The sequence below is a fragment of the Phaseolus vulgaris genome, chromosome 1 (assembly GCF_000499845.2).
Source record: "Phaseolus vulgaris cultivar G19833 chromosome 1, P. vulgaris v2.0, whole genome shotgun sequence".
Classification (NCBI taxonomy): Eukaryota; Viridiplantae; Streptophyta; class Magnoliopsida; order Fabales; family Fabaceae; genus Phaseolus; species Phaseolus vulgaris.
The window spans coordinates 40,341,293-40,413,381 of record NC_023759.2 but is presented as its reverse complement, the minus strand read 5'-3'; the positions used below and the strand labels follow the sequence as shown (position 1 = coordinate 40,413,381).

General features: G+C 32.4%; 5 protein-coding genes across 13 annotated transcripts; 3 read left to right on the top strand and 2 right to left on the bottom strand.

The window, feature by feature from the left end:
• The first annotated feature begins 19,018 nt into the window (after positions 1–19,018).
• On the top strand, positions 19,019–24,347 carry LOC137814234 (selenocysteine methyltransferase). The gene is made up of 7 exons (XM_068616842.1): positions 19,019–19,245; positions 19,503–19,559; positions 19,639–19,859; positions 20,263–20,392; positions 21,395–21,598; positions 22,067–22,138; positions 23,757–24,347. Exons 1-7 carry the CDS (start codon positions 19,090–19,092, stop codon positions 23,919–23,921), a joined length of 1,005 nt encoding a protein of 334 aa, XP_068472943.1. The 5' UTR covers positions 19,019–19,089; the 3' UTR covers positions 23,922–24,347.
• Positions 24,348–33,268: 8,921 nt separating this feature from the next.
• On the top strand, positions 33,269–38,101 carry LOC137814233 (type I inositol polyphosphate 5-phosphatase 4-like). Of its 8 annotated transcripts, XM_068616839.1 has the most exons (14): positions 33,335–33,436; positions 33,824–33,971; positions 34,056–34,143; positions 34,496–34,564; positions 34,767–34,854; positions 34,965–35,069; positions 35,156–35,774; positions 35,856–36,049; positions 36,184–36,292; positions 36,391–36,539; positions 36,663–36,955; positions 37,427–37,497; positions 37,587–37,706; positions 37,861–38,101. In XM_068616839.1, the coding sequence occupies exons 2-11, from the start codon at positions 33,942–33,944 to the stop codon at positions 36,880–36,882; spliced, it is 1,671 nt and encodes a 556-aa protein (XP_068472940.1). In that variant the 5' UTR covers positions 33,335–33,436; positions 33,824–33,941; the 3' UTR covers positions 36,883–36,955; positions 37,427–37,497; positions 37,587–37,706; positions 37,861–38,101. The 8 variants fall into 8 exon arrangements, with proteins under 8 accessions (XP_068472941.1, XP_068472937.1, XP_068472940.1 ...); XM_068616836.1 differs by having other exon boundaries at positions 33,325–33,436; positions 35,156–36,049; XM_068616837.1 differs by having other exon boundaries at positions 33,372–33,436; positions 33,835–33,971; positions 35,156–36,049.
• A 1,405-nt stretch (positions 38,102–39,506) lies between these two features.
• On the bottom strand, positions 39,507–43,053 carry LOC137814232 (pentatricopeptide repeat-containing protein At1g03100, mitochondrial). The gene is made up of 2 exons (XM_068616833.1): positions 42,817–43,053; positions 39,507–42,290 (listed from the first exon to the last, which is right to left on the bottom strand). The coding sequence occupies exon 2, from the start codon at positions 42,233–42,235 to the stop codon at positions 39,878–39,880; it is 2,358 nt and encodes a 785-aa protein (XP_068472934.1). The 5' UTR covers positions 42,236–42,290; positions 42,817–43,053; the 3' UTR covers positions 39,507–39,877.
• Positions 43,054–46,666: 3,613 nt separating this feature from the next.
• On the bottom strand, positions 46,667–48,184 carry LOC137816186 (non-specific lipid transfer protein GPI-anchored 16-like). Of its 2 annotated transcripts, none has more exons than XM_068619269.1 (4): positions 47,845–48,184; positions 47,727–47,753; positions 47,565–47,633; positions 46,667–47,002 (listed from the first exon to the last, which is right to left on the bottom strand). In XM_068619269.1, exons 1-4 carry the CDS (start codon positions 48,176–48,178, stop codon positions 46,794–46,796), a joined length of 639 nt encoding a protein of 212 aa, XP_068475370.1. In that variant the 5' UTR covers positions 48,179–48,184; the 3' UTR covers positions 46,667–46,793. The 2 variants fall into 2 exon arrangements, with proteins under 2 accessions (XP_068475370.1, XP_068475371.1); XM_068619270.1 differs by having other exon boundaries at positions 47,565–47,624; positions 47,845–48,179.
• Positions 48,185–50,927: 2,743 nt separating this feature from the next.
• LOC137814231 (non-specific lipid transfer protein GPI-anchored 5-like) lies at positions 50,928–52,497 on the top strand. The gene is made up of 3 exons (XM_068616832.1): positions 50,928–51,467; positions 51,543–51,599; positions 52,212–52,497. Exons 1-3 carry the CDS (start codon positions 51,137–51,139, stop codon positions 52,370–52,372), a joined length of 549 nt encoding a protein of 182 aa, XP_068472933.1. The 5' UTR covers positions 50,928–51,136; the 3' UTR covers positions 52,373–52,497.
• Positions 52,498–72,089: the final 19,592 nt, after the last annotated feature.

Genomic DNA, 72,089 nt, shown 5'->3' with positions numbered 1-72,089 from the left:
CTCCAAAAATTATTATGGATGTTAGAAAATCTTTTTTTTCACTTTTCGTGATGATTGAATCACATTTGATTTATCTGTGAATATTTATAACTTCTGATGTAGTTTAAGCAATTGTAACTCATTGTAGTATTTTTTTTTCTGTTTAATTTTTATGCATTTAGAGTGGATAAACTTTTACACTCATAATCATAATATTGCCTATATACTTTACCCCTTTTTTTCTTTTGCAAGTTTAACAACTATGCTTTATAAAAATAAAATAAAACCTTTACATTATTAGTTAATAAAAAGTTATTGATAATATGCATGATTAATTAGATAATTATTAGAATCAATTTATTATATATGATTACGAAACTACGTAAAGTTACTTTACACTATAATATAATCTATTTTATTTTCTTAAGAAAAGAAAGAGATACTTTATTTCAATAATGTAAGTGTGAGCATTTATTAGAAAAAGAACTTGCAAAAATCAAGACTATTCAATATGTCAATAATTTTGTTTTGAAATATATAAACATAACAAATTAATTTGAATTTGTGAGTATTTGATAAATCTTGACTATGACAATTTAATTTGAACTTGTGAGTATTTGATAAATCTTGATCTAGTTTTTTGCGGAAAAATAAATTTTATGTTAATTTTATTATTATTATTATTATAAAATAAATATTCATATTTTGTTTTATACTTTTTAGTTCAATAAAAGTGATTTCTTGTTTGCACGTATTTTCAGGTACAATAGACAATCAGAATTATGTAAGTTACGTGTGTATTGAAAAAAATTAAATTTTTATTATTTATTAAATATTAAGATATTTGAACCCTAAGTACTCATATATCTTAATATATAAAATTAAAAAGAGTATATCAGTAAAAAAATGTATTTAATTATTACAATACATACATACATGTTATACAGAACTCTATACAAATTTAAATTTTTTTCAAAATATTCTTAATACATAATTAAGATTTATATAAATACAAATAAATACAATTCAAAATTCAAAATAAAATCATAAACTTATGCACATATATATATATTAGTATTTGCTGGAGTACCATGATTATAAAGTTTAAAAAAAAATAAGTTAATAGAAATATTTTTATAAATATTAATTTAAAAATTATTTATTAATAATATAAATTAGTTTAAATATTAATAATTTTATGGACAAATACTGTTTGGAAAACAACTTTACTCTTGTTGGTCTTGCTTGTTGTTTCTTTTGGTTGTCAAAGTTTTTGCCTCCATATGCATGGTTGATGCACGAGAGAAAGGAAAAGTTGTGTAAGTTTTTTTTTTTTTTTTTTTCTGATGCTTTCTTTAACTGAGAACAGATCCAGAACGAATGCAAGAAATGAAAAGATATTAGAAATAGAGTTATTTGAAGTGAAAAGACAAGACACTGAACAAAAAATAAGTTAAAAAAATAGTGGAAAATTAAAAGAAAATTAATTGAATAAAAAAAATTTAGTTGATTTGATTAATATAAAAAAAATAACAAAATAATATATAAATTATAAAATAATATAGAAAAATGAAAATAGGACTGATTTATTATGAAATAATTATTCTATAAATTAAAAATAATAATAGGAATTATTTAATTTAAAATTTAATTTATTTAATAATTAATTACAAAAAATTTATTATATTTCTTCACAAATTAATTTAAAAAGTAAAAATATAATAAAATTAAATCACGAGTTAATTAATTAAATTTAAAATTTTTCATAAAATTAATTACTTATTATTAAAATAATTATATTAAAAAATACCATAATTTAAATTAATTAATTAATTATAACAATACATAAATATAATTATTTGTTTTTTAACGTCATCCCTCATATGTAAATATAATAAAATATTTATTACATAATAAATTATTTAATATAGTTGATTATGCTTATTTTTTTCGATTAACTTTACAGATTTCCGTGTAGAATTATATCTTTTTTTATATTTTAAAAGTCTATTTTTCTATTTTTCTTTGTATTTTTTCGTTTTTCCTGTTTCCATTGTTGGAATGAAAGAGTGCAAAAGAAAAAAAAGAAGTTATTAATGTGCTCATAGGTCGACTATTTGACTTACGTAAGAAGTTGAGCAGTTGTGTGGTCATGAGCCGACTCTAAAGTTTATTGTGTAGTCATGGGCTGACCCTGAAGCTTCTTATGTGGTCATGGGCCGACCCTAAAGTCTCTTTGGCTTACGCCAGAGGTTGAGGGAGGGGCCGATCCAGTTATTTATCTTAGTGATTGGTGCTGAAGAGATTACTGTTACAGAATTTGAGTAATGAATAGTTAAGTAATAAAAAAAGTTAGAAAGAAAAAGAAGAGACGAGAAGAGTGAAGATCAAAGAAAGCTATAAAAAGAAAGGGAGACCAACTAAGAAAGGGAGAAGAAAAACATAAAAAATTTAGAATGATAAAAAATTAGAATGTTAAAAAATCTTGATGTTCTAAAATAAAGGGTTATTTATCTTATGTAGAAAAGATGTGTAAATATGAAAAATGAAATAAAAATGACCAATTGTCTTCCCTTCTTCCCTTTTTAATCACTTCAAAATAGTGTTTTTTTTTCAAACTGAAGTGACAATTGCCTGTCTATCAGTATTGTCCTATGCTCAGCCAAGTTTACCCACTTCTTGCAATTTCTATCTTTCTTTATTTGACGTTTCAACAGTAAAAAATAAATTTTCTATTATTTTTAAAATAAAATATTATAATAAAATAATAATTTTTAGGTGTCAAATTATTAAAATGAAACTGGTACGAAGTATATTTCTCTTCTTTTTTTTTCTCCCTCATTTTCCTATACAAACAGTCTAAATCTCTAACTTGAACCTATTCAACTATCTTTTTAATTGATAAATATAGATGGATGGTGTTGGTGACAGTGAGATGTGAATGGTGTAGCGAAAGAGGAAAGAGATTCCCAACTTTATAAAAGCAGATCCAACAACAACTCTTTTTTCTGCTTCTTTTGTAAGACTTACAGTAACAAACTACACCACAGTTACACAAACTTCTATATTTTTACATTCGTCATTTAACTGATTTTTTTTCTATAAAATATTATCATTCAATCAACACTCCCCTTTTTAAAAATTGCATCACTTAAGCAAAAATAAATTGAAATTAAAAGTGTTTTATAGAGAAAAATTGAAGACCTAAATCCAAAACATTCAAAGTAGTTAAGAATAAGTGTGTTCTTAACCTAATTTGTGATCCTCTTCCAGCAACATATTACATAATATATATGGATGCATTCCTAACTTTCATACCTTACCGTTATGATTATATCTTAACTGAGTATTTAAGACTAATTATTCTGAATCTCAAATTCCATGTCATAACGTCCGCCTATTATCATGATCCGTGGCCGACCTTGATACACCTAAAATCGGGTCAGATCCATATCCTTAAAAAAAAGCAGCAAAGAAAACATATAATTTGAGTTGAGTTTAGAAAAACATAAACAGAGTTTTATGTATGTATTTGATAAAAATAACATAATTAAATTTTGAGAGTGAGGAGTGGGAAGATGAGGCGCTAATGACGGTAAAGTAATATTAGTGTAAAATTTTGTTCGTGGTTGGGGCATTTCATCATAAACCTTTTAACGTCAATTCGCAGATCTAAGTGTCTCTTTTTATTCGTTATGATTGTCAACTACAATGCTTTTCTTTAGATTAAAGATGAATCAGAAATATAATAAAAATGTAATTTGAGATAAATAAAAAAGAAATAGATCTGATTGAGATCTACCCTCAAACTTATACTTTGGTAAAACTCCATTTAGCGTATGAAAATCATATGACTTTAATTATTAAGAAATAGAATTAAATTTAATCCAAATTTATAAAATTAACTTATAAAATAAAATTACCTTATAAAACTACTCTCATTATCATAATCTTAAAGAAAAGGTTTCCACTGAGAGGATTTTCGGAGAAAATGTTGCTGTAAAAAAAGACGGATAGACTTCCACTATGTAAAAAATAAGGTCGGTTATAAACTAGTTATTGGTGGATTTTGTTGATTATGGGTTGACTATATATCAAGTTACGCATCTTTAATAATTCTTCAAGAAATTTTTAGATGATGTCGATTCTATAAAGGCCATAAAATAAATTTAAGAAAATAATCTAAAATAATATTATAAGTTAGGAAAATTTGAGTCACTCTAACTTCTTAAAAGAAACAAGTATGAAAATCATCACTCATTAATTATTGCTAATTGAGACGTTACACACTTAAGATATTTTTTTTAAAAAAACTTTACTTGGATTAAAACTAGATAAAGAGAATAAGAATATTACACTGACTCACCAAAACTAGACAAAGAGAAGAAATATATTACATTATTTACTTGAATATAATAACCTAAGATAAGAATTCTTTATAAAAATCTTCATTATGGTTAAAGTTTCATTATAATCAAAATAATACATAAACTCTCTTTTTAAAAAGAGTGTGGTAAGAAGGAATTGGAAAGAAAAAAAAAAAACTTGCCTTCTTAAGCTTTATTTCCAAACAAAGCATACAATAGATTAGTATTAGAGATTAGAGACAAGTAGTTCTTCTCTTTTCCCCAAAATCTCAAGTGACATTCAAAAAACGAAAATGAGTATATTTTTATTCATTTTTAGGATCACATAAAAAAGCGCAAGAGATATTGCACAACGAAACATAAAAATCTCGTCTACATTTGGAAGAAGATACGATGGTGTAAGACCAGCTCAACACATAAATAAAGAGCTACAACAAACCCTCACAAACTAGATGATAAAAAAAAAGACCAAAGATCGAGCATACATAAACAATTCTCACAAGCACGGATGAATAATCAACCATTCCACCACATTACATGATGGTTCATAGGAAACATTGATCATATAGAGCTAATTTACTATAATAAAAGCAGTTCCACTCTCCCTTTCTCTCTTCTCTCTCTTCGTCTTTCCCAATCTCCGCGACTCCTCAACAATCTTTATCTTCAGCCGTGCGAGCAGGAAGATGAATAGAGGGGGTACTCCTTTCTTCTTCTCTAACTTTCCCTTTGATCTCAAAGAAACAGATTTGTGGAAGATTTTTAGAAGATGGGGGAGGGTGAGCGATGTTTTTATATCTAGAAGATTGAACATCAAGAAGCAAAGGTTTGGTTTTGTTAGATTCTAGGGAGTACAAAATATTAGAGAATTGGAGAACCAGTTGAACACAATATGGATTGGAAGTTGGAAACTATATGCTAATAGACCAAAATATAACAAGTCAGCAGAAACAAGAAAGGAATGGAATGAAAAGCTGAAAGAAAAGGAAATTGAGTTAGAGAAAGTGATTAAAAAAGAATGGAGGGTAAAAGGAACAAATTCCTACGCAAATGTGGTAAAAAATGGAGACAGAAACAAAGCAAAATCACTGAATAGGGCAAACATAAATGCTATACACTTTAAAGTGGAAGAAACACCAAGAGAATGGTTAAAACAATGCTATATTGGTAGGGTTTCGGATCTAAGCAAAGTATCAGGTTTGAATGAAAGCTTTATTTTGGGAGGCCTCAGTTACATAAAGGTTAAATTTATAGGCGGTTTTCATGTCTTATTCATGGGCGAAAATGAAACGAAGGTTAAAGAAGCTATAGAGGAAAACAAAGAATGGTTCGAAGATTTGTTTGACACCATTATCCCATGGGAAGATCAATTTGTAGTGATGGATAAATTGGTTTGGGTGAGATGTAGGGGACTACCGTTGAAACTATGGAATATTGAGTGCTTCAAACACATTTTTGCGTTACTAGGAACACTGGTTGAGGTAGATGAAGCAACAATGACATTGGACGAATTAGAATATGCAAGGTTTAAAGTTAGAGTATCAGTGAGTTGTGAGGCAAAGATAACTAGTTATATGAGAATCAATGAAGTCCTGTATCAGATATCAGTGGAGGAAGAATGCACAGTTCCTGAATACAACCTTTGTCAATGTCATGAGGGCGAAACATCTGACGGAGATGATTTTGAAGTAGATTCAATGGAGTCGCATGCATCAGGGCGTTCGGAGAATGGGGTTTTCGAAGATACAAGAAAGATTGAAGCGAAGGAAAAAATGGTGGAAACGAGCAAGACAAAGCCACCGCTTCAACAGGACCGCCGGTGATCTGAACCATTATCACCACTACACTGTTGCGACCCATTTTCGGCAAAACCCCTAGGGGCTACATCTGCACCTAATCTCTGCCTACTCACAAAAAAGGAAAACATAGGGCCTGCAACATCAACGGCTATAAGCAGGGCTGACAAGGCAAAGAAAAATGGGCTTTTAGAAATGGCCCAATGTGTTTCAAATTAGACACAATTAGCGGATGCGAAAAGGAGGTGCAAATTAAAAAATCACTTTGAATCAGATTCTAATTCAAGCCCAATTAATGGAAGGATGGAGGATTCAGTCTGGATTGGGTCGCTGGGAAGCCCACTTAACATGGCAAGGATTAACGATCTGGAAGAGGTTGAACAGATTGGGAAACCTTGGAATGAAAACACCGTCGCACTCCGTGCTCACGGTCGACCCCAGAAAGACATTGCATTGGCACACCACGTTCAAAACGTAGCAGCCATCACACTCCAACCACACACAGTAGAGGAAACGAAGGAGAAAAAGAATCAACTACCGCACACCTTGAATTTGGCAGTGCAAAAGGAAAGGTTTTTATCCAACCATGCCCAGTCGTCGATGGGAGAAGAGACAGTGAGGGAGGCGGTTTCAATGCTGTCAATCTCGAAGGTGGAGGATTCTCTTTGTACGACGCCCTTGGGGGTGGAAGGGCGTTCTCCTTTTCACTATGCTCCAGCCTCCGCGGAGCAAAATCACACACAAAACCTTCTCCATTCAGGGTTGAGATCGTGCAGAATAAACGACAGATATCTACCGTTCAATGAGCAAAGTAAAAAAGAGTCTTATCGGGTATTGGATGGAACAGGAAAACAAAAGAAGGAAAGCAATGAATTGAGGTCCTTTAATTCTATCGACACAAATGAAAGAAGAGTTTTTTGGATGGGTGAATCAAGCAAAAATAGCAAACGGAAAGATCGCAAGCATATAAGGTCAGTCTTATCTCAAATTAGTAATTCTGTTTCTGACATGGCTATAAATAATTGCAATCGTTTATTTTGGCAAAAACGTGGAAGTTTAGAAACAATTAGATTATGGGAATTGGGTAAACAGTTAGGTGCTACATGTGGGGATGAAGGAAATATTATGTTAAGTTAGGAAGAACTTGAAAAAAGGGATATAATGTTAAAATCTCAAAGGGAAGTGGGGGAAAATATGGGTTATCAATGAGAATTCTATCTTTAAATGTGAGAGGTTTGGGGAGTCCTGTAAAGTGGAGATATATTAAGGATATAATTAGGAAGGAAGGGGTCAAAATGGTATGCATGCAAGAAGTGAAATTGGCAAATTTCAGTTTAAATAATTGTTGTCAGTTATGGGGGGATAATGATATAGATTATTTTTACAGTGAACCAATTAATGGAGCAGGTGGTATTCTTACAATTTGGCACAAAATTTTTTTCCAATGCTCTAATCATATTATTAATAGATGGTTCATAGTTTTTATCGGGATCTTTAGGGAGAGTAATATTCCTGTTGTTATTACAAATGTGTATTCTTCATGTAATTTACAATTGAAAATGCAAATATGGGAGGAACTAAAAGGAATCAGACAAAGGGAACCTTGTAACTCATGGTGCATTTTGGGAGATTTCAATGCAATAAGAAATGAAGAGGAAAGGAGGGGAATAAGTCAAGCTAGAGGAAACAAGAGAGAAATGCAAGGCTTTAATAATTTCATTGATAGCATGGAGATGGTTGATATACCTTGCATTGGAAGAAAATATACATGGTATATACCTAATGGAAAGGTTAAGAGTAGACTTGACAAATTTTTAACTACATTTTGAATGGCTGCAACATTGGTCAGGCAACAAACAATATGTCTTAGATAGACAAGTATCTGATCACTGTGCCTTTGTGCTAAAAGTAAATATAGCAGATTGGGGACCAAAACCATTCAGATTTCTAGACATTTGGCAGGAACATAAAGAGTTTGACAAATTTGTTAAAGATAAATGGGGAAATTGCTTGGTTCAGGGAAATGAAATTATGGTGTTAAAAGAGAAACTGAAAATGCTAAAGAGCGATTTGAAAGGGTGGAATAAAGATGTTTTCGGTTATACAAATAAGCTCAAAATGGATATCTTGAATAAGATACAAGAGCTTGATAGGAGAGATGATGAAGACGAGTTAGATGAAGACAAGATCAGGGAACGAAGAGAGCTCTTGAGCCAGTTACAAGATATTAATATGAGGAATGAATCCTTATTACAACAAAAATCAAGAGCATTATGGTTTAAGAAAGGGGACTCCAATTCTAAGTACTATCATGCTTCAATTAAATGGAGGAGGATGAGGAATGAGATCAAAGGGAATACATTGTTATAACTCTGATAAATGGGTGGAAAAACCAAGTATGGTGAAGGAGTTGGTTAAAGAATTCTACAAGAAAAAGATGTCGGCTGTCAAGGATATTGGTGTTAGGTTGGATAATGTTGAATTTAAAGAATTAACAGATTCTGACAACAAGTTTTTGACTGAACCTTTTGAGGACAATGAAATTAAGGAGGCTATATGGAATTGTGACAGTAGTAAAAGCCCTGGCCCAGACGGAGTAACATTCAGTTTTATTAAAAAGTATTGGGGCTTGTTAGAAAAGGACGTGATGGGTGCAGTAAAACACTTCCACAGTGAGGGGAAGATCCCAAAGGGATGTAATGCTTCTTTCATAACATTGATCCCAAAGTCTGAGAATCCTCAATCTCTTGAAGAGTATAGACCCATCTCACTTGTAGGATGTTTGTACAAGATTCTGACAAAAGTGTTATCTAGAAGGATTAAAAAAGTTATTGAGAAGGTGATAGATGGGTCACAATCAGCTTTTTTATCTAATAGAGGATTATTAGATAGTGTCCTTGTTGTGAATGAAGTCATGGATGATTTGAAAAGAAGGAGGAAAAGTGGGGTGGTTGTAAAACTTGACTTCGAAAAGGCTTACGATTCAGTGAGTTGGGAGTTCCTACTGTACATGATGAGTAGATTAGGTTTTTGCGAAAAATGGATACAGTGGATTAGAGCATGCCTTGAATCAACTACTATATCGGTATTGGTAAATGGTAGCCCAACAAAAGAATTCAAACCGTCTAGAGGCTTTAGACAAGGGGATCCGATGGCACCATTTTTGTTTTTGATTGTTGCACAAGGTTTGGCTGGACTAGTAAAACAAGCGACAAGAAAAAACTTGTTCTCAGGTTTAAAAGTCGGGGATAAAAAAGTGGAGGTGAATCTACTACAATTTGCTTATGACACTCTCTTTGTGTGCGAATCAAATGTACAAAATATTTTGAGCATCAAGGCTATGTTAAGATGTTTTGAATTAAGTTCTGGTCTCAAAGTAAACTTCCACAAAAGTAAAATAGGAGCAATTGGAGTAGACAAGTATGAGGTAAAAATGTACTCGGAGATACTTCATTGCAGCCTAATGGATATACCATTCACATACTTAGGCCTACCTATTGGTGGTAATCAGGCTAGGTGCTCCTTTTGGGATCCGGTATTATCGAAGATAAGAAAGAAACTCTCGGTATGGAAAGGGAGGAATCTCTCCTTCGCGGGAAGAGTTTGCCTTATAAAATCTGTCATCAATGCCATACCACTATTTTTTCTATCTTTTTTAAAGTCCCGGTTGGAGTATGCAAGGAGATCACAAAATTACAAAGGAAGTTCCTATGGGGATGGGGAGCAGAAGGGAGGAAAATTGCATGGACTAGTTGGGAGAACATATGCAAAGTGAAAGAGGAGAGAGGGTTAGGTATTAAAAGTATTGATTTATTCAATAAGGCACTCTTGGCAAAATGATTTTGGAGAATGGGTTCCACTGAGAAGGGTCTCTGGAAGGATGTTCTTGAATCAAAGTATGGATTGTGGAGTATGACAAGCTCATTTACACCGAATCGAAATAGGTATAATTCTAGAGGGTGGAATGATTTATTCAAGGTTAGCCTTTCAGATCAAGGGGACAATTGGGTCAATTCAAATATGGTTTGGCAACTTGGATCTGGGGACAAGATAAAATTCTGGGAAGATGAGTGGCTAGCCAATGGTCAACTCAAAGGTAGGTATGAAAGAATATATAATAATTCTGATCTTAAAGACAAAACTATTGGTAACTTCAGAAGTTGGTTTACACAGGGGTGGGAATGGAAATTTAGCTGGAGAAGAGAATGGTTTGAGTGGGAAAGAACGATGATAGAGGAGTTTATGGAAAACTTATCACACGTGTCACTATATCCAAACAAAGAGGACTTACGACTATGGAATGATCCTCCATCATACACGTTTTCGGTTAAATCTGCTTACAATAAATTAATTAAGCAGGCATCTGGGGGGGTATCAGGGGTATTCGAGTATCTTTGGAATTTAAAGGTTATGCCATCAGCTCAGTTTTATGTGTGGAGGGCCCTATCGAATAGGATAGCAACTAAGATGAATTTGCATAAAAGGAGAGTTTTATTGGGGGATACAATATGTGTTTTATGTGGAAGGGAGGAGGATTCAACCTCACACATTCTTGTTACTTGTGATGTATCAACCAAGGTTTGGAATATTTGCTTTAACTGGACAGGAATTAGTTCAGTAGATCATAATGATTTGATTCATCATTTCGAACAATTTTCTTGTATGTGTTTTAACCAAGAAGGCGACAAACTATGGAAAAGTCTATGAGTCTCAGTGGTTTGGTGCATTTTGAAGCATAGAAACAAGGTTATTTTTAACCAAACAAAGATAGATGCAGAGGAAATCTTTACTATGGCACAAGTACAAACATGGGTGTGGATGAAACATAAAGAAAGAAAAGTTAAGTTCTCCTTCTCTGATTGGATCTTATCGCCTTTAACATGCATTAATATGGCAACAAAATAAAAAGAGATAAGCATAATTACTGTTTTCTCAATTAAGTACATGGTTTGCTGGTTTTGTTATAAATCTGTCAATGATTTATTCTATGATCACTGTTATGGGTATGTATTATTTTTTGAACTAGCTGAAAGGTTTGGAAGGTAGTGTTAAGTGGTGCAGGTTAAAGTGTTAGAAGAACACATGTCAAAGGCTGGTATTCTTAGCTTGATTATGCTGTTGGCAGGGGGCAGATTGACGAAGCTAATGTTGGCAAGGTATAAGACATCCCATCTTGTGAAAATTTGAAGGAAAAGCTTAGTTGTAAAGGAATGAAGTCTTGTTACAGTCTCCCCACTAGAGTGGCACAACGCTCTTGGTACATATACAAACTTTAAATTTTGTTGAAGTCATCTTTTTGGGGAGTTAAATGTACCAGAGATGAACTATGAAGTTTGATTAGAATAGTTATTGGTCAGGGAATAGCTTTGTGCTTCTTAAATCGTACAACAACGTGATTGTGGTTTTCTATAGCTAAGCACTTAGATTATCTGTTTTTTTCTCTGTTTTAGTGTTTTAAATTGACCATACAGGAACATCTTTCTTTTTTAATGTGCCCAATCGTCTTGGGTTTGTTCTTGGTTTTAGGATGTAAGGGTTATCTTGTGGTTTTTTTTGTTTTTTTTAGGAATCTTCTGTATAAGGGTTGGAACACCCCTAAAGTGTTCTCTTTATTTATTTAATTAATTTTTTGCTGAAAAAAAAAAATGATGGTTCATAGAGTTAATCTATTTCCAAACAAAACATTCAATAGACTAATATTAAAGATAAATAAGTTATTCAATTTTCTAAACAACTTAAGTTATTTTAAAACAAGAAAAATTATTCAATTTTCTAAACAACTTAAGTTCTTTTAAAACAAGAAAAATGACTGTTTTTTTATTAGATTGAGGATGAATTTTCCAGAGCCATTTAACATGATGCGTATATATTTTAACATAAATTTGAAAAAAAGACAAAAAAAAAGTTATGTTAAAATAATTTGAATAATGTAATCAATAACAAAAAGTTATATGAAAATTCATAAAATTTGTCGAGTGTCAACTCACATAATTGTAATATTCGTCGTTGTTGAACACCCAAAAAAAACGGAAAAGAAGAAGAAACGGGAAAAAGAAAATATTGTTGATAAGTGCCAATGTGTAGTTTTTATGATTGAGAAAATTGAACACTTTGGAACTTAATTGTTGCTTAATGTAAGAAAATTACCCTAATCTGAGAATTATTGAATCTGATTATATATTTTTTGAACCAAGAAACAAATGAAGAAATTTAATCTCAATTTTTGTGTAAATTGCAGATGAATATGAAGCATTGAAGGAATGTATTCAAGTTGGCATTGAAAGAAAAAGAAGTAAAAACTGAATTGGATCACAAGAAGATTTAGCTCAAGCTAAAATTGTCCAGAATTGATTAAATGTGTAGTAGAATTCTAGCCCAGGCTAGAATTGCTAGCTCAAGCTAAAACTGTCCAAAGTTGATTAAAGGTGCAGTACTGATCTAGCTCAGGCTAGAATCGCTAGCTCAAGCTAAAAATGCACCGAAAGATCTAGCTCAAGCTAAAACGGGCTAGCTTGAGCTAAAGTTGATTATATAAATTCTGAAACATAACTCAAAACCGGCGGTGGAAAACATATTAGGTTTTTTTAGAGAGAGACTAGTGAGAGAAAGAGAAGAAACCTCTATTCTTAGGAGAAGAACTTGCTCAGATCAACCCTTCTTATGCAATCCAAATCAAGAATGAAGATTGTAGGAGCTGTCATGAGTGGCTAAGTTCTTTCTAACTTGGGATTGAATGTAATTTATCTTGATCAAATGTATTCTTGGTGATATATATATAAAATTTTCTTTTCTACTTGTTCTTGGTATTTTCGTTTTATGCTTATTGCTTGATTCTGTCTGATCAATAGAGTCTTGATTTTGATCCTTAAATTTAACTGGAAAGTACCTTTAAGGATCTGAAATAAACGAAAAATACTTGATAACTTGTAATGCTGATAACTTGTAATGCTAGGAATAGATTCCAGGTTATTGATTGCATTATAATTCTGTTCCTAAAGCTGGATGATTTGTTAAATATCTGAGGAATCAGTGTTTAAGAAATTATCTTATGAATTTCATCTGTGAGGAATCAAGATGAATGACTTTAAATTAAGCATCAAGAATAAGTAATTTTGAGTATTATATATTGTATTATTCAAAATACAGATGATTGAGATAAACGCAATTCAATCCCAAGTATCTTTCTCTATATTTGATAAGTTGGTTTTGTTACGCCCTGAATCAAACCCTAACTCTCCGACTTATTTGTGAAATCTTTAATTTGGTTATGAACAAAGTCTCAAAATTATTTTCTATACTCAATAAGTTTTATAACAGAACATCTTAATTAGAATTGTTCTTTGTGGGTTCGACATTCCTACTTTAAAGAGTACTATATTACAGTTGATTCGGTACACTTGCCGAGAAAGATCAACAATTGTACTAGAGTACTCCAATTAAAATGTACTTATTTTACAAAAGTTGCCACCAATTTTTTGAGAAAGATTGGAAGTATTTTGCTTGTAATTGATCTAATTAAAAACTAGCTTCAGTCACAAATTAAAGTACTAAAAAAGGATCATGCAAAATAAAATTTACACAACATACTAGAGGGTGAGATTTAACTCTTAATAGAACACACTAAATAAAAATGATTAATTGTAGAATTCAAAAAAATGATTAATTGTAGAATTCATTTGACTGCTTGGTGATGAAGTTTTGATGGAGCTTGGACGAATTGACTAAGAATTGTATTGAAAAACTAATATATGATCTTATCTTCCAATGATTTTTCGATATGAAGATGCATCTTATATTGGCATATTCTAATAAAAAATTTGTCATTCTTTTTAATTATGGGTGTGATTGTTGGTTTTGCTCTCAACATACATGCATCAGCTAAAACATCGAGAGCATATTTTCTGTATTTCTTCTTTAGTTTTGAAAATTTCCATTCTCAGAAAGTATTTCAAATGGCCTAAAGCTTTTATTTTAAAAGTATTGTTTAAGAAATTTTTAACTATTTCAATATCTCTTATGTTGTCTCCAACAAGTAATATATCATCTACATATAAAAAGGGGGGAGATTAAAGATGTTTCGGTTCTTCTAATAAAAGATAATTATCTGCCTTCGATTGAGTAAGTTTAATTGTGAAGAAAAATTGTAAGCTTCTCGTATCATTGTTTGCTTGCCTATTTATAACAATTTGGTTAGAGGAAACCTGATTACTCTTTGCAATAGTGATGCCTAAGGGCACATCCATGCACACTTCTTCTTGTAAATCGTCATGCAAGAATGCATTGTCTACATCAAGTTGCTAAAGGTGTCAGTCTCTGATGGAAACTACCGTTAAAATGGTGTGTATGGTAATGAGTATGTCACAAGTGAATATGTATGTAGTAAATGTTTTCACGTTGTCTGAAGCCTTTACTACAACTCTAGATTTATATTTATTAATCTTCCCATCTGTCATACATTTGATCTTATACACTTATTTGTATCCAATAGGTGTTTTGTTGTGAGGAAGATCCATTATTTCCTAAGTATTGTTAGTTTCAAGAGCTTTAACTTCAACCGTCATTGTTTCTACCCATTCAGGATGTTGCTTAGTTTCCTCATAACATTGTGGCTCAGTTTGAGACGAAACAGAAAAAAAAGTATAATTTAGTTGTTTTCTTAACAATTTACTATAAGACGTCATTGAGTCAAAATGATAATGTAACTTGCTATTTTATTTCAAATCTTTGTTGAATGGAGACAACATGAGTTTATGTTGATAGTCTTCTAGAAATGTTGATGTTTTTTTCATTCTGCTGGATCTTTCTAGGCCTTATTCTTCAACAATATTTTCATCATTCCTTTGAGCATACTCGTAATTCTCATTATGAATGTTATCAAAAAAAAATTTGTGTATTTTTCATCTTCTTATGTATCATTTTGATCAGTCTTATCATGTATAGGTTAGAAAAAAAATATTCATAGAAAATAACATTTCTAGATATAAAATTTTATCTTGAATGAATGTCTATAATAATGTAACATTTTGTTCCTTCTTTAAAATCAAGAAATATGCATTTATGTGCCATGGGATCAAGTTTGTTTCTATTTTCTTCAAGTGTTGAAGAAAAACACATACATACAAAAACTCTTAAATTAGAAAAACTGAGGATGCAATTATATAGGATTTCATAAGGACATTTATTATGAATCACAGAAGAAGGCAACCAATTTATCAAATAAACAAAATGTACAATGGCATAAGACCAAAACATATTGGGCAGTTTAGATTGAAACATACGGCACCGAGTAAGTTGAGTATGTGTTGATGTTTGCTTTTCACAATGTAGTTTTGTGTTGGTGTTTCTATGCAAGTGGTTTGATGAATTATACCATGTTTATCATAAAAATATTTCCAACAAAATTCATGCCCACTGTCTGTCCTAATAATTTGTAAAAGATTTCTAGCTTCTTCATCAAATGAATCCAAGTGTACCTAATGAATTCATCTACGAAGATTAAGAAATATTTATTTTTGTGTATTAAATGTTAAGAAGTTGGCTTTAAGCCTAACTCAACCTCATAAAACCGATCTTGGTGCCCTGACAGCCTCTCCATTTTTATCCCCTAAATAAAAAATAATGTCTGGCAAAGAAGGCATCAGTAACGAGTCCGATAGAAACCTCATACAAGGCTTCAGTGCCGAGCAAATTCAGCAATTGGCAAAGACTATTTACTCGCTCAAGAATAACGGTAAAAGTGACATGTTTGTTAGCTCTGCAGGTCTGTTTGCTCATAACTCCTCTTCTAATTCTGCTTTTACGAAATCATGGATTTTGGATAGCGAAGCAACCAATCACATTGCATCGAATTCACAATTTTTCACACACACTTCATCATCATTATTTCAAATGTTAATCTACCCACAAGCTCAACTGCGCCTATCTCATCTACGGGCACAATTAAATTCAATGACAAAATCACTCTCAAAGATGTTCTTTGTGTTCCTTCTTTTAATTTAAATCTCATGTCCGTTAGTAAGATAACCAATTCACTAAATTGTTGTGTCGTTTTTACTCCACATGGTTGCGTTTTGCAGGACTTGACTACAGGGAGGATGATTGGCTCGGGTAAACAACACGCAGGCTTATACTACATGTCCCCTCTTCCAAACCAAGCCCACACATCTCAAATATCGACTCTGATTTATGGCACAAGCGCCTCAAACATCCTTCTCCAGCGTGTCTACAACTTGTATCTCCCTTACTACCTATCCCTATTAGTAAAAATCTCATTCCCATTCATAATAATTGTAGTATTTGTCCCAAAGCTAAACAGAACAAGGTTACACTTTTCTTTAAGCACAATAAAATCTCATTCTCCATTTAATCTATTCCATTGTGACATTTGGGGTCCTCATAAAACCCCAACTCATTTTGGAAAACGTTTTTTTCTCACTATAGTCGATGACTATACTAGATGTACTTGGCTATTTCTTATGAATCACAAATCTGAAACCCAACATCTCTTAGAGTCATTCATTACATTTGCACAAAATCAATTTCAGACATCTATTAAAACCGTCCGCGTTGACAACGGACTGAAACTTATTTCAATGTATGATTTTTTTTCTCAAAAAAGGTATTGAATGTCAACGTACTTGCGTCTACACTCCTCAACAAAATGGAGTAGTAGAACGCAAACATAGACACGTTTTAAACACAGCACAAGCCCTCCTATTTCAGTCCAATTTACCATTAGAATTTTGGGGAGAATGCGTTTTAACCGCCACATATATCATTAATCGCTTGCCACCACCTTTACTAAAAAATAAATCACCTTTTGAGCTACTATATAATCAAACCAACCTTCTTCTCCTACTTGTCACAATACGCTTGAACCTCCATCAAACCAATCCTCTTCTCCTACTCGTCACAATGCACCTGAACCTCCATCAAACCAACCTTCGTCTCCTACTCGTCATAATACACCTGAACCTCCAGTAGACCAGCCTTCTTCTCCCATGCCAAAAAGTCTAACATCCATTACCAAACCTTCTCCAACCGACCTTCCTGTTCGACCATCCAGTCGCACATCAACCCTACCTTCTTTGCTTCAAGACTACGTAACGGGATCCCAAGTCAATCATTCGACCACTGCCAAAGACCGAACGAATGGAACCAGGTATCCTATGCATCATTTTCTTTCTAATTCACAATTTTCTTCTACACATAGTGCATATCTTGCTAACATCACAACCACCAAAGAACCTCACACTTATGCTCAAGCTATCCTTGATCCAAATTGGCAAAAAGCAATGGACGAAGAGCTTTGCGCCTTGCAACTAAATCAAACATGGACCTTGAGACTGTTACCCGCTGGGCAGAAACCCATCAGATGCAAATGGGTCTATAAAATAAAGTACAACTCAGATGGTAGCGTCGACAGATATAAGGCGCGCCTTGTCGCAAAGGGGTACACTCAGATTGAAGGTGTCGACTATTCTGAAACTTTTTCACCAACAGCAAATACAGGCGACTGTGGGACGACTGATATACCTTACGGTTACTCGGCCTAACATAGCATTTTCGGTTCGGACCCTAAGTCAATATATACAGGATCCACGGAAACCTCATTGGGATGCCGCAATTCGAGTCCTAAAGTACATCAAAGGATCACCAGGACAATGATTGCTATTGTCATCCGAAAACAATATGACATTGACAGCTTATTGCGACTCAGACTGGGGAGGTTGTCAGACAACTCGGAGATCAGTATCTGGGTATTTTTCATGGTTCTTCTATTATCTCATGTAAGTCAAAAAATAGACAAACGTATCAAGATCATCAGCGGAAGTAGAATATCGCGCTATGGCCAATACTTGTTTGGAGATAGTTTGGTTGCGATATTTGTTGCAGGATTTAAAAGTGTCATGTAACTTGTCAGCTCAACTTTTCTGTGACAATCAAGCGGCATTACATATAGCAGCAAACATAGTATTTCATGAACGCACAAAACACATTGAGATAGACTGCCACATTGTGCAAGAAAAATTACAAGCTGGGATAATCAGTCCTTCATATGTACCGACACAGTATTAGCTCGCAGATATTTTTAGGAAGGCACTGGGTAAGGAACGTGTTTGACGCTACGACACAAGTTGGGGTTCATGATCTTCACCTACCAATAACTTGAGGGGAAGTATTAAAGAAATAATAATTATCAAATTATATGCAATTATTGTATGCAATATTGTACGATATTATACCCAATTATATGCAATTAATTTAAGAATGATAGAATCTCATGATTAGTATCTTACTTAATAGATTATAATTTGGGGAGAGAAATTCCTTATATATTGTGTAACATACACACCTACTAAGAGAATAAGAAACATCTCTTTTGGATTATATAATTTGAAAGTTAATCTTAAATTTGAAAATAACTTACGAATTACGTAACCCAAAATATATTTTTTTAAAAATAGTATTTCAGATTATATAATCCAAAAGTTTGGATTTGAGTGTAGCTTCTGGATTATATAATCTGGACACGCATTTGAAAAAGGGCTTTCGGATTACATAATCTGGAAGCTAATCTCATTACAAAAGACTTTCAGATTATGTTCTGAAAACTAATCATGTATAAAAAAAAAAGCTTTTAGATTATATAATCCAGAAACTAATTACGAATTTAAAAAAACTTTAGAATTACGTAATCCAAAATATTACTATACACAAAATTTATGGATGGAGTGAGAGAAGAATATAATGAGGTATAGGAAGAAGCAATAGTCTTGGCAAGGTGTATGAAGAATTTGCCTTGGAATATAGTGAGATTGGGCCATAAAGTATCCATGTATAGATCGGGCCGGGTCTTAATTCGAAGACCAAGCTATAAATAAGTAATAAATAATAAACAAAAAATTAAATATGCAAAAAAATCATTTCCTCTTTCCGGCGTAAAAATGTCGTCGTTAATAGCAGATTTGCTCCGTCAAAGTGGCGGCACTGCCGTCATCGACGGCGGTCTTGCGACGGAGCTGGAGCGCCATGGTGCGGACCTCAACGATCCCTTATGGAGCGCTAAGTGCCTCTTTTCCTCTCCACACCTCATACGCCAGGTACATTCTCCTTCGTTTCAATTCTAACGCACCGTTCGACTCTTCATTTTTTATATGAAGAATTCTCTGAGATTTCTGTTATCACAATGTTAATTCATTTATGCCAATCTCATGGACCTGGTTTTTATTTTATTTTTGCTTATATAATTGTTAAACAGTTCTTTCAATGTTAACGTTCTTAGCTTAATTAAACGATATTTTTTTTTTCTTTTTCCAATTTCAAATTGAGGTAATGATTGAGTTACTAAATGGAGCAGGTGCACCTTGATTACCTGGAAAATGGCGCTGACATTATAATCACAGCATCTTATCAAGTGAGTTGGTTTAGCAGTATCATATTTCTTTTGTTTGTTTGTTGTTAATGCTGAACTTGAGGTAGTTGTTTGTGTGCAGGCCACCATTCAAGGTTTTAAAGCCAAAGGCTATACTGAAGAAGAGAGTGAAGCTATGCTCAGAAGGAGTGTTGAAATTGCTCGCGAGGCGCGTGAATTGTACTATAAAGAATGCTCTTCGGGTGATGGGGCTGATGGTAAAATCCTCAAACAACGGCCTATCCTGATTGCTGCGTCAGTGGGGAGCTATGGAGCTTATTTAGCCGACGGATCAGAGTACAGGTGAAATAATTAAGATATATTCTTTAGCATTGATCGTGGTTTGTTTACTTGTGGCATTGTGGGCATTTCTTATCTGTTATATAGCCCACGTATTGACTAACAATCAAGATGATATTCATGATCATTATATGTTGTGTTTCCAAGGTCACATGTTTAGCTTTGTAATTTATATTCATTACTTGGCACCAGGCTTTCTCGTTCTTAAATGGAACTCTATCAGAATGCTGTATCAAATGAATTTCTAGGCTCATCTTAATTACAGTTTTCAGCTTTTTTTTTCTGCATAGGTTTGTTAACATTTTTAGAAAGGTTGGGGTTTGATAAACTTTTTCGTCTGTTGTTGGCACTAATAGAAATTATATTTTTTTATTGTCGTGTTTTCTTGATATTTTCTTCTTAACAGTGGTGATTATGGTGATGCTATCACGAAGACAACTCTAAAAGATTTTCATCGGAGAAGAGTTCAAATTTTAGCAGATTCAGGTGCTGACCTGCTTGCATTTGAAACAGTGCCCAATAAGCTTGAAGCTGAGGTACCCTAAAGCTCTAGACGGCCAAATGCTAAAATCTATTCCCTTGGTTCTTTTTTATATCTTTAGAAAGTGTATCCTGTCTCTTTAAAATAAATGCAGCATAATTTCTTTTTCTAACTTAGCACTTAGTATTTATGAGTGCTTAGAAGATCAATAGAATCTTAATAATATTTTAATGAAGGGCACTTCAGTCCAGTGAACTTATTTTGCTCATAATCACGGCTATCTAATGACTTTCTTATTTTTTGTGCTGTAACCTTAAAAGCCAGATAATGAACGGAAGGGATAGTAAAATGCTTGATGATTGATATTCTGGTGAAATTGTATAATTCATTTTGACTGATTTGTTTTTGTTCCATGTTACCATGAAATGTGAACTAGGTAAGCTTTTGATGGATTTTTCTTTGAGTGAAGAAATTTTGAACAAAAGACATAGAAAAAATAGCAATTCTGCACATAGGGAAAATCCTCAAATTAAACATATAAACATGTTGACTTTACTTCCAGATAAACATTAACTTTGTTGCTTACAAATATGTTACGAAAAAATGAAGCCCCATTGTCAATGAGGTTTTTTTAATCATGCATTCTATATTGTTGCTATTCATAGCCCTTTTGCTTCAATGTATAGTTTGAATTGCAGTTTGAACACATGTGGTCTTTCAAAGTATATTTGTGGATTGAGAAAAGAGCAAAAGGCTGTTCTTGTCAAAATAGTAGTCTCTTTGGCCCAAAATATGCTTTGCTTCCCAAGACCACAGGAAATTGAGAATGCATTAAATTTCCATTGCTTTTGTGAAAGGGTAAAATCACTCGTAAAGTACTGTGATGAGTAACTCATTAAGAGATATATAATCAATTAAACTCCCGAGACAAGCACAAAATAACAGTTATCTAAAGGTAAATAATATTCTTGGAATAAAAATTTGCTTGTCTGCACTTACAATGTTTGTTCTTTTCTTGACTCCTGAATTTACCAAACTTTACTTATTGACTAAGCAGGCTTATGCTCAGCTTCTGGAAGAAGAAAACATACAAATTCCAGCATGGTTTGCTTTCAACTCGAAGGATGGAGTTAATGTTGTTAGCGGTGATTCTCTAGCGGAATGTGGCTCTATTGCTGAATCATGCAAAAATGTTGTTGCTGTTGGAATTAACTGTACCCCGCCCAGATTTATACATGATCTGATTGTTTTGCTCAAGAAGGTATACTTTGGTTCTCTTGTTTCGAAATGGATTCGTTGTTTAACTATCAATCTCTCCTCTCTTAGGTCATTATTAAGCAGTGCAGTTTCAGTTCTAATAGTGTTAGTACCTATGTTGCCAAGTTGTTTTCATTTTTATTGGCCATGTACATTTTGATGGAAAGATACACATGTATGTTAATCTGTATAGGTTTTCAACCATACTAGAGTTTCATAACATTGTAAATAGCCGTCAACTTTATATATAATGGAAACCTCTTTGAATCATGTACTTAATCTATATACCCTGATACAGTTTTCACAAGTATTTGTCTTTTGAAATATACATAATGCCTTTTCTCCCTTATTTTGACGTGTTATTTTCATGAAAGGAAATGTGCCAGCATTAATAAACTGTTATGTTATTAGTAGTTATGGGAATTATCTTTGTTGAATAAATACTTATCCTTGGTTCGCATAATATCTTCAGGTGACAACAAAACCAATTGTAATATATCCAAACAGTGGGGAAACTTATGATGCTGAACTAAAGGAGTGGGTGGTAAGTTTATTGCATGTGGTTATACTGTTATATTTAAAAAGATAGCAGCTCATTTTTAATGTAAAAAATGGACCACTATGCACTGGAAAATTTGATTGTGGAAACTGCTTGAATTAAAGCAATTCATATGCTGTGAAATAGTAAGTTGTTGAGGCAAACTTAATTAAAGAGACGAAGTACGTAGATTTGTTGTGCGTATTCCTTCTCTTGTCCGTTTTGGTGAAATCACTTTATTCATTTTTATTTGATCTGTGTACTACTGATTCAGATTAGTGTGTGTGATTTGTTCTCTAAAATGGAAAATTGCTCAGAACTAGGAGTCTAATTGTAAGTGGTAGCCTGGTACGGTACTGGTTTGGAATGACAATTTTCTTTTTGGTCCTTCTAATTTATTTTTCTTCCTCTTTTGGTCTCTGGAAAATATCTGTTTTATTTTGATCCTTGTACTTTTTATTAATTGATGTCATGACTTACAAACATTATTGCATAACCTAATGTTTCCTAAATAGCAGTATCTAAAATGAAAACTCTTTACAGACGAGGGACCCGTGTAAAAATTTACTATTATATTGTAACTGGAACTAACATCATGGACTACAATAAAACAAAAGTAATTACAGAGACCAATACAGGAAAATAAAATTAAGAGGATCTGAATGAAAACAACCCTATATTGTAGAAACTAAAATGTTATTTGAGCCTTATTTGGATGCAAAAAGCAGGATCCTCCTTTAGGTTATTACTTTCTGAATTTCATACTAAATTTTGCGCTGATTTCTCATTTAACCTTACACTGGTGGTTGAAACATGATTTTAAACCATTTTGGAGATAGTGAAGAGAGATTAGGTTATCTCCAATGGAAGCAAGTCGTATGAGTTGTTTCATAGATTGAAAATTGTGATTTGTGGTCCTAACTATAGTACATCATCATTAAACAACTTACACTCAATTTTGCTTCAATAAAATAAACTCTAAATATCTCTAATTTTTTCTTGAAAAATGTGATTTTTTGCCTCTTTTATCCTATATTGTTGTTGGTTATTCTAAAATGAACATTTTTTTATTCTCAAAAAAACATTTTTTAACTTGAAAAAACCGAGAGTACCCCATAGATTGACTCCAATGGAAGCTTTCTTGAAGGAACAGTTTAAAAACTTATGATACCAGAAAGAAATGGTTGTTGGAGATGCTCTTAGCGATTATTTAATCATGTTCAGCCTGCACAATTTTCTATATTTCTTGGAACACAATAGCAAACAGTACAAGTAACACAGTAGATTATAAATTAATCAAACCGATAGAGTCATACATGAATGCAGAAAAGTGAAAGTTTATGCTTAGCCTAACCTTAAGTTATTGATCTGTTTTGAGCTATGTTATCGATGCTAATGTATTTTAAAAGTTTATGAACTTGATGGTTTGTTAAAGTTGATAAGTACTACTTCCTCATCCTCATCTTTGTGAGAAACCAAAGACAATGTTTTCCGTTTGTATTCTTTGGAACGTTGTGACAACTGATATTCAAACATACTCTTACATATTCAATCATTTTGAACAAAATAATTTGGGATATTTCTTAAATTATGTATACTGATACTATGCTGTTATTATTTGCAGCAAAATACTGGTGAAACAGATGAAAATTTTATCTCATATGTTACTAAATGGCGTGAGCTAGGGGCCTCCCTTGTAGGTGGCTGTTGCAGAACGACTCCAGCTACTATAAGGAAGATATACAGTGTACTGTCTAGCAAGGAATCTGCTATTCTTGGCAAAGAGTGACTATCCTGTGTTCAGAAAGGAGGGCAATGCGCAAATAAATCTAATGTACATGTCAACAGGACTGAAAGCTGCATTGGATCATGTTGCAACTCTGGGCTAAGATAGGACCATGAATATGATTTGGCTAAGTGATGTAGACATACATTATGAAACATTGGTCAATGCAATTTGGCCTTGGAGCTAGCAACCTGAATAATAGCAGTTTGTGCACATAAAGAGCAGGAGAAAGATGCGCGTGTTCCTTTTCTCTTCGATTTTGGAAAAAGACATGGTTATATATCAGGAGCAGTTTAGGTTGGGACTTATGAAATGGACTTTAGATAGCCCATGAAATTTAATTTTGAAACTATTTGCAAGTGAAAAAATATATTGCATGCATATGATATTTTAATTTTAAGCTTAAATAACTTTTTTAGCTTTTACAAAGTAGTTTCTTTTGCTTGGTCTTAAATTTCTAGGTTAAATTACACTTTGCATCATTTTTATTTACATTATTTAAGGTTGTCCCTTTATCTCTAGAATGTTTAAATTTTAAAAATACTTAATGTTCTTGTTCTGTCTTCCTCGTTCGTACAATTGAACATTTGTATTTTTAAAAAAAAATGATTTTCTCGTTATGTCTTTCATTTTATTTGGAAAAAATGGATACGCGTCAGAAAGTTGACAATGTAATGTATTATATATATAATATTCAATCAAATTAAATCTCTCTAACTAATTTTATCTCATTTCACGTCAATTTTAGCTGAAATAGTAATACTGAGCATTTTATTTTTTATTACAGGATTTAAGTTTTGAACATTTATCAAATATAAGAACTAAAGATTAATTTGATTTTTCTTTTATTTTCTAATTACTCAGTTTGTTGTTTGTCATGGTTTTGTTAAGATGTTTAAGTTTGTTTCAAGATTCCAGTTTTTTAATCACTGTTTTAAAAATGAGACTAGACTAATTGGTGAGACCAATAATTTCATTGGGAATACATTCAGTGATAGATCAAAAAACTTTCAAAACATGACCACTTCCGAACTAATAAGAATCAATTGAACTAATTTAAAATCGACAAAAAAAATTGAGTGTGTACAAAAACATTTTATTGTTTTAAATTTTATCTAAAACAATTTAAAGATAAACAAAAAAAAGTGTTAATTTAAAGATTGCAGATGACACCAATGAACGTTTTTATTTTTTTAAATTAGAAGATAAAGGGAAATTGTTGGATTTTTTTTTTCTAGAAAATATTTCTTTTCAAAAGAATACATCTATCTGTAGCTACTTTATATTATAATAAAATAATAATTTATGCATATGTGAGATAATAGTAGTTTACAGTTACTGGTGTGCTCTTTTCTTCATGAGCAATATTTTACTTACATCATTAAAGTAATTAAAGTAAAAAGAGAGATACTGTGGTATTCTGGTTATGGTTATCAATGTAATTTATTGTTGTTGTTGTTGTGTGCGCATTTGTGGTGCAAAAGGTTTGAAAAAAAAAAGGAAAATATTTGTTTTACATATATATTTTCCAGCATTCACTTAACAACTGTTTTTTATAATAAAATATTATATTAAAATAATAAAAACAAAAATAAATAAAATAATAATATAGAGCTGTAATTTAAATATGAGAGAAAAGTGAGTTCTCAAATTATCATCACAAAAAAAAATATCCATGAGTTGCAACTATCTAGGAAATAACTACATATTAACACTGATAAATAGACAACTACAATTTAGCAACTATTTCATGATTCTCCATTGAAGCATCTCAAATATAAACTCTCCACCAAAATCATAACCCACTTAGCTAATTCCTCGGTGGCCTATTTAAAACATTCAATATGCCACCAGAAAAACTTAACTTCTGCGTTCTTCTACATTCATTCCCTAAAATATTGTTGAGTTACCTCTTTCTTTTACTTTACAATGCTGCATTATTTTCAATATATGTATATATAGTTGTCCCCACTGAATGAAATGAAAGTGATACATACGTTAAGGCCTCCTTTCTGATTGAGGCAAGCAATATGTTAAATGCTTAGAAAGTAGTAATAAAAATCTGGTGGTCATAAATAAGTGGTGGTTTATGACCATCTAATAGTAATAGTTTTAGGAGGAGTTTTCTACTGTTTAAGCTGTTGATAAGTTACTAAATTGTTATATGATGTATGAATAATGCACACAGAGATACTGAAAACACCAAAACAAGACTAAAATGGTAGAAACTGAGAAAAGTAAAAAGGGAAAAATGTTGAACAAGTTAAATATGAACAGTCAAGAACATCATGGATAATAAGCCCGAGACTTGAGAGCACTGTTGTGCCTGCGATGATTGAGCCTTCTTTTGTCTGTTGAATGCCAGGATAAAGCAAAGATCCAAAAAAAGAAAAAAATAAACAAATAAAAGAAGCCTTCTTTATAGTAATCTTAGGCAAGTGAAACATTTTTACCTAGAAGCTCAGTTTCCAAATCAGGCACAGGGTTTAAATCTCATGCATACCATGTCGTTTTCCTAGCTCCACTAGGTGTGTAACATTGTGTATCTCTTGCAATGTATCATTGTAATTTATTGAACAGTAAAGAATATATTTAATTTGTGAGTTTTTCTGATAGGAGCAAGCAACCATCATGTTGTGTACACAGTTTCCAAATTGTACCTTGAACAAGTATAAATTAACCAGTGATGATGTGATGATCCAACATGCAAGAAAGGGTTGCATGCGTGGGTTTGGTCTGGCAGGAATTAAAGACACTGATGATGCAAAAAGCTTGGCAAATGATATAGTAAAGCATGACAAACTGCAGAGAAAATATCTTTTGTCTGGTTCTATGAAAACGAGGAAATGGTCTCAACTCACTCACACCATAAATAACAATAACTGTTTAGGTAGAAAACCCTCTCATTTTTCTACCCAATGGTAAAAACCTTCACATCAACATCACCATCAATATCAGCCTTATGAAGTCAACACAACAGCCTTAAATGTTTGTTTAAGCTTTTCACACAAACTGCAACTCATTTATGTAACTCTAACAGCATCAATGCTCCTTATGTATCGTTAAGGAGAGGTTGGCAAAGCATATGATGTTCTTGTACAGGTTCTTGCTGAGGTTTCTTGCCTCCTATCTCAGCCACTAACCTCAAAGTTGACAAGGCTCCAAAAAATATACATTTCTGATTTTCCTGCTCTTGCTTCTCTGCATTCTTCTGCTTTATCACTTCAATAATGCTGGGCCCATTCTGGTATTCCATTAACTCTGCACAATGCTGTTTCTGCTTTCAACACCAACGGCTATACAACTTTTCTTTTCGCTCTTCCTAAGATTATTATTATTATTACAATTTTATAATAACAAATTATCTGTAATATCATAAATTATCACTGATGTAACTTTTTAAATATTTATTGTTAAATTCACTTATAATTAAATATTAATATAAAAAAAAATTCTGTTCCTGCTAGTAAAAACCTATTTATTCATGAAAAAACAGAGGATATGCTGTGCTGGAAGCAATTTTTATTGCAATTAAGAGCTGTTAGGTCATAATTCCCATGCACGTATGAATGCAACAACAGTGCACAAGAAAAACTTTCTAAAAAATTTACTTATTAAGATGGATTTAAACGTGCTAGTTAAGAAAAATGTGTATTTCAAGATAAAAGGAGAGGGGAATGGAATTTTAAAATCTCTTAAGAAATATCGATACAATTTACTATTTTTCTTTTTCACCTTTATTTTTTTAAATATTAAATTAAATCCTTTTCACATTCAATCATTACATTTACTAAAATCGTTAACAAAGAAGATTTTGTAAATGTGCTTATTATTATTTTTATTTTTATTTTTACAAAGAAGCAATTAAAAAGATTTTTTATTTTTTAAAATATTAATAAAACTTAGAATTATAATGTGTATATCAACCAACAAATACAATATTTAAGTTTGGAACGAGACATGCTTTTTTTTTAAGTTTTAAAACATTTTACCCGAAATTAAAAAATTATTGCGATTTGGTTGGAAATGAAATAAAAAGTTATAAAAGAATGTTTAGATAAGCTCTTCTAGTGTTTATTCTTTTCTTTTCATAAAATTCAACCTCAAATTTATGTTTAAAGAAAAACAAATTCTTATTACTTGGAATAACAAATTTTGATCATCCAACTTTACAACATACAATTTAAACAAATATTTTCATCATATAACTTTAAAAATTTCTTTAAGTGAACCTCATAATTATCTAAAGTTTTAAATTGTTATTCATAATTATTTTACTAAAGTTGAACTAATTGGCTTTGTTTCTTATATTTTCAATAAGACAACCATAAACATCATTTTCCACTATAGATATATACTTCTTCTCTATTATTATTTCCTATTTTGAAGAGGGTGTGATGTCACCAATGAATGTATTAATATATTTAAATTATAATTTTCACTTTTTAATTTAAATTACTAATGTATATTATAATATTATTAAAATGATTGTAGAGTGGGTGCTTTTGTTTTTGGAAGGATGAGAAAGAAACCTAGTACTCAAACCACCATTTATATTATTAATATTAATTGTGATTCATTATGATTAATCTAAATAGGTGCACATACAAATTGAATGCACTGTACCATTTGATTCATCATGATCAGCACCCTTTTGAATACAATTATGTCTCTGCCAAGAAAATGTGTCCAATAAGTCTAATTCACTGTTCAGATAAATAAATAATTAAGATTTAAGGAAAATAAATAAAAAATTGTACATAAATGGCCGTTCAAGTAATGCCCCAATGATTGATCAATAACAAGTCCAAATTTTGATTCATCTACAAAGGAAATTTTATGAGGGAGGAATAATACCTGGATAGCTGGACAAATTTTTGCAAATCTTTCATTTTTTTAATAAATAAAATATTTTTAATTCCGTTCAAGACATTTTCTTATCAATAGTTGAAAATTATTATATATATATAAGATTATTAAAATGAATTTTATCTTTAATAACAGAATTTCTTTGATTAGCATAATTAACATCTAATTTAACAGGATGAGATGTGTCATTTTTTTCTTACCAGATATAAAAAAAAACTTAAAAATTAGACATTTACAGTGAGTAAAATTAGTATGGATTAGAAAATACTTAATATAGAAAAAAAAGTGTTTAGAATTGTGAAGTAGTTAGCAATTATGTTGGATAGTATTTATAAATAAAATAAGTTTAGGAGTGGGGAAGTATTAAGAATTGTGGTGGTCCATGGTCCATATCCTCATTAATATTTTGTAGTGTAAGGACATATATATAAAAATGTGGTTGAGAAAGTAAAAGCCATCATGTTTACATCAATATCTATCTATATCACCAAGTGCGAGTGTACAACAGTACCAGTTACATCTCTTTTTTGCCAGATTGTTAAGAAAATGACAGCAAAATAAATTGTAGAGGACAAAACAAACAAAAAATTATCAAAAACCTAATTCCACACCTTCATATCAAATGGCTAAGAGAAAAGGAAAGTACGATAATAACAATAGATTTTTCAAAGCTGCAAAAGCAAAAGAAATAGAATATCCTACATCTAACTTGCTTTAGTTAAAGTACAAATTAAAGATCATCCTTTGACTGCCTCGTTTATCCATCAACCATTTTTTTTACCTCATTCATCACCAACATTCATCAATCAACTTACCACCACTTCATTATTTTTCATTTCTGAAAAATATGCAATCCCCTTCTTCTAGATAAATCTTTAAAAACTAATAAATAAGTATGTATTTCTAAAATAAAGAACGACGAATAGAGATAATAACATTTAAAAATATTTTTGTAAATAAGTGGAAATGATTAAACTGTTATTGAACTATCCATAAATAATCTTCAAAATTTTGTACCATGTAAACGAGAAAAGAAAGCGAAAAAGTCTAATAAATAAGAAGAGATGAACAATGATACTTTGACACTCCTTACTTTAAATTACACATCTTTAATTGATAAAAATTTCCTTTCGCATCTCATAACGAAGATGTAATTTAGAGAGTCAAATAATATTTTTTCTAGTGTTTCATTATTGAATCAATAATAGGGTGCTACAATCTTTTTGACAAAGTAGTATCTACTAGGCAGCAACCTTTCCCTAGGCAATTTAGAAGATTCAAATTGTAGGGTAAACGCTATCCCTTTAGTTATGCATTCCATTAACTGGGCCCATTGATATTTAATTTTGATACTGCCCTTTCTTGTAAGCATCATTGGCACTATTATGAGGGGAACATTGAAAAAAAAAGGGGGAAAATATGCAATGCTGACCTTTCACCTGTCGGATTCCCCTACATACATCATCATTCTTAGTCAACATTATGAAATGCTTAAGAACTCCAATTACCTCGTATATACATACATATGTGTCTCACTTCAAAAAGAGATGAAATACACACACTATTGGGGAAGAAACTAATATTCCCTGTAATTTATTTTTTCCTGAAAGTATAATCATATGATATGATAAGGTGACAGGACACGACAAGTATAGTTAGGAAAACAGGGTATTTTGGGAGAACCACATGAACCTATGCACTATTGAGGGTAAGGCTTATATGGTGGTAGTGGAACCTTCACTCAACCTAGTGGGTCACTATGTTGCCTTCATTTCAAATTCCAACCCAACACATTCAATTCGGCTTCTCTTAAATTAATTCTTCATTTTAAGTTCTTACCATCAAAATTTTCTGCAAAAGTTCATTGAAAAAAGACAACTCATAAACTATCATTTTATAGATCCATGGTTTCACTTAGGTCAAGGAAATCGCATATTTTCACGTGGGTTAAGTAGGAACATGATTTTTGGACCGAGTTGGGAATTAAATAGCTGTGGCCCAACAAGATACTGCTGTTTTATATTTTTGCATGTATTCTTAGGGGAAAATATTAACTAATTATAGTTCATTTTAGATGTAATTTTTTAAAGTAATTATTATAAAGACAATTTGAATAAGGAATAAGAAATAAGAAAATATATAAAGATGCATTTTAGCATGATGAAGGATGATGATGCGTCACCTCATGCAAAGCATAATACACTAATCCATGTGCAAAATGAAAAGTGCTCAATTCCTATTTGGAAAAATTGCCTTTTGTCTTCTTGGACATGATGAGTCTAAGGTTCACACAAAAACAAAAGCCAAAGTTTCATTTGCTTAACAATATTTCCTTTCAAAAAGCAATGAATGGAGTTTTTGAGGAGACATAGTGTTATGTAACTTGTAGAACCAATGAGTCCTTTGAATTTGGCAACCCCAACACACACAAGAGATAAAAAAAAACAGAAACATAATCTCATTTATGTAAAAAATAATAATTAATGATGTTCACTCGTGGCAAACTCATGAAATTACAAATGGTGTGGCATTGGAAACAGAAGCATTCTACACTTTTCCGTAAAACACGAAACATTCTCTTCGACTATGTCACATACACTATGTTTAGAACATATAAGATACTTTATCTCAAACAAGGTAGATTCAAAGCCACCCTTGAACCCCCCGTGGAATTTTTTCAACCAAAATATAAGAAATAAATTGGGTGGAGAGAGAGGAAAATAGAAATGATTTTTGTCGTGTGTACTGAAGACAATGTGAAAACATGGAGAGAAGTTAAAGAAGGAAGAAGAAGAAGAGGAGGAACAAAATCCTCCACACATGCCTCTTTATCTTTTCTCTCTTTAACTGCTTTCTCCTACATCACCAACTTGTTATGTTAAGATCAAACCTAATTTTACTATCCCTGCCACAACTACCAGTCTTCTTTCGATACCACAAATCTTTACTTTTTTTTGTATGTCCAATATAGTTTTTAGGAGTTATGAACAAAAAATACTCATTTCTCTCTTAATTTAATTTATTGAGAATAGTAAGGTGTCTGAGGATTATTTTTCTAGCCAGCTTGAGGTCGGTTGTCATCTGGATGAATTCTTGGTGGTCTCCTTTCAAACTCTAGTGATTCAACCTTCTAGGAACGAGGGAACTCCTCCTGCGATGACACTCGAACCCTCAAGTCAGTAAAAACATAAAATATAATGAGTATAATATAAATAAGAGTTGAGAGTACTCGTGTGTTGTTTATTAGATGGTCGTTTCTGTAGAGCATAATCTGGTATATTATAGACCGAATTATAACATCATCTTTAGTCATGATTATGTCTGAATTGAGTGATTAAGGCTAATGGATTGATATCCTTAAATTTGTGTTCCTCGTAATGTTAGATACATAGGTTGAAAAATAATCATAAATGACCAACTATCGGTCAGACCCATGACCTAACCGATTAAAATGAGGAAGAAGAAGAAATTAAAAGTGTGATTTTTTTTCCCATGTTGATGAAATTCAGATTTTAGGCTTCCTACTTCCTTATATCTATTGAGGATATGAAAAATACTGGGTATTTATTAAAGAATAAGAATATTAATGTATTGGAATATCTCACAATTTTAATGTAAATTCCAGTAAAATAATATTTTATTTTTCTTATCTAAATTTTTTAATACACCAGTTAACAAGACATTTAAGGTATTGATTTCTCTTTAATTCAAATAAACACTTTTTTTTCACACAGATAGAAGTCATAATCAGATGTATATAATCACCAAGTCACAATCACATCTTTAAATGCATGATTATCTTCATCTATAATCACCAAGTATATAAAGTTTTTAATTTAATACATAATATCTCCAATTGTGACTTTATTCTCAAATCAAGATTAAAATATAGAATTATTAAATTATCATGAATCAACATTTGTTTTATCATTTAAAATTTCACTAACTTACAATCACACCTAATCTATTAATATTGACATAAGTAGATATAAATATCATCTTATAAGTTAGTTTTATAAGATTTAGTTAAATTTGAAGTTCATTTCTTATTATAATATCAAACTCATTTATAGTTTATCTTAACGAGAATTTGTTGAATTTATTATTCATTCACTATCAGATCATCCATTACTTAGTCTTATGCGAACTTAAAATTCACTCTTAATACTTACATTTTAAAATATAAAATAAAACAATTAATGATATTTAATTAGATATACATTCAAGATATACATTCAAGACTATTAGAAGCACACTTAATAATTTCTTATACACTATTCAATCCTTAACTAAATAACCTGAATATATTTTTGAACTAATTTCACTATGAGATGAACAGGAAAAAAAAAATATTTCAAAAAGTTATATATAAATTTCTATAAAGTAATTTTAACTTATGAAAAAGGTCTAATTTCAATAATATTTTATTTTATTTTTCTTAAAAATGTCTATAAAAATATTACTCTAAACAGAATTTAAGTATTGAACCATTTGAGCAAATAGATGAAAGGAGTGTGTTAACATGTGAAGAGAGAGTGTTTGGGTGTGAACGAATGTGAGCATTAGCAATATATAAGCAACCGTAGTTGCAGGTTGTGTGTTTCTTGAATGTGTGAGGTTGGGTGGGTGAGGTAGGCCTTGTATTTGTGGTAAGTGAAAGTCCTCCACAGAGACTCCAACTTAACTTCCTTCACTCTCTTTTCAATTTTTTGTTGCTTTTCCTCTCTCTACCTCAACGAGGTTTCTCCAACACTCTCTCTTTCTTCATGTCTTCTACATTGTCTTCTTCTTCCTCTCTCCCCTCACAACCTTAAACTTCACAACTGTGCCACCACTTAATCATCTATTGATTCTTCACGTTCTTTAACTTCATCACATTGCTATCATCACCAAAAGACATTTTTCCCTCCCTTTTTTTTATCTCTCTGAATAGAGAAACATATACCAAAAGGTGAAAGTCAACAGAAATTAAGATTGTCCGGTCCGGTATATAAACTTGTCTTCTAACTTTCACTGTCTCCATTTTTCTGTGTAAGCATAACCTTAGAAAGGAGGAGTGTTGATTGAAGGAAGGAATAGATTGTGTGACATTAATTCAGTGGCTTTGTTTCTGAATAGAGAAAGCTACATGAAGTTGTGAGTTTTGTCCCAACAATGAGAGATGAGAACTCGAAGAAGAGCAAGGTTTGAGAAATGCAAACTCTCTTCAAATTCATTTGCATTTGATTTCTGGGATTGGCATTGCTTACCCTGTTTTTCTTGCTCAAGCTTTCTTGGCCAAAAACATTGGTCAAGAAGTGGTTCAATATCAAGAGCAAAGCTGAGGATTTTCAGGCAGATGATGTTCTCTCCCAAGGTGATTCTTCAATTTTCTCACTTTGATGTAATCTACATTCTAGGGCTGTCGTAATGGAAATATTTTGTTTTAAAACCAAAAAGGGTATCACTCCTGCTTCTAGTTCAACTAATTTGTCTGTGTTTTCTAAACAGTTATTTTAAAATATTTTTATTCTTGTCTGTTTCCATGGGTATGCGTATGCTACTTGCTGCACAAGATCTGCCCTTTGTTGTTTTGCTGCTTCCGTGGTTTCTAGTTCACCCTTTTGCTATAAAAATAATTCTGCTTTATTTGCCTTGTTTGATTGAATAGATGCTAAAATGACTGAAAAGAGCACAGCTTTGTTAACTTTACGGTTTTCCTTTTTCAGGTGTTGATGAAGAGTGTAGTAGCAACTACTCAGAGAGGGAGGCATGCACCATTAGGAAAAGCAAATCAGGTTCAATATCTTCTACACCATCTTTTCTCTTAGGACCACACCATTCCAAATCCCTCAACTAGATATGGATAAAATTATATTATTTAGACCACATTTTTGAGCCGTAATTTGGAAATTTATTTCTTCGTGTTCTTTTTTTTCTCTTTTCTAGTCTTTCGCGTCCTACTAATTGCAGATGTTTGATGTCATTTTTTATACGTAGAGAGATCAAGCAGATGGTACTCAGACAGAGTGCGTAGAGGTAAGAATGACCTTGATAAAGCTCAGGTTACAGATGTGTATAACTATAGGTATGCTTCATGCAACTGTGTGTAGAACTTGATTATCCTGGCTGTTACTATTGCAATGAAATTTAAGAATTTTTATTCTATTGAACTTCTTTTGCCCCTTTCGGATACAGAATCTTTGTTGCCACTTGGAATGTAGCAGGGAAGTCGCCTCCAAGTTATTTGAGTCTTGAAGATTGGCTTCACACCTCTCCACCTGCTGATATCTATGTTCTTGGGTAAATCACGGACTATATAATGTTCCATCTCCTTTACTTGTGCAAAAGTTCACGTACTGAAATATTTTGCATTTCCCTGGCCTCAGGTTTCAAGAAATTGTACCTCTTAATGCTGGTAATGTTTTGGGAACAGAAAACAATGGTCCTGCAAGAAAATGGCTAGCCCTCATTAGAAGGACCTTGAACAACCTTCCTGGAACAAGTGGAGGATGCCACACACCTTCACCCCTCCCTGATCCCATTGTAGAGATAGATGCTGATTTTGAGGGATCAATAAGGCAGAAGGCAACCTCTTTCTTTCAACGAAGATCCTTCCAATCCTTGAGTCGTAGTTTGAGAATGGATAATGATATGTTAATGCAACAAGCTTGCCTCGATCGCCGTTTCAGTGTCTGTGATAGAGTGATATTTGGTCATCGAGCGAGTGACTATGACCCCAATTATCGATGGGGTTCCTCAGATGAAGAAAATGGCATTGGTGACTCCCCAATTACAGCACAATATTCACCGATGTCATATGGTGGTTGCTTCTCTGCAGAGGACAGTGACAGACAGGCAGGCCACTCAAGATACTGCTTGGTTGCTAGTAAGCAAATGGTTGGGGTATTTCTAACTGTTTGGGTGAAAAGTGATATAAGAGATGATGTTCACAACATGAAAGTGTCTTGTGTTGGCCGAGGGTTAATGGGATATCTCGGAAACAAGGTACATTTGACAATCTATTTCAATAGCAGAATTTATAATGGACTAGGGAAGAAAACAATTTCATTGTCTTGGATTTTCCAGGGATCAATATCAATTAGTATGTCATTGCACCAAACAAGCTTTTGCTTCATTTGTAGTCATTTGACTTCTGGACAAAAGGATGGTGATGAGATAAGGAGAAATTCAGATGTAATGGAGATTCTCAGAAAGACAAGGTTTCCCCCAGTCCACGACATGGGTGATGAGAATTCTCCTCAGACAATTCTGGATCACGAGTAAGCACCTCATATCCATGCATGATCCATACAATGCATTTCATACTTGGAGATTGTAAATGTAAATAAAATTCACTACTAAGTGCTAACTTGTGTGCTAGTTAAAAGCTAAACTTTTGGTTTAACTGGTGCAGTCGAATAATTTGGCTGGGGGACTTAAATTACCGGATATCCCTTTCTTACCGTGCAGCAAAAGCTCTTGTTGAGATGCATGATTGGAAGACTTTGTTAGAGAACGACCAGGCATGTTACTATTTTGTTATTTCACAAGTAATTCTGATTGATCTTTGCTGCTTTCCCATATTGATATGCCTGATCGTTTGATATTTTCTTTCTTTCAGCTGTGTATAGAGCAGAGGCAAGGTCGAGTCTTTGAAGGATGGAACGAAGGGAAAATATATTTCCCTCCAACATATAAGTATTCAAACAATTCAGACCTATATGCAGGTGATGACAGACGCTCAAAACAAAAGAGAAGAACTCCAGCATGGTAGTCTTCTTTCTTGCAAATGACTTGTGTGAATCAATACTATTGCCAAATGAAATGTTCTGGATCATTATTGTCAAATTATATCATTATTTATGCATACAAACCAAATCTATATTCATGAAGGTGTGATCGTATCTTGTGGTATGGAAGGGGCCTTCACCAATTATCATATGTTCGTGGGGAGTCAAGATTTTCTGATCATAGGCCAGTTTATAGCATATTCTTGGCAGAGACTGAGTCTATTACCTGCAACCAAATAAAGAAAAGCTCCAGTTCCAGGATTGAAGTAGAAGATTTGTTTCCACATTCACATGGTTATGGCTACACTGAGCACTACTTCTGATGAATGCCAATAGTCCTTATTCCATGAGATCAACTTGACTATTTTGAGGGGAAGTGAGGGTCTACCACGCAAGGTAATTCACCTCAACAAGAAAATTCCAATAAATATATGTACCTTGCTCGATTATCCTTTAGAATTTAATTTAGCTTACGAAAGGCCAAACTCGTTTTTTCCATTGATTGTATTTCCTGCAATTTCAAAATTTAATGAAGGCCAAGGTCCAATATGCACAGTACTTCTAACTGGTCTTCGTAATCAAAATTAGTTAGTTAATTGTTAAATGGTCATATAGTTTAGGTATAACCACACCTAATTTCACCAAACAAATACACATTTCTAACCACAAGATCCATTTCAAGGAATATGTACTTATATTGTCAGTTCTTGCTTATTAATTTGAATGTGCAGAAGTTGATGCTAGAAATATTTCAGAGATTTGTTGATAGTAATGGATTTGACCATGTCGTTCTTCCTAATAAAGTTTCTAGTTGAGATGTCATGCAAGCCTTATCCTATCCTTGACTTGGGGCCCCTACTCTTTTAGGTAGGCAATACTGTGAGAAGTTGCCAGCCAAAATGATGATCGAGACATTTACCCTCACACCCCCAAACAAGGTTGTCCTTTGCCTATCTTTCCTTTTCTCAGTTTTTCTACATTTTTCCTTTCTATAGCTGCTAACCTTCTCCATACATCGTTGTTGCAGCTGCAGAGTTTGTGGGCATGCACTAACTACGGATATTTGCGGCTCACAACCGTATTGGAAGAATAATGGCTATGTGGGGCAAAATAAACCGCATCTATTCTCACTTCTTGTGAAAGAGAGGTCAGTCTCTTAAATAGTACTTTTGGTTAGAAGATACCCATGTTCACCATAAACATGAAAAAACAATTTAATTAAAATTAACTCATCCTATAACTTAGTATGAAGTAGTAGTTTTACTTCATCACTAATTTTGTTGTCTGTGTTATTACTGCAGGATTTGAAGATTCTAACCAGGCGTTTGACTTATTCTTGAACACAATTATGATAAACCATGGGAATATTTGTATCATCCTACTGTATGCTTATAGAAAGCTTTAATGAGAATCATTGAAGCTAACGAGTAAAATTACGTTTTTGTTTTTCTTAACAAGTTGCAACGAAAAGGAAAAAGAAACTACACGCTTTATTGGCTTTTATCAGTAAGTCATTATTTGTACCAGTGCTAATCTTCTTTTTCCTTTTGTTTCATTCTGACTCAGGCATGTTTCTTTGAGCAACATTTGTTCAGTTTCGGTCAATGTTTATTCTTAAAGGAATAAGTTCAATGCATATAATGTTAACAAGAATGATGTTGTCTAAATAATTTGTTACACCAAAAACAAAAGCTTGCGGTCCTTCTTGGATTGTCTGGTTTAGAATTTTTTGGTGATAAATGTCAAAAAAGCTAATCCGTTAAAGAATGACAAAATTATTTTAGCTATGTAAGAGAAAAGGATGTACGTAGCAAAGTGTACTTTTGCTTGACTAATTGATCCTTTCAGAGAAGAAATTTTCTGACCCCAAGAATGACTCACTTCTAAGTTGTCAAAATCTAAAATGTGGACCACCATCATGAATGCTACTTACACTAACCTTCCCAATAAATGCTCATGTAAACAAGTGTTTTGTAGGACAAAACCACCAATGAATTTGATGCTCAATCCATATACCCTTGTTTTAAGTTAATACATTCACGCATTTCAGTTGTGTCTATCTATGTGCATTTTTCTCATATCGAAAAAGGGTCTCTTTAGACAACACATGTGTTTTGCTTTTTATAAAAATTTGGTCATGCATGTTAACCTCATCATGGGTTTTTTTTCGCCTTAACTCTATTCAATTGAGGTACAAGGAATATACAGCAACTGTTCCCAAACATGTTAAGTTCGTTATTCTTGGTAATTACCCAATTATTGGACTTTGTTTTGCAGCTAATAATAATTAAGTTTCGATTATGTCATTGTCAAATGCTACTTTGTTTGTGTTCGTCGAATCAAGACATCAAAGCATCCTATTGACTGCAGTTTAAAGAGGCAACACCTTGAATAAGAAACAATTAAAAAAGAAAAAGAAAAAGTGTTTCAACTCGCTACTTTTTTCCTTTTTCTAGCAGTAGGTATTGCCTCACCTTAACAAATTTTTAACTAAATTGAGACGAGTTCATTGCATAAATAAATGATTTTACTGTATTTCAAGCGCGCCCATATCTCAGTTTTTTATAATTTGAGAGTAAACTTCAGGTAATTAGATACTCCTCTCAATACTTTTTACAAATAGAAAAAATCTATGAAAAGAACAAAAAAAATGAGATAAGATACATGTTAGTGAAATAAATGGAGAAAAATAAAAATTGTAAAAAGTTATTGTAGAAAATTGATGTTAAAATAACATTAGTCTTTATACAATTTTGCTGTACAAATTGTCAGTGGCATGTTTCAGAAAGTGATATCATTGTTGGCGTAAGAATGCTGTTCAGTAATTGCCTTCCTGTGGCATGCCCGTGCAGTGCAGGAAAAACCTCTTGTTTTTCCAACCCTGCTATTGTTATTAATGTTATTATCCAGTTTATGCTGTATAGTTGAGCCCTGCACGTACTACAAATTACAATCACGCAAATCCTTTTCAATTCATTGCTTCTGTCACAACCCTGGTGTCTCAGAAATCAGAATTCACAATAACAATGTTCTCAGCGGAGCATGTGTTTGTCCCTTTGACAAAATATATCAACAAATATTTTATGGCCAACAGCTATGTATGCATGAATGCATGTGCCACACCATCTTTTATTTGTTGTATAACTTCAATTTTCTACATAAAATAAGATGTTGGTTTATTCACATTGGTAGTACATTAGTGTTAACCCTGTAAACATGAGAGGAGAGAGAACAAAAATTGAACAGCCGTAAGTTATGAAGTTGATGGCATGAATTTTGAAACTTGCAAGAGCGAATGCTTTGATTTGGTTGAAAGTTTCAGCAAGTCAAGCCTATCCACCTTTTAAAAGCCAGGGCTGCTTCCCTTTTGCTTAGTTGGGATTCTGTCTGAAATTTCGGAGCCTTCCCTTTGTAAAGTGATTTATGGTATTTCAAGAATAGCATTCGGTACTTGTACTTGTCAACAAACATGTTTCCTTTTTCCATCATGGTCACAACTTCATTGGCTCGAGCGAAGAATCCACCCCTTACAAACGTATACAACACAGAATCAAGAAGTTCCTGATCAAACGTCATGGAGACAGAAGAAGCATGAGCTTTCATCTCACCCCACAGCTCTGTCACCTCTTGATATTTTCCTCCAGTGGCAGCATACCCTGTGACCATAGAATGGAAAGTTTGCACATTTGGCAAGTGGCCTAAGCTTCTCATCTTCTTTAGAGCCTTCTCTGCATCTTGCATCAGTTTCTTCTTGCAAAAAAAGTGGATTACATTATTCCAGTCATGAACTCCACAATCCACTCCCTGCCCTTCCTTGATTTCCTGCAACAGCTTGGTCATTAGCCCAGCTTCCCCAGTCTCCGCTCCATCTTTAGCCAGCATGCCAGAGTTTTGTTGGGTAACTCTTGGAATTCTAGCCTCTTTCCTCTCTTTAAATAGTTGGAGTGCACCCTGTGTGTCTTGCTGGAGCACTCTGGATTGAATCATTGCCTCATAAGAGCTTGAGTCAAGCTGGATACCAGCTATCCTAGCATCTCTCAGAAGCGATGTGACATCTGCCGCCCTATTTGCTCGGCAATATGCTTTCAAAAGAGAGGAGTATACAGATGAACCTGTTCTAACCCCGGCTAGACGCATTTCATCCAGGAGATCGTGTGCTTGATCCAGCCATCCAAGTGAGATGCACGTGTTAATAACATGAACCAAAGCTGAATTGTCATTGGAAAATGGAGAATCTTCTCTTTCTGCCTTGAGAAGAAACACAGCTAAATCCTTGGTCTTGCCAGCTTCTAGCATAGCTTTAACTAATTTTACATAAATTGTTTCAGTTGGCTGCAATATACCATGTTTGGTTGTGATCAAGTCCACCCGCATCTGCAACTTTGACAATAAAGAACCAAGTATAGATTTCCACTCTGCCTCAAGCTTTGAGAAGTTTCTATCTGTAGAGAACTCCTCATAAGATAATACAGCACTTGTAATCGACCTGTTATTTTGTAAACTATCTAAATCTTCACTGTTGTTCAAACTACGGACAGAAGCCAGTCCAGGAGAACGATTAGGATCAATTCCATCAGCATTCATCATAAATTTGGCAGCGGCAAGAGAATTTTTTGCTTCCTTTGCTTTCCTAAGCATTTCCAAAACCATGTTTGAAGCAGAATCTAGATCCCCAAATTTCAAATGGCACGTCAACAAACAATTATAGAAATGTCGAAACTGAAAATCAGTTAGATTTGGGGCTTCCTCTATGTGCCTTTGAAGCTTCTTGAGCTCTTCCCTTCGCCCATTTCTCTCGTATACACGTGCCATTATTATCAGTAAGTGTGCATCTGCTTTGACACCAATTCGAGGCATCATATCAAGAAGCTGCTCTGCCTTCCTAGATGACTCAAATAGGAGGCACCCTGCCAAAGCAATGCTAAAAGCAGCACTGTTCGGTTTCATGGCTATCAAAGGTGCATTGCTCTTTTTACGCGGATCTACTCTATTGTTCTGGAACAAATACCCTATTTCAAGAATCAACTCAGCAGCAAGGTAACTTCCTTCTGCAGTTTGTGACATGTGTGCTAAAACTGCAGACCAAGCAGTGGCTGGGGGAAAATGCTCCATATCTATCATCTTCCTTAAAATGGTTGATGCTGGAACCGGTAGTCTGGCTTTTGCAAGGCCAAAGCTGAGGTAGATAAGCACATTCTTTTCCAACAAATCTTGTTTATCTTTCTCAATAGCACGTTCTACCAACTCATAAGCCTTTCCTAGCAATTTCGTATCAAGGCTGTCCACATAACTTGTTACAAGCTTAGTGATGACAGATTTTCTGGGAAACCCCTCCATGTGCATATGCTGCTCCAATAGTTTCCATGAATAATCTAATTGATTCGAATCGATAGCATTTTGTATCTCCAAACTAACTTTGGCAGGGTCTTTAGCATGGACCAAGATTCTTTCAGCCACACTAGAGAAATATAGTCCTTGAAGAGTAAATTTATTCTCTGATCCCGGTGGAAATGCTGATGAACTTGATTTAACTAAACTAGAGACAACCGACTTAACAGTATACCGGACATTTTTGTCACTGGAAACTCGGGCTATTCTATAACTGCAATTAGCAACCATGACACCTAAAACCAAAGGGATATCAGGCCCTGTTTTCAGCTTTCTTATTGCAAGCATCTTCAACTATCAGCAATTTCGTCAAGAGGAATTTAAGAATGAAGTCAATAAAAATCTGCACAATCATAGTGTCCGTTGGTAAACAAAATGGATAACAAATGTTACACTAAAACAGTACAAACAAATCAGAGTTATGATCAAAAGTTGGAATGAGCATCGTTGAAACTAGAAGTTTCAACAAAAGGAGTCGGGTAAAAAAACAAACACAAGAGCAGGTTTGGAAATGCATTATTGTAACAACCAAAAATAAAATTGAAAATTCAGAATTATTACATTTGTAAGAAGATAAAACATCTCCGGAAAAACGATATAATTACACAGACCAAAATGAAACTTTACTTATTTTAATTACATCTGACTTGTGACACATACATTAAAACTGCTTTGGCATCATTCCTTAAGTACTTTTCACAAACTACAAACAAAGATTACCAAGAAAGAAAAGTGTATACAGACATGAACAACGGCAGAAACTCAAAGTTGGTACTTTCATCAGTAGAAACTATAAAAGAAGTGAATAAAATCTCATAAACCAAGTGGGTCATTAACAAGTGCGGAAAATGTAAGAATTAATGTCTCACCAGGATATGAATAAGTGGTTGATGCCCATTGCTTCATTTCATTTGATAAACAGAAAGAGAAGACAGCGAACAGAAACCACTTGGTTTGTCCACTGCTCAGCTCTGCTCTGCCCATCAACACACCCACACCAACCATGAAACCACCGTACCCGACTTCGACCTCTGCCGCCGTAGAGGGAGGCTACCGTCAACGAAGCCTTGAATCAATCAATCAATTTCTTGCTTTGGGTATGGGCCAATTGTCACTCGGTCCATTTCACTTTTGCTAGGCTTACTTTAGCTGTTTCTTCCTACACCCAACAAATTTCCTCCTGCACCCCATCATTTTATAAGAAGACTAATTTAACCCTTTTAAAAATAACTTCTGAACTGTTCTTTCTGGAATATTTTCGGAACATATTTTTCAGATTTACGAATTTGGAAATAAAAAAAAATGTGTTCTGAAAAGAATATTTTGGAATGATTTTTTTGTCTTCCAGATTTCCTGATCCAAAAACATCCTTTTGCTTATGGAACCTCTAGAAATATTTTTGTTTACGGAACTCCTATTCCAAAATTACTCAAAATTGTGAAAGGATATTTTCGGTATTTTCATAGAATGTAGGGTTGCAGAAAGAAACTCCCTACTACTTTTATACTATTTGGGCCTTCTAATTTTTAAATTAAAATAAAAAATGTTTAAATTTATATAAAAAAATTGTATAAAGTTTTTAAATTTAAATAAAATTGTAAAAATTACACAGTTAAAAAAAAAAAAACTCGTTTCGATAGTTATTTAAAACCTCTAGAGTTTTGTGAATTGATGGAATCTTTCAATTGAAATAAAAATTATGTATGATTCATTTCAATTTTAGAGTCATTCTCAGGCATGACTGAAATTAAATATGAATTTTGTGTACTGCTTAGGCCAGCATAATTATTTTTCAAACATTAGCACACAAAAAAACAACCGTGAAAATATATAGAATTATGTCACGTCTTTATTTGCTTTCCAAATATCTTTAGAACACTCCAACATTATTTTTCAAAAATTAAACTCTAGTTTTTATCTATAGCACATTAATATTATCCTTTAATCATAGGGATTTTTTTAAAATATCTTTAATTCTCTCTAATATAATTATCTAATTTTTCTATCAAATATAATTCTTAAAGACAATACTTCATATTTAGTAATTAATTTTGATGATGTTAACTCAACAAGATAAATATAAAAATAATAATGATTTATTTTCTTCAATTAAAACAACATAAATATATTTTTTATTTATTTTTCAATCATCTTTTAGAATTATATTTTTTAGAATTTTATTATTTAAAATAAAAAAAATATGGATATACAAGCCCAAGAAATTTGTAGTTATTTAGGGAAATTATATGGGTTTTTTATTTTTTTAAATAATGTAGAGAAAAAATAATTGATACAAAATCTCCATTTATTTGTCTCTTAATCATTATCCATATCATGTATTAAGAAAATAATAATTATCAAATTATACGCAATTATATACATTGTACGATATCGTACACAATTATATGCAATTAATTTGATAATGATAGGATCCCTACCTAATTAGATTGTAATTTGGAGAGAGAAACTTCCTACACTAGTATATATTTATTATACAGGAGGTGATGTAAAAATACCCACAAGAGAATAAAAACACTTTTTTTCTTCTTTTCATCTTCTTACCTACAATCTTCTTATAATCTAAATTCAAACAGTTAGTTCCCCATCTTCATTTATCCATGTCTCTTTGTGTTTCCATGGTTACACAAGTTTGGTTGTTGAGGGTTCTTCTAATCATCAATAATTTCCTCTCTAAAGGATATACTCTCTCATCTTCTCCCCTTCTTCTTTCTCACTAGGTTCTTCTTCACAACTAGTATATTCATTTATTCCTTTCAAAAATAGGTTCTTTGGTTTGGACATTGTGCTTGCACATGTCCTCTTCCAAAGCATTTAAAACATTTGACATCCCTAGTGCGAATGGGTGGAGTGAGCATATCTTTGCCTATGGGTTTGGGAATCTCTTTTGGTTTTTCCTTGGATGTACTACCTCCCTTTTAAAATCTCTTTTTGGATAGGAGTTAGAGTATGAACCTTCCTTTCGACTTGAAGTTTTCCTTAAATTTTGTTGTTCAACTTTGATACAAATTTGAACCAAGTCATTTAAGTCTTGATAAGGTAATAGTTCAACCTATCTCTTATCTCAAGATTTAACCCACTTAAGAATCTAGCTATGGTGGTGGACTCATACTCCCTAATGGAGGCTCTCATCATGTATAGCTCCATCTTTTGCCTATACTCCTCTACACTCATTGTTCTTTGTTGGAGTCTTTGGAGCTTGTCCATCAACTCCCTATTGTAATAAGAGGGTATATGGCGGCGCCTTAGGGCTCCCCTAAGGTAATTCCAATACTCTATGGGAGGCTCCCTATGAAAACGCCTATCTCTTTCTAAAGCCGTCCACCAATACATAGCGTTCCCTTGGAAACTAAGAGTGGTTAGGGGTACTTTTCTTTCCTCACTTACTCTATGGCAAGCAAATAATTGTTCTACCTTCATTTCTCAATCTAAATAGACTTCTACATTTTCCTTTCCACGGAAATGGGATAGGTCTACCTTAACATCTCTTGGGCTCTCTTGTTCTGTCGAGTGTCTTTGTAAAAATATCTGCGAGCTGATATTGTGTCGGTACATATGAAGGATTGATTATCCCGGCTTGTAGTTTTTCTCGCACAATGTGACAGTCTATCTCAATGTGTTTTGTGCGTTCATGAAATACTGGGTTTGCTGCTATATGTAATGTCGTTTGATTGTCACATAAAAGTTGAGCTGACAAGTTACATAACAAATTTAAGTCCTGCAACAGATATTGCAACCAAACTATCTCCAAATAAGTATTGCGCGGTATTCTGCTTCCGCTGATGATCTTTATACGTTTGTCTGTTTTTTTTATCTTAGATCTTAACAATTTGGTTTTGTTCAACATTAGTTTTTAAGTTTTTTATATTAATTGAATTTTTGTTTGATCTTATAAACAATACTTGGTAAACAAATGATTAAATAAAATAATTGAAATTAAAGGTTCTATGTGAAAAACACCACAATCTCATGTTTATGCCGAATCTTGTTCATATCACTAAATTAACCATGTATACGTAAGTTGTTGAAATCAAATGAAGTTTCATGTAATCTTGGTTAAATATCACAATTTTTTAAACTTGTTCACATAAAAAATATTATCCGCAAGAATAAATAAATAAATGTGTATCATTTTAGGGATGGTTCAACCCTTATACAAAACGAATACTCACCTCCTAAGAATGAAACAAAAACCAAAGACTCCTACCAACATGGACAAGTAACACAACAACCAACATCCAACCAATCAACTAGGAAAAAACCAACACTCAAAAGGAATACTAAATCAAATGCATGCAAACCAGAGGATCAAGACACCCGTCATAATAAGAGCACACTACTAACATAATACTTATCAGACTTATAAACACATAATCGATTAAGTTATTGTCTGTTTTGGAGTTTATTGATATTGTTTTTCAAGTCTATTAAAATAGTATTGTTATGGTCAATCACGGTATTCGATTTATTGTCCCTTTTTGAAACTTAGAACTCTATTACGATTTTGTTATTAAAAAATATTTTGATGAATTAAGGAACGAAAATATACATTAATTATTAATTATCCTTTATTGCAACTCCTAACTTATACTAAATTATATGAGATTATTAGACATCCTAAAATAATACAAGTTTTACTCTTTCATCCAAATATATATATATATATATATATATATATATATATATATTTATGCATTTTGCTTACCGAGGAAAACTAATATTATTTATTAAAACATTAATATTTGTATGAGTAGGCAGATACATAGAGAAAGCAGGTTGTATAGAGTAATTAGATTAGGGTTTGGTGTTACGCATTGTACATTAAAAATTAGGAATAGAGGCCTAAAAGCACCATTCCTATGAGAAAAGCGTAAGGTGGTGATGAGAGAAAAGATGAACGAGATGGCGAAGGACGTGGAGTCAACACTGGTATGATCTGTGAAACTCTATCTCCACTGGGTGCTTCTGCTTCCACCGGAGATGATGCTACTGCCAATTGCACTTTCTCATATTTCTCTTCTTCCACCATTTTTGAATCTGCTAAACTTCTCTTACAAATTAGTGTTTAAACCAATTTTCGTTACTTTTCAAATTTAAAAGCAATTACACGGTGTTCACCTTTAAATTACAGAGTAAAAGTTTAAATAGTCCAAAAATTATATCCATTTTTATGGTTATATGCAAGTAACACTCTCGTATTTTAACTTACCAGATAATTTTTATTTTCCTTTAATTGTGTATCATTTGTTAAGTTAAAGCAATTTTCCATACCTTCTCCCTATACTTTCATATATATATATATATATATTTAATTTTAATCCTACTCTTTTAAATATATGTTAAGATTCTTAATTTTTTTTTCATATATATTTGAGTGTAAAATTTCTTAATATCTTTTTATTATGATATGCATTATAGATTGTACAATTTGAGCGATTGTCATTCAAATTGTAAAATTCAGAATACATGTAAATAAGATATTTCTAGATTCAAAAAAATATCTTCCAAATTCTAAATTATAAGGTGTAAATGGTCTTTTCGCCTGAGCTACGGGGGTGTCTAGAAAAGCTATGGAGGTACAGGAAGAAATTGCTCGTACCTTGTGGGCTTAATGGTGATGGAGCAGCGGAAGGGAGGGTTGGGCCGTTAGATCCAAGAACTGCAGGGCCTAACACAAGGGTATTTTTGTTATTTACTGATAGAATTTTACGAAGATAAAAATATATTGAAAGTAAAAAGAATATTGGAAAATGCATCATACCTGGAGCTGGTAAATTAGAACCAGAAGCTGCAATGTATCCTCAAAAAAACATATTAGAAATGTAATTTGATTATGAGAAATGAAAATGGGAAAATATTAAAGTGTAATAGATGCAGACCTTTGCAGTGCAAAGGAAGTCCATTGATGTTGCATGCTTGTGAAAATGAGAGGGAAAGAGCTTGAGTGATGGGTAGTTGGAAAAATGGAGCATAGGCAGAGACTAGAAGGCAAGCACAATCCGTATTAGTGGTCATCAAAGACCTTAGTGAATCACAACACGTACTTGGTGGCATTAAACCATTATTATTAGTGCTTCCTGTGATGATGTTGGCGCATGGTGTGAAAGTGCTCATCATAGAGGTTGTGCAAGAACCAGTAACTTGTCCATTAACAGAATTCAGTGAAGCCACTGTGATGAGGGCTGTTAGAATGGGTCCTATTTGAAAAGCCATGAATCTTAGATGGAAGGAGAATGGTCTGTGTTTGATTTTTATATACTAGAATGGAGGATAGGTAGGTATGAGTATGATAAAGGAGTTCAACTAACTTAACTAACATTTCTTCCAGTGATCACAGGCTTGCAATTTGGTATAGTTGGCTAGAAGAATTTGCAAAAACATGTTTAAGTGATGGATTGAAATACAAATTTGATATGACCCATTTTTTCTTCTTAATTCAAAGTATTTAAACAACAACATTTATTTCACTAATTTAATAATATTCATATTTAATTGGACAACTTCCTAAAAAAGCTATATTGAATACTAACATTGAAGAATAACACTTATTTTACTAATATTGGTAGTTAACTATCAGGTGACATCTCCCAAGTGCAATCAAAATCCCCTCAAGCTAGCTTCCAAAAATTACAAAAATATCTAAAAAGTTTTAACTATACCTTGCTTCGTATGTAGTTAATTTATCATAGAACATTTGATTGTGCTTAAATAACTAAGTACTTATTCTGAACTCAATATTTATACTAAATTAAGAAACATATCTTTACTTTCCTAGTATCAGTCAATTGACATAAATCACACACATTTAACCTTAATATAAAATCATTCACATGTGATTCCTTATTCCATTGGCTCGTTAATCCATATAGTTTTGTCATCTATAAACTTATATTAAATTTATCTAATCACAAATATTTATTGTACTCATAAATAGGATCTTTATGACACGATGTATTAAAAAATAATAATTTTTTATATTGTCTGCTAAAACAATAAATATAATGAATAAATTGGTCATTTTATTTTATGTAATTACACTTTCTTACCTTTCTCTCTAGAAAGATTAAAAATCAATTATATTCCACTTGCATTTCTTTATTTTCTCCTATTTTAATGTGAAGTGAAAGAACGAGTGAATGTAATTTGTCTTGTTTAACAAAATTAGTATATTTTTAATGAAATGTACTGATATAAACAAATTTTTAAAAAGTTATAAAAATAAAAAATTGAAACATGACTTTAAAATGAACAAGGTTTTTTTTTTTTAAAAAAAAAATAGTGTAATTTTTTTCCAAAATCGTACAAATATAGACAAAAAAAATTATTTTTCGGAAATGGATAAATCTTCAACGTTACATACGTTTATTTAATATTGAAGTCGCCCGTGATTTAAAAAAAAATGGTATATATGATATACGATTTCTAATATATATATATATATATTTATATATATATATATATATATATATATATAAAACAATAAAAAATTCGAAGCCTAAAATCCGTATATTTCATATACGATTTCTGTTAAAATTGTGTATGAAATATATGTTTATAATTTTAATATATAATAATTTTATTATACGTTTTTTAATATTTAAAATTAAAAATAATAAGAAATTAGATAATTTAAATTTACTATCTATAACTTTTTATATATATATAATTAAAGAAAATTAGTTTTTTATAAAATATTTTTTTAACTGAATAAGTTTTTATAAAATAATTTTTTATTATATATAATTAAAGAATGGTTGATTTTTTATATATAATTAAAAAGTTAAATACATTAAAATTATTTTGAAATCTTAATAAAAAATTAATGATGTAATATTTTACTAATATAAAATAATATAAGTTAATTATTAAATTTAATCCATAATAAAAAAGTTAAATTGATAAAACTCTAAAGTCGAAATGGTAAAAGTAAATACGAGACACTTTAACAAAAAAGTTAAAATAGACAATTAATTGAAAACTTTAATTGTCATAGAAAGCAGAAAAAAAAATAGTATATGAATCTACATTCTACTATTTTTGATATGATAATTTGCTCTATTGTGACAGCATTTGTTTGATTTATTTAAAAATCCTTCATCTGTATATGAATACTTGTTGGTCGGTCTGTTTTATTTGGTAAATATATTAATTTCTTGATAAAATTTAATTTTATATAAATAGACCAATAATATTAATTTTGAAATGAATGAACTTTCTAATCCTTCAAAATATGTATAAAAAAATATTTTCTAAAAATTCAGCCATTCTTTAATTATATATAATAAAAAAAATTATAAAAATTTATTCAGTTAAAAAAATATTTTATAAAAAACTATTTTTATTTAACTATATATATAATTATAACCAGTAAATTAAACTTATTTTAAAAAAATGCCCATTTTGAAAAAAAAAATACACTACTTTAGAAAAAAAACCATGAAGAAGACATGTCTTGCAAATACAACTTTAAAAATCATATTTTTAAATCACAACTTTTATTAAAAAAATCTTATTTTTCTTTAAACGTATATATTTTTTTTAAAAATATCTATTTTAATAAATTAAAAAAAAATACCTGGTTTAGAAATATCATTCTTGGCGTGACCATCTTTACTTTGATAGGAAATAGAAAAATGAAAAAGGTTGTCTTATCCCTTGTTTCATCGGTCATGCCCAGAAACATGCCTTCTCTTCTAAGCAATTATTTTTATTATTATTCAATGCCTTAACATTTTAGGTCTCTTTTAAGTACCCCACTCCATTATTCTTCATAATTATTGCAGCAAAAGCATATAGACACACTAATTCCATTACAAATCATTCTCAAAAGTAAACCCATCATGAAAAGGTTATGCATTGCCCCATAGGAACATATCAACAAAGCAACAAAGGAAAGATAAGAAACATAGAACGACACATAGGGAAACTTTATTAAATCAAAATGGTAAAGTTCCTATCAGATAATTAACAAAGAAAGAATCTGCTGCTGCCTATGCAAGGTAAAAAAAAAAAGTTGTTTCCCTGCTGCACAAGCTATCCACCTTCCACTCTTTAACTCCTTCTTTTTCTCACAATAACTCATTCTCTTCCTACTTTTTCCCCTCACAAAATCCAAAACAAACCCATTCACCACTTAACTATTCCCATCATCATCATCATTATCATCATCCAATGGCACCCAGAAGGATTGAGATGCTGCTGAGCCTGTCCCTTGTGGTGGCTCTTTCTGGTGCCACATTGGGTCAATCTCAATCAAGTTGCACCAATGTGTTCATAAGTCTTGCTCCCTGCCTTGACTATGTAACAGGAAATGCTTCTACCCCTTCCTCTTCTTGCTGCTCTCAACTTGCCTATGTAGTGAGTTCACAGCCACTGTGCCTTTGTGAGGTTGTTAACGGTGGTGCTTCATCTATTGCTGCAAGTTTCAATATCAATCAGACCCGGGCTTTGGCTCTCCCCACTTCTTGCAACATTCAGACACCTCCCCTTAGCACCTGCACTGGTATCACTTCATCACATTTTTTCAATATTTAACTTAGATATGTGAAAACCTTACCTTGTTATGTCATGATTTCAGGCTCAGATTCTTCCTCACCAGCTCTTTCGGTTTCAAACTTTCCCAACTCCCCTTCAGGTTCCAGACACTGAACTTCATATTATTTTCTTTAATTATATTATTGATATGAAGTATTAACTAGTTTTGCTTCAAATCTTACTTTATGAGAAATCATTTATCTTATTTAGATCTGTATTGAGGCGTGTCGCATTCAAAATTCAGTGAAAAATAGTGGTAGATGTGTGTTGAAGATCCCACATCGACTAGAGATTAGAGTCTTTCATTATATATAAGTGGGTGCAAACCTCAAACCTATGAACCGGTTTTATAGGGTTGAGTTAGACTTAAAGTCCACTTCATAATAATGTGACAATCACACATGCTCAACAATTTGGGAGTGAGAAATTATTAACTACTCTGGTTATCAGTGGACACATAATAATCAATCTTAAACTGTCTTATAATGTCTGATGAGTAAAATTTTGACATGAACTTTACACCGGAGCAAAGAATGTCACAAAAGAGAGTGTGATAGAAAAATTGTTAATAGTTTTGCTTGAGTGGCCTAGGAATTTATGTCAAACTTATTGCATACACTTATGTTTATGTTTCTCTTCTCTCAGTTTCATTTTTTCTTCCTTTATGACTAGCTAGCACAGTGAATTTGACAAAGTATGTTTTCTGACACAGGGATTGGATCTAACACTGTTTCATCAACGACTGGAGGTAGTAGAAGTGTCGGTGGTTCATCTCATGGAAATTCAAGTTCCACTACTAATTTATCATTTTCTTGGTTTTTCATGTTTGTCCTTGCAACCACTTTGACTTTCACCTTCAAGAGTACGACCTAGACAACATCACTGCACATTTTTTAAACCTTGTTTTGGTATTATTATCTTCTACTGCTTCCAGCATATCCACTGACTGCTATTATATTTGTCCTTTTTGCCTTAAGTTAGGATTAATTTCGCCTCTATATTTTTAGTTATTTATTTTTTCCTTCTAACTATGTCTGCAATATGTGCAGTGATACCACATTATATTCTGTCCTAACATACTGCCAAACTTAAAGATAAATATGAACAATTAATTTAAGAGGAAGCTGAAACTGAAATTTCAAAATATTTAGAATTATGAACACTGGAAGTACAACAATTAATTGAAGTAAAAGCTGAAACTGTTTATAATAAAACAGTTGAACTTTAAAGTAAATACTCACAATTAATTTAAAACAGTTGAAGTTCAAATTTAAGCAAAAAAAGTAATATTAGTTATTATTTGTATTGTTTCTGAAGTCACGGTGGATTGAGAAATTTAATTCTAATTCTCTCAAAAATATAATATAAAATATCTCTACATGAGAAACTCAAGGTTTATTTTAATAATAACTTCTATACATATTTTCCTATTTAATAATTACATATGAATTTTTTTCTTGTAATGTTTTAAGTTTTTAAAACAAAAGAAATCAATATTTTTTTATGACCAAACATTTAGTAACAACAACAAAAGTTTTATCCCACTATTTGGTTAGGTTAAAAATCAAATTTTCTAGATGTTATTGTTCATTTAATGTTCAACATTTATTAGTATATAGAACAACCTCAATTCTACTGTTCTACCTTTTGTGTGTGGCATTTCGAACTTGTGGTGTGACATTTATTTCCAAATTTACCTCAAGTTGTTTTTCTTTTATCTTAAAACTTCAATATATATACTATTTTCAAAGTGAATCTCCAAAGTTCAAGTTTAGAGTTAACATTTCCCCTCAAGTATTTTATCAAAACTATACCATTTATTTAATCTTACACTAGTGTAGTTGCCTCGTCATATATGTCTTACCTAACTCGTAAAATCATAACAATAACTTTCTTTTCTAAAAGTCTAACACGACAATCTCCTTCTTAAAACTCAATTTTTTTCTTCAATTCAATAAAAAATTGTATATAAAATCTCTTTTTTTTCAGAATATTTTTAACATGTCAAAAAAATAAATTACTTTTGTTATAAATAATAGCGAAAACGCAAACGTTATTTCACGTGGTTGCATTTTTATTATATCATCTTATTTTATTGAGCTAAAATTTAATATTTATACTTATATTAATTTTATCTATTTATTTAAATAATACATATATTTTTTTATATTTGATGTGTAATCTATAAATTGAATAAAAATAATATTAAATAAACTATTTAAATTTATATGGAAGAAAAGAAACAAAAATGTTAGTTTTAAAATTCAAAATGTTACAATTTTTAATATATAATCAAAAACAAAATAGAAACAAGATGATGTACATGAAAATTTTCCATTATATACTGTAATACATTTATTGTTTCATGTGTAAAAGAATTATAGCTTTAAAATTTAAAATGTTAAAATTTTAAAATTTTAAAATATAATAAAAAATAAAATAAGAATATGGATTACACTGCAAGAAAATCATGAAATAGAAACCAATTTTTAGAAACCAAAATAATTAATTGCAATAGTAACTAAATTAGAGACCATTTTAGAAACTAAAAAAAAAATTGGTGTCTAACTTAGTTTCTATTATTTTCTATTATTGTTAAATAGTTTCTAAATTGGTATCTAATTAGCAACCAAGGTTTTAGAGACTAAATTTAGAAACTAAATAATTGGTATCTAAAACCTTAGTTGCTAATTAGATACCAATTTAGAAACTATTTAACAATAATAGAAAATAATAGAAACTAATTTAGAAACCAATTTTTTTTTTAGTTTTTAAAATGGTCTCTATTTTAGTTTCTATTGTAACTAATTATTTTGGTCTCTAAAAATTGGTTTCTATTTCATGATTTTCTTGTAGTGTTATATATTGAGTATGCACAATCCTAATATTTTATTGTAATTCCTATGAAGTTTACATAATTCTAAGTATCTCTCTTAGTTTTAATATAATAATCAAAGTGTTCATCTTTTCACTATTTGACATTATCTAATATCTCAAAGTTCACCACAATAAATTCTCATCTTTCTTTGATAACATTCCTTAAGTTTCTTAGACTTTTAATCCCAAATAAAAAAAATATGTTGTAATTCCAATATTATCTTCTTCCAATGACTTCTTTTTAGAAGTCAAATTTAGACATCCCTTCATCAACCACCACTTGTTTCTTGAATTTATAATTTGTTTGGTTCTCTATTTATGATTCTTAAAATGAACATGAAGGATCAAACTTCTATGTTACTTAATAAGAGTCTCCTTCAAAACTATCTACAACTTTTACATGTTCTTTTATAGTGTTTTTTTATTAAAAATAATAATAATCAATTTGTATATAGTACCGAACTTCAACTTTTATTAGAGATTAGAACCTCATTTCTAATTATAAATTCACTCGTTCAAAATGTGAAAATAATTTAGGTTTATTTAGGTTTTATAAAAGCAAAACTTCCACAAGCTCTTTTAAATTGCACCTCACTAGCAATATACCTATTTAGATCACCAATATTGTCTAGAAGAATGTTTTACTCTAAACCTCTTCAAAAAAATTAAAAACTTTTCTTTCAAAAATAAATCTGATCCTATTTGTGCTATATAATATATTCTTGTGATATTACCACTAGTGCAGAAATGTAAAACAACGACCCTTTATTTAGCCCGGCTTTGCGCTTAAACGCATTTGTAAAAAACGCGGTGGCATTTTTGAAATTAAATTGTTTTACAAATGCGGTTGTAGGGTAAGACCGCATTTGTAAAACAATTTTACCCTAAAAATTTGAAGCGCGTCACTAGTTTCACTTTCACTTTCACTTTCCTCTTCTCCGCTCTTCGTTTCAACGTTTTGCGCTCAGTTCAGTTTCTTCTCTCTGCGTTTTGTAAGTTTCAGTTTCACTCATTCGTTTTCGTTTTCGTTTTCGTTTTCGCATCATTCATTATTCACTTCGTTGCCATTGTCATTTTCGTTTCCTTACTTCGTTTGTGGCACTTAGGTTACTGTTCCATTGGTGTTTTCTGCTGTTTTCCTGCTCCGCCACCACCACAGCTTCCGCCGCCGCCTTCGCCTTTGTTTTCCACTCCGATCACCATCAAGCTTCTTCACGACGAAAGGTTGGTTTTGTATTTAATATTTATTTAATATTTTGAATTTATATTTAATATTTTGAATTTTTATTTAATATTTTGAATTTTTATTTTATTTATTATAATATATATTTAATTAATAACTAATACAACTTGGAATTTATAACTAATAACTAATAATTTATATATTTCTGTGTATTTTGAATTTTTGTTTATTATAATTTGTATATAATTTAATAAATTAGTTACGAAAACAATTAATTTATATATTATTATATATAAATTTGTATTATATAATTTGTATTTTCTTAAATTTATATTATATATATATATATTTAGTTAGTTGTTAATTACATTTTAATAAAAGTTTTATATTATGTTAGTTATTGTTACTTTTAGAATAGAATTATCGTGTTTGGATTGAGTCCGAGGGTGTTCGACCCTCGGCAAATGTGTGAGATAAAATAGAATACTAATTATTAGAAAATCCTAACTGTTCCAAAATATATAATGGATCGAGGTTGGATTAATGTTGTTCGTATAAGTGATGAGTACGAAAGGGGAGTAGAGGAATTTATACAATTTGCGCAGCGTAACGCGATTATTAGTGGTCATGATGGAGCAAAGATCAGGTGTCCGTGCGTTAATTGTTTGAATGGAAGGATACTGGATGTGAATATCATGAGGGAACACCTGCTATGTGATGGGTTTCTTCGATCTTATACAACTTGGACATGGCATGGTGAATTATTAAATTTACCACGTGTTTCCGTAACTGAAGAATATGTGGGTTCTACCATGGATGAAGCAGTACACGATGATGGAGATGATGATCGATTGGAGGACATGATTCGTGATGTGGGAGCTGAGTGTTTTGCAAAAGCGCATGGATATGAAAGTATGTCAAAAGATCAGAGACTCCTTTGTATCCTGGATCAACTAACTTCACACGGTTGTCGGCGGTGTTAAGATTGATGAATTTGAAGACAATAAACGGATGGACTGATAAAAGCTTCACGGAATTGCTCCAGCTGTTGAAGGATATGCTTCCAGAGGGAAATAGTCTACCTAATCGTAATTACGAGGCCAAAAAGATTCTTTGTCCAATGGGTATGAAGTACAAAAAGATACATGCATGTCCTAATGATTGTATATTATACCGGAAATATTTTGAATTGTTGAAAAGTTGTCCGAGGTGTGGGTTATCACGTTATAAGTTGAAACAAAAAGATGATGATTCTATTGATGACATGGAAAAGCATGGACCCCCAATGAAGGTTATGTGGTATCTTCCCATCATTCCAAGGATGAAGCGTTTGTTTGCAAACCCAGACGATGCTAAGAATCTTAGATGGCATGCAAATGAGAGGAAATGCGATGACATGTACCGACATCCAGCTGATTCTATTCAATGGAAGAAATTTGATGATGACTTTCTAGAATTTGGTAAAGAATCAAGAAATATCCGACTTGGTTTAGCTACAGACGGAATGAATCCGTTTGGTAATATGAGTACAAATCACAGTTCATGGCCTGTATTACTAGTTATTTACAACTTACCTCCTGGATTGTGCATGAAGCGAAAATACATGATGTTGTCTATGATGATATCCGGTCCGAAACAACCAGGGAATGATATTGATGTTTATCTAAGTCCCCTAATTGAAGATTTGAAGTTAATGTGGGACCAGGGTGTCGAAGTATTTGACGGATTTGCTAATGAAACTTTCAAGCTTCATGCCATGTTATTTTGCACCATCAATGACTTTCCGGCATATGGTAACTTATCAGGTTATAGTGTTAAGGGTCACAAAGCGTGTCCAATATGCGAAGAAGACACTGCTTCTCAACAATTGAAACATGGAAGGAAAACAGTATATCTTCGGCATCGGAGGTTTCTTATAAGTCATCATCCTTACCGGAGGTTGAAAAAATCCTTTAATGGACACCAAGAGGGTAGTGGTCCACCAACTCCATTAACCGGTGTTGAGGTTTACGAAAAGGTAAATAACATAGACCACACCTTCGGTAAGTAAAAAAAAAAGTCATTTGTGACAAATATTTGGAAGAAGAAATCAATCTTCTTTGATCTTCCGTACTGGTCAAGGTTAGAAGTCAGACATTGTATAGACGTAATGCATGTTGAGAAGAATGTGTGTAATAGCTTAATTGGTACACTTCTTAACATTAACGGGAAGACGAAGGATGGTCTAAATGCTCGTTTAGATTTGATTGAGATGAACATACACGACGAGTTGACACCCATAGAAATGGGTAAGCGTACATATTTTCCCCCAACCTGTTACACAATGTCAAAAGATGAAAAAATTAGTTTTTGTCAATGTCTAAAAGGTGTGAAAGTGCCACAAGGACATTCCTCAAATGTGAAGAGCCTAGTGTCAATGCAAGATTTGAAGTTAATTGGGTTGAAGTCTCATGATTGTCACATCTTGATGCAATAGTTGTTGCCGATAGCTATCCGTGGGATCTTACCAAAAAATGTTAGACATACCATAACCCGTTTGTGCTCATTCTTCTCTTCCATCTGTTGTAAAGTCATTGATCCCTCAAAACTAGATGAACTTCAAAATGAAATTGTTGTTATCTTGTGTGAATTGGAGATGTTTTTTCCTCCGTCTTTTTTTGACATCATGGTTCATCTAGTTGTGCATCTGGTAAGAGAGGTTGGATTGTGTGGACCAGTGTACTTAAGATGGATGTATCCTGTTGAGCGGTATATGAAAATTTTGAAAGGTTATGTGAAAAATCATTATCGTCCAGAGGCTTCAATGATTGAAAGGTACATAGCTGAAGAAAGTATTGAATTTTGTTCAGAGTACATGATAAAAGCAAATCCAATAGGTGTTCCAGCTAATTCATGGCACCACAGGCGTTCTACAAGTAAATGTTTACGTGGTGTGAATATTGTAAGCAAATCTCGATCAGAAGTCTTGCAAACACATTTGTACATATTGAATAACACAAATGAAGTTGTACCATACATAGAAGCTCGTAAACCCATTGTGAAGGCAAATAACCCAAGACAAGCAGAGAAATGGGTCTTGATGGAACATAATAGAACTTTCATGCCTTGGTTTAAAGACGAGGTGTTCAAGGATTCAACGGCATTAAAGACCTTGACCTGATTGGCTGCTGGATTGAAGTTTGATGTCATCTCATATACAGCGTACGAAGTGAATAATTGTATATTTTACATGAAGTCCATGGATGAAAATAGTACAGTTCAAAATTCTGGTGTTACTCTTGAAGCCGAGTCAATGCAGCTTTCGACTTCGAAAGATACAAATCCAGTACTTGGATCAATGGCATACTATGGGTTTATAGAAGAGATATGGGAGATTGACTACACTAAGTTTTCCGTTCCAGTTTTCAAGTGTAAATGGGTTGACAATAAAAGTGGGGTTAAAATTGATGATTCAGGATTCACACTAGTGGACTTTCGAAAGATAGGGTATCGAGATGAGCCATTTATAATGGTTCAACAAGCATCTCAAGTTTTCTACATGAAAGATCCTACGTCAGAACATTGGTATGTCGTTTTACACGGCAAAAAACAAGGGGAGACCATAAATGATATTGAAAATGGTGACCCCTGTTCATTCACACCAAAGATAATTAATAAAGATGACGATGTAGTTGATGATGTACATGCAACCCGTAAAGACCACAGTGAAGGAATTTACATATGAACTTTCAACCTCCATGCAACTTGTAAATAAGCATTTTTTATTTATATTTTTATGTATTATTTTTATAAGATTTTAATTCGATGCAGATTAACTAATGTTTGTTACCTAATTTTTTTAACAGAGACAAGGATGACGATCAGACCCCAATCAAACCTCGATCCGTACGAGGCAGCAGAGGACCTACTAGATTGAAGCGTCTCGCATTGAGACGTGCTGCTGGTGAGAAGACACGTGTTGACATTGACGTCAACACTGGAGTGGCTTTTGGTCCTAAGGCATATGAGTTTATGAGCTATCTTGGAGTTGTTTCTCGTGAGAGGCTCTCCATTCTGATTAATTCATGGGATGAGGTGTCAAAGGTCGACCGGAACATGATCTGGGAGGATGTTCTGGTAAGCTTTACATTTTGATATAATGCTTTTTAATATTCATTGATTAATTTTAATTTGCTGATGTTATTTTGCATGCAAACTTTGAAATTCCTGATGTGGAACCGCTTCGATCAAAGATTATATCCAATATCGGACTCAAATTTCGTACCTTTAAGTCAAGACTGACTTCGAGATACATTTTTGGCGACCTTAAAGACAAAAATCCATGTTTAAAGTACCAACATATTGATGAAGAGACATGACGTCTTTTTAGAGAAAGCCGTGAAAATGAGGCTTGGATGGTAAGTGAAGTAACTTTTTTGTTTATATAACATTAATAAGTTTATCTTATTTACTTCAGTTTGTTTATTTCAATTATGACAGGATCGTCGGAAGAAATCTCAAGAGATAGCTTTGAAGAATCTTACCCCGCACGTTATGTCTCGTTCGGGGTATCGAAAACTTGAGCAAACACTGATGGTGGAAAAGGAGAAATCTCAACAGGGGACGTTGTCTGAGAATGTGGAAACATGGGTCACTTCTCCTCCATCACCACCTTTTCGCCATGTAAAATGGAAGAGGGCCCGAATTAAAAAGTCGGGTGCACCAAGTTCTGAGCAATCTGGGGTTATAATCGAAAAAATTGTAAGTTATTTTTGTTATTTTCATTTTTTTTAAAGCATTAATTATATTAATGATTGAAAATATGATTTTTGTGTACTCTTGCAGGATTCCTTGGAATCCGACGGTAAATTTGTTGCTGAAGGTCGTCACGATATCCTGGTTGAAGCAATTGGACGACCTGAACACTCTGGTCGTGTTCGTGCAGCTGGACAAGGGGTCAGAATTAAACTATATTTTGGAGTTTCAGAACGACAGTCATCCTCCTCCTCCAAGAACGAAACTCAACTGAAGACTAAGTTACGTGAAGAAATAATGGAGGAGATGAGAAAGGAGACTGATTTGATGTGGCTGGAGATGAAAAAGGAGAATGATCGAATGCGACAAGAGTTTCTATCTTAACAAGTTTGTGCTGAGCCGATTGAACCCCTTGTTAGTCCCACTCCCAAGAGCACAAAGGGAAGTTGTGCGGCTCCTCCAACATCAAGGGATGATATCAATGGGCAGACGGAGGATTGTGAGCTACTGGTAATGGGCGGCAAACTTCCTCGGGTGGTGGCACTTGGAAAAGTCTATAAAAACGCCACCACCTTACATAACGTTCCTCTCTCCCCTGATGTGGCGAAGGTAACAGTTGAAAAAGTACGATTTCCTGATGCTCGTGTTCCACTACCTTCAGATGAGGTAACCACTGTGGCCGATGCATTTCAAACATTCGTTGCCTGGCCCAGAGAGCTCATTCGATCTATGCCCGAACCTCATGTAATAATTTCGTTTTATTATATTATTTTTTATTTATATTTATATATTACATATAATTTAATACAAATGTTGTTTATCTTGTAGAAACCTTTTCAGCCACCAAGTCCGGAAAAGAAGCGTGAGGTTTCAGTTGACGATCATATAGCTTCCCTACGTCTCATTACTAGTCAGATTGGCAATGATCCTTTTCTAGTTCCGTGGGATAATACATTTTTTCAAATAAACACTGAACTGCCACTGATGATTTACAACACAGATTTATCAGGATTTATATATGGGAAACAGGAGCTCAATATAAGTATAATTCAATTTTTTATGATGTAAGTATTTTTACCTATTATTCAATTTACTTTATGTTAAATTATTATTCATTATGCTTTAACTAAAAACTTGTAGGTTTTTGCATAGAGTCTGTATCACTGAGGGGAAGGAAAAGATGTATGGATTCTTAGATCCTGCATATACTAATCCCGTTGGACCAAACTCATATGAGACTCGAGCATACATCACTAACAACCTGGAAAAAGAGGGAAAACAAATTTATTTATGCCCTTATATTAATGAGTAAGTTTAATTATATGTCATCAATTATTATTATTTCATGTTTTAAATATTTACTAACTCTTTTCATTGATGATATAGACATCATTGGCAGTTACTTGTCTTATCAATGGTTGATAAGACTGCTGTGTGATTCTGTTCCCTACACAAGAAGATTCCTACAAAATTTAAGGATATCATTGATACGTAAGTATAATATAAACTTAACTTTGTATGTTACTAATTAACCATCTACTAACGAGGTTTTTTGTATTAACCAGTTCATGGCGTGAATATAACATCCTAAAAGGTCGATCCAGTTCAAATAATTTGAACTACATAAGAATAAAGGTTTGTAATTTTTTTCTTTTTCTATTATCATTGTTTATCAATATACTAACATATTACTTTTTATTGAATTATAGTGTAATAAACAACCAGGAAGCTATGAGTGTGGCTATTACATTATGCAATGGATGATTACCATTATAAGACTAGGTGTTAAAACTGGTTGGAAAGATGTACTATATATGTTAAATCATTTTTGTAATTCTTGAACATATATATATCTAAAAACTAATTTATGTCAACTTTGCAATGCAGTTATTCACAAAAGAAACACCAATGAATGAGGAAGACATTTCATATGTTAGAGATTCTTGGTCCACATATTTCATTAATTTTTATAACTCTAGCATAGGTAAACAATAGTGGTTTTATTATATGTAATTTGATCACTTGTAAATGTACATTTTGATGATTTCAATTGATTACTATATTTCTGAATTTGTTTGGCTAGGTTTGATCATTATGCAGGTTATTAAATTATATGGTTTCTGCACAATACAAACTGCACTTTAAAAAACAAAACACTATTTACAAATGCGGTCTTGGTAAATGACCACATTTGTAAATGTGATTTATGAATGCGGTTTTTACCAAGACCGCATTCATAAATCCTAAACCCCTAACCCTCATCCCTCATTCAGAATAATATACAAATGCGGTTATTTTAAGTAAACGCATTTGTAAATGTGATTTATGAATGCGATCCTATGACTGCATTTGTAAATTCCAGATTTACGAATGCGTGCTGATCAAATGCGGTTCTATGACCGCATTTGTAAATTTAAAATAGCTGCATTTGTTTTACATTTCTGCACTAGTGTACATACAATCATTAGATATAAAGCTAAAGATATATCCCAATTTTCTGTATAAATATCAAAGTTTGAATCATATAGGGTATTATTTCATATAATTTTCCGCCATTTATAATAAGATATTCAACTAAAAGAAATTTATATTTTTAATTTCTAATTAATACCCAAATTTATTAAATTAAGATAATGGACATTTTAAAATAAATTACCTTTCTTAATAATTCTGTATTGATTAAATATATTTTTTTGAATTACAAGGTTCAAATAATGTATTTTATTATTGTAATTTATTTTTTGCCTTATCAGGTAATAAAGATTTTTTCATTAAATTATTTTTTAAATGCAGGAGATAATTTGTACTAACTACATTAATAATAAAGGGGTATTTTTTTTTTTTAATCTTTCAACTTTAAGAATGAAAGATGTATTTATTTACGTATTTTTTTATCAACTAAAACAAATAAATAAATAGAAAAATATTTTAAAAGTGTTCTAATTCTTATATATAACATCAAACAACCTATCACATAAATAAGTTATTACTGCAATTCCTACCTACCCTTTACACAAACTCTTGTTGCAAATTTCACCTATATCTGCTATCCCACCCACACCAAATTCTCCTTTTCATTTGCACCCATCATCCTAAAATTTGAAAAATGGGTTTTTGTATCATGATGATCTATTGTGTAATTCATAGCCACTTTATAGCATATTTTTGAGACATTCCAAGATATTTTACACTCAAAGAACAAATTGTTGGGAAAACGGGTAATTTTCCCACTAAAACCGAACCCTAACAGAGTTACCCGACAAATAATATTGAATAAATAAAGCGGAATAATAAAAGAGATAAAGAGAAAAAACACACCAAAAAATTGTTAACGGAGTTCGGCCAATTTAGCCTAATCTCCGAGCACAGCAAAAACAACTCACTTTTATTATTATGGGAGAAGATATTACAAATTGGGATATATAACAGTGAAGGAGGAGAGTTTAATTTATAACCCTCAAACCTCATTCCCAAACAATGAACCCACCGATGTGGGACTTGGGATTAAGCCAAAATCAACAAATCTCCACCTTGGCTTAATTTCAAGTCCCACCTAAAATAAATCTTCTCAAAACATAACAAAAACAAACTTTGCAGTGCTTCAAATTTGCGCCTCCGGGCGCCAATTTCAAATGTGCAAGATATTAACCAAGTCTAAACAGTGTTCAAACTTGGTCCTTGTAACCACCTTGGTGAGCATATCTACAGGATTCTCCGTAATGTGAATCTTCTGGAGAACAATCTCCTCTTCTTCGAGAATCTCACGCACAAAGTGATAACGAACATCAATGTGCTTCGTCCGTGCATGAAAGACTTGATTCTTTGCTAAATGAATAGCACTCTGACTGTCAGAATATAACTCAAGTTGTTTCTGACCAACTCCCAAGTCTTTAAGCAACCCATGAAGCCAAATTTCTTCCTTCACAGCCTCTGTAATCGCCATATACTATGCCTCTGTCGTAGACAAAGCCACCGTAGACTGCAAGGTAGAGTTCCAACTAACTGCATTTTTGCTAAAGTGAACAAATAGCAGTTGTACACTGTCGCTTATCCAAATCACCTGCATAATCAGAATCACAATATCCAACTATGCATTGACCAAGTGATTCATCTTGCTCAAATGTCAATCCAACATCTAAGGTATTTTGGAGGTACCGTAGAATCCATCTCACAGCTTGCCAATGACCCTTGCCCGGATCATGCATGTACCTGCTAACAACACTCACAGCCTGTGAAATATCTGGTCTCATACACACCATTGCATACATCAAGCTTCCAACTGCATTTGCATATGGGACTTTCGCCATGTATTCTCGTTCTTCATTAGTCGTCGGAGATAAACGGCTACTCAATTTCAAATGAGGAGCAAGCGGGGTACTTACAGGTTTTGTATCTTCGTGTATACCAAAACGTTGTAGTACCTTCTGCAAATACTGCTTCTGTGACAGCCAAAGTTTTCCCCTCTCTCTGTCCTTGTTTATCTCCATGCCGGGAATCTTCTTGGCTTCCCCCAAATCCTTCATCTCGAACTCTTTACTCAACTGAGCCTTTAACCTGTCAATCTCAACTTGGCTCTTTGCTGCAATCAGCATATCATTAACATATAAGAGTAAGTAAATGTAGGAACCATCTTCAAGTCTGCGCAAATACACACAGTGATCATATTTGTTTCTCTTGTACTTCTGATCCTTCATGAACTTATCAAATCGTTTGTACCACTGTCTCGGAGATTGTTTCAGTCCGTACAACGATTTGCTAAGTTTACAAACCCAATCTTCTTTACCATCAACCTTGTATCCTTCTGGTTGAATCATATAGATTTCTCCTTCAAATCCCCGTGTAGGAACGCGATCTTTACATCAAGTTGAGCTAGCTCCAATTTCCTCCTTCGAATGGAGGAATGTTTAACAATTGGAGAAAATACCTCATTATAATCAATTCCCTCCCTCTGAGCAAAGCCTTTAGCAACCAACCTTGCCTTGTAGCGAACATCTTCTTTATTAGGAAATCCTTCTTTCTTTGCAAATACCCATTTGCACCCAATTGCCTTCTTACCTTTTGGTAATTGTGCCAACTTCCACGTCTTGTTCTTCAAAGACTGCATCTCCTCTTCCATCGCACCTGCCCAATTACCACTCTCTGAACTCAGAATGGCTTCTGGGTAAGTGGATGGAATGTCATCAACAACTGGAAGTGCATAGGCAACCATATCCATGAAACGAGTAGGCTTCTGAATAACTCGTCTCTGTCTTCTAACTGCAATTGGCGCTGATTGTTGTTGAGATTCTTGGGTAGGAACCTCTTCCTCATCTGACTCTTCTTCTGCCATAGGAGAGTCACTTGTGGTATTTCGTGTCGGGATCACCACTATCGGCTCAAACTCCACCTGCTTCCGGGCATACTCCACCTGTTGCGGAGTACTATCAGCTCCTTCTGGATTTACCTTCTTTAACATGGCAGATTCATCAAAGGTAACATCCCTGTTGATAATCGTCTTCTTTGCCTCTAGACACCACAAACGGTATCCCTTCACTCCAGGACTAAAGCCCATGAAAAGAGCTTTCTTTGCCCGTGGATCCAACTTTGATTCAATCACATGATAATATGCAATAGAACCAAAAACATGCAAAGAATCATAATCAATTGCAGGTTTTCCAGACCATACCTCTAACGGGGTTTTGCCATCTATAGCAGAAGATGGCAAACGATTGACGAGATGTTGAGCGTATGTCACAACCTCAGCCCAAAACTCTCTGCCTAACTCAGCATTAGACAACATACAACGAACTGTCTCCACAAGTGTCTTGTTCATACGCTCCGACACCCCATTCTGCTGTGGTGTTTTTCTAACAGTGAAGTGTCGAACTATGCCACAATCTTGGCATACCTTCAGGAACGGATCACTCTTGTATTCTCCTCCATTGTCTGTTCGGAGAACCTTAATCTTCCTTCCTGTCTGGTTTTCAACTTGAGCTTTCCACTTAAGGAAAATTTCAAGCACATCATTTTTGTTTTTCATAGTAAACACCCAAACTCTCTTGGAAAAATCATCCACAAAAGTGACAAAATAATGCCTACCTCCGATTGACGGAGTCTTGGCAGGTCCCCACACATCTGAATGCACATAATCCAGAATACCCTTGGTATTGTGAATTGCAGTGCCAAACTTCACTCTTCGTTGTTTTCCCATAACACAATGCTCACAAAATTCAAGTTTGCAAGCCTTCGTACCTTTCAACAGTCCCTGCTTGGTAAGAATTTGCAATGATTTCTCTCCAGTATGTCCCAACCTCATATGCCACAACTTCGTTGCCTCAGCATCCTTCTTAGAGCTAGAAGTTGTTTGCGCTACTATCCCCACCACTGTACTACCTTGGTAGTAATACAAATTGTTCTTCCTCACGCCTTTCAACATCACCAGTGCTCCTGAAGTTGCTTTAAGAATTCCATCTCGCATCGTCACAACTAGGCCTTTAGATTCTAAAGCCCCCAATGAGATGAGATTCTTCTTCAACTTTGGCACGTACCGTACATCCCGCAAAATTCTGGTGGATCCATCATGATTCCGCAACTTGATTGAACCTATCCCAACTGTCTTACATGGATTATCATTACCCATGTAAACAACCCCGCCATCAAGTTCTTGAAATTTAAAGAACCAATCCCGAATGGGACACATATGATAGGTACAACCTGAATCCAATATCCACTCATCTGGATACGATGATGTTGAAAGTGAGACAATTAAAGAGATATCTGATTCCACATCACTTTTGCATTCTGCAACATTTGCATCTTGTGGAGCCTTCCCTTTCTTCTGCAGTTTTTGGACAGTCTTTCTTCCAGTGTCCTTTCTCATGACAGAAAGCACACTCATCTTTGGCAACAGCTCGACCTTTAGACTTAGACCTCCCTCTTCTCCCTTTTGTCTGGCTTTGCTGACGACCTCTTGCCACCAATGTTTCTTCTGATGTTGTTGATTTGGTTTTCATCTTATCCTGCTTTCTTAATTCATGACTATATAAAGCAGAACAAACAACATCTAACGACACATTCTCCTTCCCGTGAAGGAGCGTAGTCTCCAAATGTTCAAATTCATCAAGAAGAGATGATAACAACATCAAAGCCAAATCCTCATCCTCAAACTTCGCATCTAAATTCAACAGGTCTGCTACTAATTGATTAAACATAGTGATGTGTGCATTCATAGTAGTACCTTGTTGGTAGTCAAATCGGAACAACCTTTTCTTCATCAGGAGCTTGTTCTGACCACTCTTCTTCAGAAACTTGTCCTCCAATGCCTTCCACAGTTTGTGTGCAAAAGTCTCATTTTTTACAGCATACTTCTGCTCTTTAGACAGGCAGGATCGAATAGTTCTGCATGCCAACCGGTTGATGATGCTCCAGTCTTTCTCCTCTACCTCTTATGGTTTCTCTCCTTCAATAGCAATATCAAGACCCTGCTGAAAAAGAGAGTCCAAGACCTCTCTTTGCCACATGCCAAAATGTCCAGTGCCATCAAATATTTCCACCGCCAATTTCAAAGTGGACACCGGGAACCTCGACCATGATGACGAGGAGCCCGACACTATGGATACATCCTTCGCTTCTTCTTCTTGATTTGCCATTACAAACTCAAAATATAGTATTCAATATTACAAATAATTTCAAACAACCCAAGGCGAACCTTCGGCTCTGATACCACTTGTTGGGAAAAACGGGTAATTTTCCCACTAAAACAGAACTCTAACAGAGCTACCCGACAAATAATATTGAATAAATAAAGCGGAATAATAAAAGAGATAAAGAGAAAAAACACACCAAAAAATTGTTAACGAAGTTCGACCAATTTAGCCTAATCTTCGAGCACAGCAAAAACAACTCACTTTTATTATTATGGGAGAAGATGTTACAAATTGGGATATATAACAATGAAGGAGAAGAGTTTAATTTATAACCCTCAAACCTCTTTCCCAAACAATGAACCCACCGATGTGGGACTTGGGATTAAGTCAAAATCAACACAAATGACTCGTGGATTCCTCTTCCTCCTCACACATAACACATATATTATTTAATACATTTATGTCTCTATCTTCCAAATTCACTATAATTGTTATCCTATTTACTATAACCCTCCATCGTGAATTTTATGTTGTTGATGTCTATAAAGCAATAGTCTCTGGTTCATGTTACCAAGGTCTAATTCTGATTTAGTTAAAAATTAGATCTCACCACATGAATCTTTTATTATCTCATACAACTCAATTCATTTTATTTGACAACAAACAAACTTTTGAATTTATATGAATTTCTCAAATTGCTATGTTAGATTGCATTTAAAGGTATATTAAGAACCTATATAAAGTTTTAAACAATTATTGTATCTATTTGTTTTGATAGGATAATCGTTCAGATGATTCTTTTTATGAATATATATATATATATATATATATATATATTCTCCTGATGTAAATATAATATATTGGTGTTGCGGTCTTTTCTAAATACTTTTAATAAGTATTATTTACTTTAATTTTAATTAAGTTAATTAAAAAAAAGATAAGAGGGTTTTAAAACTATGAATGAAGTATTTATTATCAAGTCATATCTTACTCATATTCAAAAAAAAATTATATCTTAGGTAGGATTTAAAAGAAATTATTAATTCACATAAGTTTTTTTTTTTTTTAAGTGAATCCTGTTTACATCATAATTTGTATTTTCAATAAAGTAGATGATGTTTGTTTTATTATTATCTATTTTTTAAGAAAATAGTAATATTACATGAACATTTTAGAAAGCATTATATCTCACACATACAGAATTCTTTAAGTCACATTTGAAAGATTCTATGGAAAGTTGGCCACCAAACTTCTCTTCATCTTCGTATTGGTTGTCATACTAAAGTGGTTAATATGATTTCTAAAAGTCATAAAGAGTAAAAAGATTTCCTCGTATAGAGTTTGATTAAAATAGAGTCATAAAATTTACAACTTCTTATCTACCTTTTGAAATTGTTTATGAATTTAATCATTAATTTGTCTTAACTTATTATCTCTTTCTTCTAATAAAGTTACAACATGTAGTGATAGAGTTGAAAAAACAAAACTTGTGAAAGACTTGCAAATCCAGGTTAGAAAAAAAAATAAAGAATAATGTAACCTAGTATGTAAAGTGAGTAAACAAATTTAAAAATATGTCATCTTTTTATTAGGAAATTGGGTGTGACCAGGAAGGATAAATTTCTTAATAAAAGTGAGTCTAAAGTCAAGGATAGGGGACATAGTCCTTTTCGAGTTCACTGAAGAATAAATAACAATGTATATAAATAAAATCTTCCTAATAATTATATTGTGAGTCACAATTATAGTGTGAATGAATTATTTCTATATGATGCATAACTTGCAAATTCCTAATGGGAAGGATGATGAGTATGGATAGAGAAAAAAAAGAGAGAAGAATAATACAATCAATAAAAGGTAGACTAAAAGAAATTGAAGAAAAAAAAAATAGGAAGAATTTTTTTTTTTTTGTAAAAATGTAAAAATTTGTTATAGTATTTTGAGAAATACTTTAGACTATTTTAAAAAGCTTATAGGGTGTTTTAGAATACAAATGAAGTGGAAAGAAACTAAAAATAACTTAACTAAATAGATACTTAAATCAACTTATGAACCTAATTATCTCATCAGTGAGATAGTCTCAACTCCTTTCACCCTTATTATTAGGTGCTCACAACCAAGAGAGATTCATCACCCCCCTTAGTCGTGTTTTTGCTTCTTTATCCACTCTTTCGAAGTTTATATAAACCCTTATCCATCCTATAAATAAAGATACTCCTTTTTATAAAAACACATTTCAAATTGAAAGAAATTAGAGCATTTATGAGATTTTTGGTGTCTTTGAGAATTTGATATATACTTAACTTTAGGTTCTTATCTTAACATATTATTCATCTTTCCCACTATGCATTGATTTTTCAATTTTACACTTTGTTTTCCTATTCCAAGCTCTACATAGTTGATAGCTTCTACCTCCCTTTTGGATCAACTATTGGTTTCAAATCCTTCATTGAGTATATAAATCTTGCCAAGTTCAAGGAGAACTCCATCACTTTGCTATTATTTCTTCAACTTCAATATGTGACACAACTTGAGATTCAACTTCTACCATGTTTTTTGCTTTCATTTGTATCAGTGACTCTCAAAATTGGTTTGTGCGAAGTTCTTTAACAAATGCTTCAACAAACATCACTTCATTTGATTATAAGATTTTCATGGTGATGTTTATTAAGGAAATAATAATTATCAAATTATATGCAATTATTGTATGCAATATTTGACGATATTGTACCCAATTATATGCAATTAATTTAATAATTATAGAATCTCATGATTAGTATCCTATCTAATTAGATTGTAATTTGAGAGAGAGAAACTCCCTATATATTTCCTATACATGAAGTGTGATGTAATATACACATAAGAGAATAAGAAACATCTCTTTTTCTTATCATTTTTTATCATTTTCTTATAATGTTGCAAAAAGTATCATAAATGTTTTTTTAGAGATTCTATGTTGTGTTGTTTTATATTAAACAAGTATCCTATTTTTAAAGTTTTAAGCTTGTTATTTCTTCACAAATCATTGAAAGACACACATACAATCAATGGAGAGAAATGTCCACTAATATTTTTACAAATATTTTTATTTTACATTGTAACTCATTTGAATCACCATTGATTAACTTTGGGGGTGTGAAATGTTTTTAAGGTGACAACATAAATATTAAACACCATTTGATAGATTAACTTTTTGAAACCTTATAGTTGTAATTGGTTTGTTAATGAGTTTCATTGAGAAGAGTTAAAAGTCATGTTATTGCTCTAAAGATTTTTTACCTTTATCCTTTGAAGAGTGACTATTTGCAACTTTAAAGTTTGAAATTTGTTGTAGGTATTTAGTTGTACTTATACCTTCATAACATCTTTTTTTACATTGTATTAGTTTCTCATTATCTCTTTATCTCTTTGTAGTTCCTCCAATATTCATTATACAATGTCACCTCTTTGTTGAACTTTTTCATTATTCGCTACAATGTAAGAGAATCTCCATCTTTTTATGATATTACATTTATAAATTCTTTCATCCTCCTATACTTTTCTCTCACAAAATTTATAATAAACAATTTTACCTACTTTGTAATGGGTGTCCAAATAATACAGTCAAAATCTCTTCACCTGGATTTTAGTACTTAACTCCTAAATTAGTATTTATAATATTTTTTTTATTTGCTTGTCACCTATTATAAACCCTTCTTTTGTTTTTTGCTCATTGCCTCTCTTAAGAAGTGTGATATTTATACGATTTTTTTTGCATGTTGTCTTTTACCCTTATGTTTGGATTGTAATACTCCTATTTTTAAGATAACTACCCCAAATAACTTCTGTTTTTAAAGAATTATTTTTAACTTTTCTCACGAAGGGTACCTTAAATATATAATATAATTTTATGCAATAAACAACTATTAAATAGTTTGGTTATAATACCTTAAACTATTTCAAATTAGTGTATCATTCAAATTTTATATGGGTTTACACTAATTAAAAAAAAAACAACTTCAAACCATTCTTATAATTGAAATTAGCGTAACATATTGATGATAATGAAAAAATACATGGGTAGATAGGAAAACAAACTTATTACCTAAATAACACCAAGCTTCTCACTACACCCGCAGTGTACAAATATTTTTTAATATGACATCATTAATAAATTACGAATTTAAAAAAA

Coding starts and splice junctions, on each gene's coding strand:
- LOC137814233 (XM_068616836.1), top strand. CDS start 33,942: ATGAGAGATGAGAACTCGAAGAAGAGCAAG. Junction 33,972..34,055: donor AGAACTCGAAGAAGAGCAAG/GTTTGAGAAATG, acceptor TTCTTGCTCAAG/CTTTCTTGGCCAAAAACATT. Junction 34,144..34,495: donor AGATGATGTTCTCTCCCAAG/GTGATTCTTCAA, acceptor TTCCTTTTTCAG/GTGTTGATGAAGAGTGTAGT.
- LOC137814234 (XM_068616842.1), top strand. CDS start 19,090: ATGTCGTCGTTAATAGCAGATTTGCTCCGTCAAAGTGGCGGCACTGCC. Junction 20,393..21,394: donor CCAATAAGCTTGAAGCTGAG/GTACCCTAAAGC, acceptor TTGACTAAGCAG/GCTTATGCTCAGCTTCTGGA. Junction 21,599..22,066: donor TGATTGTTTTGCTCAAGAAG/GTATACTTTGGT, acceptor TAATATCTTCAG/GTGACAACAAAACCAATTGT.
- LOC137814231 (XM_068616832.1), top strand. CDS start 51,137: ATGGCACCCAGAAGGATTGAGATGCTGCTGAGCCTGTCCCTTGTGGTG. Junction 51,468..51,542: donor TCCCCTTAGCACCTGCACTG/GTATCACTTCAT, acceptor TCATGATTTCAG/GCTCAGATTCTTCCTCACCA. Junction 51,600..52,211: donor CTTTCCCAACTCCCCTTCAG/GTTCCAGACACT, acceptor TTTCTGACACAG/GGATTGGATCTAACACTGTT.
- LOC137816186 (XM_068619269.1), bottom strand. CDS start 48,178: ATGGCTTTTCAAATAGGACCCATTCTAACAGCCCTCATCACAGTGGCT. Junction 47,634..47,726: donor TTCTAATTTACCAGCTCCAG/GTATGATGCATT, acceptor CCCTTGTGTTAG/GCCCTGCAGTTCTTGGATCT. Junction 47,003..47,564: donor ATCACCATTAAGCCCACAAG/GTACGAGCAATT, acceptor GAAGTTTAGCAG/ATTCAAAAATGGTGGAAGAA.
- LOC137814232 (XM_068616833.1), bottom strand. CDS start 42,235: ATGCTTGCAATAAGAAAGCTGAAAACAGGGCCTGATATCCCTTTGGTT.